This window comes from Nicotiana sylvestris, chromosome 2 (genome assembly GCF_000393655.2).
Source record: "Nicotiana sylvestris chromosome 2, ASM39365v2, whole genome shotgun sequence".
NCBI classification, from domain to species: domain Eukaryota; kingdom Viridiplantae; phylum Streptophyta; class Magnoliopsida; order Solanales; family Solanaceae; genus Nicotiana; species Nicotiana sylvestris.
In genome coordinates, this window is record NC_091058.1 from 129,992,086 (window position 1) to 130,064,174 (window position 72,089).

At 37.9% G+C, this 72,089-nt stretch overlaps 3 protein-coding genes across 4 annotated transcripts; 2 read left to right on the plus strand and 1 right to left on the minus strand.

Annotated features, from left to right (window-relative positions):
- The first annotated feature begins 5,179 nt into the window (after nt 1–5,179).
- On the plus strand, nt 5,180–11,078 carry LOC104215751 (KH domain-containing protein At4g18375). Of its 2 annotated transcripts, none has more exons than XM_009765641.2 (8): nt 5,180–5,307; nt 6,100–6,695; nt 7,168–7,596; nt 7,691–7,948; nt 8,577–8,840; nt 8,986–9,098; nt 9,457–9,525; nt 10,298–11,078. In XM_009765641.2, exons 2-7 carry the CDS (start codon nt 6,120–6,122, stop codon nt 9,503–9,505), a joined length of 1,689 nt encoding a protein of 562 aa, XP_009763943.1. In that variant the 5' UTR covers nt 5,180–5,307; nt 6,100–6,119; the 3' UTR covers nt 9,506–9,525; nt 10,298–11,078. The 2 variants fall into 2 exon arrangements, with proteins under 2 accessions (XP_009763943.1, XP_009763942.1); XM_009765640.2 differs by lacking the exon at nt 10,298–11,078 and adding an exon at nt 9,705–10,229.
- Nucleotides 11,079–26,342: 15,264 nt separating this feature from the next.
- Nucleotides 26,343–30,071, plus strand: LOC104215754 (pentatricopeptide repeat-containing protein At5g15280, mitochondrial). The gene has a single exon (XM_009765646.1). The coding sequence runs from the start codon at nt 26,343–26,345 to the stop codon at nt 30,069–30,071; it is 3,729 nt and encodes a 1,242-aa protein (XP_009763948.1).
- Nucleotides 30,072–40,820: 10,749 nt separating this feature from the next.
- On the minus strand, nt 40,821–41,813 carry LOC104215753 (casparian strip membrane protein 1). The gene is made up of 3 exons (XM_009765645.2): nt 41,599–41,813; nt 41,367–41,490; nt 40,821–41,039 (listed from the first exon to the last, which is right to left on the minus strand). Exons 1-3 carry the CDS (start codon nt 41,811–41,813, stop codon nt 40,824–40,826), a joined length of 555 nt encoding a protein of 184 aa, XP_009763947.1. The 3' UTR covers nt 40,821–40,823.
- Between the last annotated feature and the right edge of the window lie 30,276 nt (nt 41,814–72,089).

Sequence of the window (72,089 nt, forward strand, 5' to 3'; positions counted from 1 at the left end):
ATGGCGCCTACTAATGAGAGCTAGGCAAGCTAACCCTTAACTATCTAATTCCTTACCAAATTACTTCCTTTTTACAATTACGAGCAATAACATAAAAACAACAGAACTTTAAATAATTAAGCGGAAGATAACCATGAAATGTCTGAAGGCTACGTCTATTACAACTTTTAAAAGCTCAAATACCCCAAAACCCGGTGTCACAGACTGTCTAAGAGTTTCTACATACAAGGTTTGAAGAAATGCAATACACTGTTTCTAAACAAAGGAAATATAACAGGAAATAGAGATAGAGGGAGACGTCAGGGCCTGCGGATGCCTACAGGTCTACCTTGTGTCTCCGAGTGGACTGAAGGAAGCCCTCCATCTACTGTTCGAAAGCTGCTCCAGGATCTGCACACAGTGTAGAGTGTAGTATCAGCACAACCGACCCCATGTGCTGGTAAGTGCCTGGCCTAACCCCGGCGAGGTAGTGACGAGGCTAGGACCAGACTCCAGATAAACTTATGCAGTTATATAACATATGACGGAAAGTAACAAGTAATAAGCAATTAAAGCCGGGAAAGGGAAACATGTTTCGGGGGTAGCTGACAAAACAAAATAACAAGAAATAACAAGGAAGCTAACAATATAACTTCTAACACAGATAAAGAGAAGTAAAGACAGCTTTCACTTTTAGTTTCCATCTTGTTGTAGGAGTGTAACCCGATCCCATTTCTCATATCTTATGGTAGGCGTACCAACCGCTCCCATTTCATCATATCTTGTGGTAGGCGTACCACCCGCACCCATTTCATAATATCTTGTGGTAGGCATACCACCCGCTCCCCTTTTATCATATCTTGTGGTAGGCGTACCACCCGCTCCCATTTTATCATATCTTGTGGTAGGCATATCACCCGCTCCCATTTTATTATCTTGTGGTAGGCGTACCACCCGCTCCCATTTCATTATCTTGTGGTAGGCATACCACTCGCTCCCATTTCATTATCTTGTGGTAGGCATACCACCCGCTCCCTTTTACAGTTCATCACACAATCACAAGAAATCCCGCAAGGGAACGTAAGTGATATAATAACTTCCCGGCAAGGGAACAAAAGCAATATAAAAATTTCCCGGCAAGGGAACAATAATATCTAAATAGTCATCCCGGCAAGGGAATCAATCTCACTTAGCTGGTACTCAGTTCAATTAATGGAAATGCTCAATCATAGAAGATCATTAATTAAAGCATACAAAGTGCCATTCAAGAACACAACAACTTTCAATTTAAGACCCACGGTCATGCTTGACACCAACATATAGATACTCGTCACCATGCCTATACGTCATACTCAACAAGAAGCAAGTAATAAGTATGACTCAACTCCTAATCCCTCAAGCTAGGGTTAGACCAAGCACTTACCTCAGAACTTTGAACACTCCTCAAGACTCAATTATAGCTTTACCCCTTGATTCCACCACCAATCCACTTGAATCTAGTCACAAGTTACTTAATTACATCAATAAGTGCTAAATGAATCAACCCCAATGCATGAAAATGAGTTTTCCCAAAGTTTTACCCAAAATGTCAAAATCACCCTTGGGCCCACGTGGTCGAAACCCGAGTTTTGGACAAAAATCCGATTACCCATTCCCCCACGAATCCAAATATATAATTTGTTTTGAAATGGGACCTCAAATTGAGGTCCAAATCCCCAATTTAGAAAAAACATAGGTTCTACCCAGAACACCAATTTCCCCCATGAAAATCTTTGATTTGAAGTTGAAATCATGTTAAAAGATGTTAATGAGTGAAGAAAATGAGTTAGAAATCACTTACCAACGTTTTGGAGAATAAAGGTTGTTTGAAAAATTCCCTCTTATGTTTTTGGGGTTTTGAAAAGTGAAAAATAGCTGAAATTCCCGTTTATTTATACCCCCCTTAGACCTCCTGTGCGGCCCGCATCAAATGGCCCGCGGCCCGCACAGGTCTTCCTGAAGACCTGCAGTTCAGCACCTTGTGCGGACCGCACAAGGCGACTGCGGCCGCACAGCCTCCACCACGCTCCGCACAAAGGCGACCGTGGCCGCGCTGGCCCCTCCGCGGTCACACGCGATTTCTCGCGGACCAGACTAAAGGGTTCAGAGACCTGTAACTTCGTGAACCTGCAACATCTGACTTTCTAAGTCTAAGGCATCCCGGAACCTACTCGAAACTCACCCGAACCCTCGAAACTCCACCCCAAGTGTACACACACCCTCAAAAATATCCTACGGACATATTCGTGTAATCAAATTATCAAAATAACATCACAAGCATCGAATTAAACCCCGAGATCAATGAAATTTCTTAAAACTCTTTTAAACATCAAATTTCTCAATTAAGGTCCGGATTGCGTCAAGCGACGTCCGTTTTTAACCAAATTTCACAAGAATGACTCAAGTCATATATAAGACCAGTACCGGGCGCCGAAACCAAAATACGGGCCCGATACCATTGCTTTCTAATCAGTTTTCATTTCAAATTTCCTTAAACAAATTTTTGAAAACAATTTCACTTAAAAAATTTATTTCTCGGGCTTGGGACCTCAGAATTCGATTCCGGGCATACGCCCAAGTCTCATATTTTCGGGTTCATTTACCCAAATGTTGACCGAAGTCAAATTAGCTCATTCTATAATCAAAACTTATCGTTTTTCACAAATTATCATATTTAAGTTTTCCGGCTACGCGCCCGGACTGCACACGCAAATCGAGGTGACTCTAAATGAGGTTTTCAAGGCCTCGGAGACACAAAAATCAACTGAATACAAGTGATGACCCCTTGGGTCGTCACATGAGTATAAAAAATTTGAAAGTTAATCTCATCGATTTCAAATATTTTTTTTCAACTCAAATACATAGATTATAAGATAAGGATATCTTAGAATATTTTTTTAATTTACATTATGTGTCATTTAAAAAAAAACTATTACTAACAAACTGATATGATATTCGATTTTGAATTGGAATGCAATTTGAGTAATTTGCATTGAGGTTAAGCCAAGTATGGTGTCGAAAAATAAACTACTTGAAAATTTTAAGACAATATATGCAATGTGTATAACAATAATAATCAACTAATTTAACATTTAATGATTCAAAGAACAAAATTTGTGTATATATAGGGTATTAAAATTCAAAATCTGGGGCTAGAGATATCAATAAACTTAAAGCGGAGTCATACTGAAATAAATGCGGCCAAAGAATCATTTAAATTTTTAGATAGCTGATTAAAGTGAATTTTAAATTAAGGATAATATCTTCACTTGCATAATTATAAAGATAATCATTATTATTATATATAATAAAGTTTTAGAAATAGAAATTTCAAAATAGAAATATTTTTTGAAAAATAAAATCATACCAAATAAGAGTTCAAGTCGTAGTATAAGAGTAACATCGTAATCAAAGAATCGTTTATATCGTGTCAACCTTTGTGCTTTGCCATAAATATGAGTTATTATTTCACTTTATGGCTATTTTTAGGTTCCAATGGCATCTATGAGAATAGTGCAAAAATAAAATTATCACTACGAGAATTGAGAAAATATTAGTCTTTTTTCATGTAGTGTTTCTTAATTAATATCTGACGATTATCTATAATTATTTAGAAGATTCAAATGTTAAGGTTATTTACATATAATTTAAATAACTCAGATATTTAACATGATTAATGTCAAATATCAAAATGGAGTAAAATAAATTCACTAGCTAAAGAATTTTTTATATTCTTAGATAGCCAATTAAAATGGATTTTGAATTAAGAATAATATATTCAATTACATTATTATAAACATAATTATTATTGAAAAATAATATTTTAGAAACTTAAATTTTAAGAAAGAAATATTTTTTAAGAGATATCAACACACCAAATATGAGTTCAAGTAGTCGTAAAAGAGTTAAGTCTTATCTAAAGAGTCATTCATTGTCTCAACATTTGATTGTTTTGCCATAAATATGAGTTAATATTATTTTGCTTCATGACTATTTTTAGGATCCAATGACATCGGCAAGAATAGTATCAAAAAAAGAAAAATAGAAGAAATGATTAATTTTTTTCATGTAGTTAATATCCAATGATTATCTATATTTACTGAGAAAATGTAAATTTTAAGATTATTTATATACAATCCAAATAACTCAAATATTTGACATGATTAGTGTCCGCGCGGGTACTTACTAGTTTCCAAAGAAAAGGAGGAAAAATTGTAAAAATTGCACGGGGCATCCTATTTGGTCGCCCCCATTTAACCTATACCCATTTTTTTTAAAAACTTTTAACTTGTACCCACTTTTTAAATAACTTCAGCCCCTTTCTGCTCCTCCTTCCCCTTTCTCCTCCTCCTTCTAACTTTTACCTTTTATGTAGTACGTATTTATTTTTGGTGCTCAGCACACATTGAAACAATTTATGTTTGCTTTAAATGTACATTTGTATTCTGTAATATAATACCTTTGAAGTTGTTGTTCTACTCATAATAAGAATTTATGCTGAATACGCTTGTATATTGATAGTTCTTTATCTTTATTAGGTAGGTTTAGAAGGGAACTTGTTTAAAATAAAATTTGAATTCAAGAGTATTAATAATTCAGTAAGCAAGAAATAACTGGAGTTTAAAATTACAAAACGAAAGACAAAAAAGCAGAAGCTGAAGAAGAAAGAAATGAATTGGAACACACAAGCACTAGAAAGAAAAGAGAACTAAATAACTTCAGCTCTACAGTTACAAAACAAAAATCAGCTCTAGAGCTGAAGTTATTTAGTTCTCTTTTCTTTCTAGTTGATCAACCGAGAAATACCAAAAACAGTAGCGATTGCCTCAGTCTTTAGCTCTAGAGCTGAAGTTTCCCAGTTACAACACAAAAACTTTAGCTCTAGAGCTGAAGCTTACAAACAAAAACTTTAGCTCTAGAGCTGAACTTTAGGTTCGGCTACTAGAATGCTGAAGTTTTGCGTGATTGCCTTTGCTACTTCAGCCCCGTATGCTGAAGTTATGCAAAAAAGTGGGTACGTTTGCAATTTTTTTTACAAAACGGGCATAAGTTAAAATGTGATACAAAAAGCGGGTATAGATGCAAATGCCCGAAAAAATTCCACCAGATAAACAACACACAACGGTGTACGTGGCCGGTTGGATAAAAATAGAAGGCCTTACTGCAGCACGACGAGGCGGGGTCAAAAACCCTAGATATTTATCAACACGCACACCCACACAAAAACACACACAGTAATCTCTACCTTCTGCTCGCTAGATTCGTATCCCTTAGCAGTTTACTCCCGAGGTATTTTCAGTTATATTCTCTATGTTATTATGCAAATTTCGCATTCCTTTTCTCTTGTACACAAATCTTGTACTGTTAGGCTATTACATCTCTTATTGATATGAATGGATCTCCAAATGGATACTAGGATCTGACTCTAACTATTTAAGATTGAGGTGTAGTTATTGTAGTTCCATAAATCTTTGATTTTCAGATCTATGTTTCTTCGCGGATCTGTGCTCTTTGTTCTTTAATGTAGTTTGATAAGTGTATTATGTGTGTTTGTTTTAACACAATTAATAATTAAAGAAAAGAGAAATTTCTAGAATTGACAGTGCTTTTGAGAGTTCATGAATTGGTCACTTGTGTACAGGCTCAGACACTATGTAATATTTGCTTGCGCGTCTTTATGGATCCGTGAGGAATAGTGTTTAGTCTACCAGGAACTGTTGTCACATGCATCCAAGTTTAATGTTTTGTTGCTATCAGAATCTCTAGGAAATCCTGCTGATGTAGAATGTATTGAGCATGTTGTATCAGGGCAACATGCTGAGTATTTGAGGGAATATGGCATGAAACTCAATGAAAGTTGACTGAACGTATACTTTTCCGATAAGCAGCTTAATTGTATCTCCAAGCTTTTAATTTTTGTTTCTTTCACCTATTCTTGTTTCTTAGGTTGGGTTGGGACAAGGTTATGGGTACTTGTGCTGATGTGAGACTATTTTCTATCTGAATTGTTACAAGTTTTAGTAATTGGATTTACTCTTTATGGATTTATGACTTCTGTTGCAATTTTTCAATGATAAACAGTGTTTTGTCCATATTTTGTAATGGCTGGTCGACGGGATAGCTATGGGAAGCGGTCTCATTCTCAGTCAGACTATAATGAAAATGGGGGAAATAAAAGGAGAAGTACTAGAAACGATAAGGATCCTTTCTCTATTGGCCCGGATGATACAGTATACCGGTACTTGTGCCCAATAAAGAAGATTGGCAGTATCATAGGTAAAGGAGGGGAAATTGTTAAACAATTAAGGGTGGACACTAAATCAAAAATCAGAATTGGAGAGACAGTACCTGACTGTGATGAACGCGTTGTCACCATCTACAGCTCAAGTGAAGAAACAAATGAGTTTGATGGCACTGAAGATCGTGTTTGTCCATCTCAGGATGCCCTTTTCAGAGTATATGATAAAATTGTTAATGATGACACTATGGACGAGGACTCTGAGGAAGCACCACAGGTTACTGTTAAGCTTCTAGTACCTTCAGATCAGGTTGGATGTATTATCGGGAAAGGGGGACAGATAGTTCAGGACATTCGAAGTGAAACTGGTGCGCAGATTCGTATTTTGAAAGATAAGCATTTGCCTGCATGCGCATTGAGCTCAGATGAACTTGTGCAGGTAATGCGGGATCACCTTCCCATCTCTCCACTTGTGTTGCCTCTGTACCTGCGAACTCGCAGTGTTATTTCAAATTTTTTTCTTGGTTAGTAAGTTTGATTAAGTGCTCATTCTTCATGCTTGAACTTGCTGGCTATCACATTTCAGCCTACTTACTTTGGGGATCTTCTGTTTACAACTTGGTTGACTGTCTGATTTATAAATATATAAAGGGATTAATCATACTGCACTTCTGTTTCGCTCCACCTCTTGAAATTTATTTATGACTGCCCAAGTTGCACTGTTACACAGACATATATTTGGATGGCTCGGTTTCTTTAGTTATAAATGTATGGCCAATTTTCTTAGTAGTCGTCTGTTGATCATGCTGGGACTCAATTTTCTATCCTACTGCTCTTACCATGGGAATTTAAAAATAAGTTTAGCTGAAATAATGTCACTGCTCATGTGGTTGTTGGTTACTTGGTTTTAGATATCTGGTGAAGTTGCTGTAGTGAGGAAGGCTCTCTATGAAATTGCAACTCGTCTTCACAATAATCCATCCCGTTCTCAACACATGCTAGCCTCCGATGCACCAAATGTCTACTCATCGAGCAGTTCACTTATAGCTCCTGCTGGTGGTGCTCCAATAGTGGGAATAGCTCCACTAGTGGGGCCGTATGGGGGTTACAAAGGGGAGAGTGGTGACTGGTCGAGGTCTTTCTACTCAGCTCCAAGGGATGAATCATCTTCAAAGGAATTTTCTCTTCGTTTAGTGTGTCCATCTGCAAATATCGGAGGTGTTATTGGCAAAGGTGGTGTCATAATAAACCAAATTAGACAAGAATCTGGTGCAGTGATCAAGGTTAATAGTTCTAATACTGAAGGTGACAATTGTGTGATTTCTATTTCCGCAAAAGAGGTAAATGTTTTCTCTTTAAATGGATGTCCATCAGAATATGCAACTTGAGGATCTTTGTCCACTTAGTAAAGATGTATTTTTATGCTTTGTCTAGTTTTTTGAGGACACATATTCTCCCACAATTGAAGCAGCATTGCGCTTGCAACCAAGGTGCCGTGAGGAAGTGGAACGGGATTCAGGTCTTATATCATACACCACAAGGTTGCTGGTTCCAGCATCTCGAATTGGCTGTCTTATTGGGAAAGGAGGATCCATAATTAATGAGATGAGGAAAATCACGAAAGCTAATATTCGTATTCTCTCGAAGGAAGACCTTCCGAAGGTTGCAGCTGAAGATGAGGAGATGGTACAGGTAATTATTCATTGTTAATGCTAATTGGGTATTTTGAATATGTAAGGATATCCCCCACTGATTAAAAGGAAAAAAGGTCAGTGATTTCCCCTCCCTCTTGTAAAACCAGCTACTGGAGTATGAATATACAATATGAATGAGGCGTCTTTGATCATCACAAAAAAAAGAATGATGGGATTTTGATGTACATGTCGGACATCTTTGATAGCCATAGATTGCCTTTGATCCATTTATGTTCACGATTAGTTTTGGGGAAAGGGGTCTGGCATGAATGGAACTATTGTTTCAGAGGATGCGTCTTTTCCCCTGTTTGTTTTTCCCACTGCTGTGTTCTACCTGCTGTTCCACAAAATTAAACCCTCCAAAAGGGGAAAAAAGAGGCGGAAAGATCATGCCAATGTGAAAAGATAAGGATGCTGATGCAAACATTTTTTTTTCTTCTAGTAGTTCTTTTCTTTCTTATTATTCCTGTCTATATTATTATACTTATTCTCCTCGTTTTCTGTAATTTATTTAGGAGCTTCTTTCTTTGTGCTTGTTATTTTGCTTTGATTAACTTACTCTAAGGACCATATTGCTTTTCATTTTTCTTAACTGAACCTAGTTATATACTTCCAACATTCATCAGATATCAGGAGATCTTGACGTGGCAAAGGATGCACTCGTACAAGTAACTTCACGTTTAAGGGCAAATCTTTTTGAAAAAGAGGGGCCCATGTCTGCCTTCGTGCCAGTTCTTCCCTACCTCCCCATGTCAACGGATTCAGATACATTGAAATATGAAAACAGAGATACTAGGAGACATGCCCGTGAACATTCCTACTCAACTGGGTATGGTGGTACTAGTGATCTTCCACATGCTGATGGTTTTGGAAGTTATGGTACTCTCCAGGTAAAGCTTTGTTTCATTGATTAGTACAAAGGAGTTTTTGGGAGTTTCAGTGTTCTCCAGAAGTTCTGTCATTTGTTTCTTTCAGCTAGCTTTCTACTACTTTTGCGGTGCAGCTTTTGTTATTAATTTCTAATTCCATTTGCAGAGTAGTAGTAGTATAGGGTATGGGGCATATGAAGGATATTCTCCTGCTTATCCAAAAGAAGGATATTCCCCTGCTTATCCAAAAGAAGGATATGGGCGTTCCAGTGGATCTGGGTGAGTTCTTCTTGCCTTCCCTTCGCCAGTTTTGAGTAGGTTTGGTTTCCTATGTAATGGTGATACTGTTATCATGCTGCCTCTAGAATTTCTTGAAAGAAAAACAAGCATGAGATTGTAGTTTCATTATTTCTTGAATTGTATGCTTTTCAAGAAGCTAAATGTTTTGACCATATATTTGGATCTTGCATGTTTACGTCTGACCTAATGTCATTGTGGTTAGAACTTGCGGTTGGTGAGTTTGTTCTGCCCTTTGTTGCAGAGGATTTCTTATTTAGCTCGTCTACTTTCAACTGCTCTAAAGAATTCAAAGTTGCTTCTCCAATCCTTATTCATTATGTTAAGTTTATGTTACCAGGTCATCAAGGCAAAACTCTGCCTCCCGGAGAAAAAGTTATGGTTATTAGAGCTTGTAACAGGACCACAGGTAGCCCATGAATTTTGGCTCTATTGCATTGAATTTTTAATTTGAGTAGCTGGTTTTATATACCTAGCCCGGCTCATACAAAAGTAATACACAGTTTGGTATGATGACCTAACCTATTTTCCAATTATGAAACTAATGATATTCTTTTCCCTTTGTTTCCTTTCCCTCGCTACAAACAGCCGAGATATCTGAAGCCTGAAGCCAGCCTACTGTCACCTTTGATGAAGCCTCATGCCTAAACCAGATGACCAGATGAATGCGGATATCGAAATCCATTGCCTACCTTGATGTTTTCCTTAGGAGGACCATGTCCGAAGATCTTACCTACTATCAAAATTTGCCAAGACCTGACACCATATATTTCCGAGATCAAACTCTTGTGCTTCCAAGAACCTGTGTAGCCTGCGGCCTCATCCTTTATTCCCATTTGTAGTTGTACTATAGATGAATTTAACTGTCAAATCTCGGCCATGTGTCCTGTTGTCTTGTTTTCAGTTTATTGTTATTTGTATGAATCTACTGTTAGTTGGATTTTCCTATTTGATGCTCTAGATGCTAGACCTGGTGGAGATTTCTAAGTGTTCTCGTTTTGATTATGATGCAATGTTGGGACATGTGCCCTTTCACAATATCTTCAAAAGTATTGCTACGTTACTAGAAAGCCTACATGTTTCTTCATTATATGTGATAATATTCAATCATGATTTCCTATGTGTCCTTGTCAATTTATTGGCAAAAAATATCTTGCTAAAAGTAGATTGCTCTTCTGAAGAGGATGTCGTGGCTATGGAATGTGCATACAGCTTAAGCTACATGGGTGCCTGCAGTTCTCTGTAGACACTGGATCTTCATTGCTGTGATTAGTAGTGCTATATGTATCAGTAATGCTAAAACACAGTGATATTCACTGCCAATCAATGTGGAATCTGATAGCTTTTGGGAGTACTGGTTGGAATTAACTGAAGCAGGTATATATCTGATGGTAAGTCTCAATATTCTTTTTTATGCATGCTTACTTTTGTTATATGATTTATGTGCAAGTGCTGATATTATTGCAATGAATCAGCATGTTTGGTGGAATTTACTCATGTATGCAAAAGTAGGTACTCATATTTTCTCTGCATTTGTTTGACGCTAATGTTGTTTCAAAAGTGTCTGCTCCCATCTGAAGTTAAACCATCTCTTCTTTGTTCTCTTTCATACTGTTTTTGGATACAGTTAGTATGCTTCATTTGCTGATGCCTTTATTATTGCTCCTATCATGCAATGCTCCATTGTTTGTCCTTTCTTCTTGAGAGTGGTGGGGTTTGAGTTGGAGGGTTGGCTATGTCTTGAAGAAGGGTGGTTGAATGATATGGGAGGATACTTGTTTACAAAGACAATCAATCATGGAGTGTGAGAAGTCGATCTTGAGTTGAGTTGATCTCATACAAGTAGTTGCACCAAGTTGAGGCTTTAGTAGGAGATTGATTTCCTACAACTATTCATGCGAAGTTAGAAGTTGCTCTCCTATTGCATAGAATATAAAAGTTCTATATAATTTGTATGTGTTATCTTTCTTCCCCCCCCCCCCCCCCACAACCAAACACACACACCAACACACAGTTCTTTAAAAGCCCCCTGGTGGACATCACAGTTGGAACTTGTTCTAGACACAGTCGACTCGCTTGATTATTGACTGGAATTACAACAGGTGCGGTAAATTACCCCTCATATGATCCAGTTGTTTCTTAGGGTTGTAGATGTTTTTTTTATATATATATTTTGATATGTTTGATGTATTCATTAGGTATTTGTAATACAACCTTTTGGATGGTAATATGTTGCCTTGGATTCGGAGTTTTTGTTTCCGCTGGAGGCCAAATGACAACAATATCTAATTAGAGCGCATTATCCACGTCAGAAGTTAAACCTCCGTGGTTAGGCAAGTTATTACTTCATTTTCAGAAATAGACGTAATTGCGTAAATGTTAATTACCTACACGTTGGTTATTGAAGAACGAGATGTGGGAGTAGGGGTGTTCATGGTTCGGTTTGGATTGGTTTTTCCTTAAAAAGAAATCAAACCAAGTAAGTCGGTTTTTCAAATATTAGAATCAAACCAAATCAATTAAGTCGGTTTTTTCTTGATTCGGTTTATGTCGGTTTTTTCGGTTATTTATCGGTTTTTTCTTAAATATAAGACATACACTAACAAACATATATTTTGGAGACCACATTTTCAACGTAACACTATCAAATCAATTGCCCTTTGAGAAATCTATTATTTACCAAGATATATTGATGATAATTGAATCAAATAGTGATGAATAATTTAAGGACTCAATTAAAAATATACTATTTTTAATACGAAATGGATTCTTACACTTAACAAAAGAAAACTACCAATCAAACTAGAATGTAAAGATAAAGAACTATATAAAAGTGCAAACTATTAACATTTACCATTAAATTTTGAAACTTTGTATAAAAATAAATATATATATATATAGATGTAATAATAAATTTGAAATAGCTACTTCTATAGTCTGTTTGGTTCGGTTTTTTTCCGATTTTTTTCTAATTAAAATCAAAACCATATCAAATTTAATTGGTTTTTTAAAATTCAAAATCAAAATCAAACCAAACCAAAAAGTATCGATTTTTTTGGTCGGTTTGGTTTGGTTTTCGATTTTTTATGAACACCCCTATGTGGGAGTATTCAACAACTGAAAATCATAGTATTTCGTTAATGATATTTAAATTACGATCTCCTTAAGCTTGGCTGATAATAATTTAGAAAATGATGCAAACTAAATCTGTCTTAGCTAGTGTCTTTTGAAGTTATATTTCGATATATATTTTATTTGAAAGCAAATTGAATTTTTGTGAGTGGAAGGAAAGTTTCGACCAAAAATTGATTTAGACGAGTTTATGGGAATTTGATTTTTTTTCTCTCCAAAATCTGATCAAATTTTATGAATAAATAATATTTTCATTTTTTTTTTGTTGAAAAAAAGTAGTTAAAATTTATGGCCAAATGGGTGCTTAATGTGTCTGTTGTACATGCTCTTCTTACTTGCGGAAAAGAATAAAAATTTAACGGCGTGCTATTTGGGCACAATTATTTAACCTATATCCAATTTTTTTGGAAATTATTTGACGTGTACCCAATATTAAGGCCCCGTTTGGATTGGCTTAAAAAAATTGACTTTTAAGTTAAGTGCTTAAAAATACTTTATAAGTGCTGAAGTTTGTTATATAAATAAGTAGTTATGTGTTTGGATAAAAGTGCTGAAACTGAAAAAAAAACTAATGAAATGTTTGGTAAAGAAGTATTGGTAAACACTTTTCTTGTTAAAATGATTGAAATATCTTTAAAGTTGTTAATATTATAAATAACATAATTACTATAATATTATATTTTTCGTTCATATCTTTTAATTCATCAGTCCCTTTCTTGAGTTGAAAAATAACAATCCCAAAAAAAGATAAAAGAAAAAGTTGGCAAGAATGGAGAAAAGAATGGAGTAGAAGGCTGAAAAATTGATGGGTGCATAAAGAATGAAATGAAAGGAACAGAAAAAGTGAGGAAAGAGGTGGAAGAAGACGAAGAAGAAAGCAGAGTACGTTGGAGAAAAGAATGGAGAAGAAGGCTGCTGCAACAAGAATGGAGTAAAGAAAAAGATAGTATGTTGTAGGATTTTCTACTCACTGTAATTTCGAGATTAAGAAAAATTATAAAAAATAAAAATATTGTTATGATAAATATCACATTATGGTGAATGTCTACTCTTCTTCTATGATCTTCATCTCAAATGCTTAATGACATATTCAATGACATATTTTGTATGTTTAATGACATATTCCATGACATATTTTCTTCACTTTTTATGCCTATATAAAGGCCTTGTAATAGATAGGAAAAGATACACAATTGAAGAAGAAATAGGAATCTCTCTTCCTCTCTTTCTATCTATATCTCTTAGTTTGTTTTGCTTGTTCTATATTGTTATTTTGGGTTATATTTTATAACACGTTATCAGCACGAGACTCTACCATCTAAAGAAGATCTTTGAGAAAATTAAGGTATAATTTTTCTCAAATTTGTATTTTTTTAAATGTCTGATATTATGAAAAGAAAGTTCGTTGCCCTTGAAATTTCGGGCAAGAACTATATGACATGGGTATTGGATGCTGAAATCCATTTAGATGCAATGGGTCTTGGAGACACCATTAAAGATAAAGATAAAGCATCTACACAAGACTGTGCTAAAGCCTTGATTTTCTTGCGCCATCACCTTGATGAAGGGTTGAAAATTGAATATCTCACAGTGAAAGATCCAAATTTATTGTGGAATGGTTTAAAGGAAAGATATGACAACTTAAAGTTGGTCACTCTTCCACAAGTACGATATGATTGGGCTCATCTTAGGCTCCAAGACTTTAAGTCTGTTTCTGAATATAATTCTGCTATGTTTAAAATTACTTCCAAATTGAAACTCTATGGAGGTAATATCAGTAACTATGATATGCTTGAAAAAACGTTTACAACGTTTCATGCTTCTAATATGGTCTTACAACAGCAGTACCGAGAGAAAGGCTTCACAAAGTACTCTCAGTTGATTTCTCTTCTACTTGTGACTGAACGAAACAATGAATTGCAAATAAGAAATCAATTTTATTGCACTCTATAATTCTTCTTATGTAGTTCTTAAGAATATTTTTTTCCGAAATTTTATAAATTTCACAAACAATGAGTAATATCCTATTAATTAGTATTCTAGTCTCAGTAAAACGATTTTAACTTTCCTATACATTGCTTTAATTCTCTTTAAGAAAAGGTTTACAAGCACCCTGGAACAACTTTTGTTACTTCACCCTCAATTTTTTTATGAGTATGTTCTTTTCTTACACGGATCAATTATGTTTCATACAATGTGTAGGAAAATGCAAATAATTTATACTCGTAAATAAATTTGTTGTAGTTGTATTAGTCATATGTGTACTTGTATTATTTTTTGCGTAATTATTTGTATAATAATTAGAATTTGCCAGAAAATGCATTAAAGGCTACTATTGAATTATTGGTTTAACTTTATTTCTTTTCCATTTTTCTCTAAAAATACTAATATTTATTCATATACTTCTTTTGTATGTCAAACTATGGGAAGCAAATATGGATATCTTTCAAAAGCAAACTTGGATCAAAGTTCAATTATAAAAATATTTGCTTAATTGATTCATGTACGACACATACAATATTCAAAGAGAAGAAATATTTCTCTCATTTAAGTATGTGTAAGGCAGATATTACTACAATTTCTGGTAGTAGTAATCTAATTGAAGGCTCTGGAAGAGCTACTATAACTCTGCCTATGAGAACAATAATTATCATTGAGAATGCAATGTTCTCCTCCAAGTCCAAGAGGAACTTGTTGAGTTTTAAAGATATCCGCAAAAATGGATTTCATATTGAGACAATAGATGAGAATAATATGGAATATCTCATCGTTACCAAGAATGTCTCTGGCCAGAAAAGAATTATTGAGAAGTTCTCATCTTTATCTTGTGGCCTGTATTGGACAAAAATTAGTGCAATTGAGGCACATTCTACCTTAAACCAAAAAGTTACTGCTTACAATACTTTTGTACTTTGGCATGATCGATTGGGCCATCCTGGATCAATTATGATGAGACGAATCATAGAAAACTCAAATGGGCATCCATTAAAGAATTTGAAAATTCTTTTAAATAATGAATTTTCTTGCACTTCTTGTTATCAAGGCAAGTTAATTATAAGACCATCACCAACAAAGGTTGGGATTGAGTCCCCTGCGTTTTTAGAACATATACAAGGGGACATTTGTGGACCTATTCACCCACCTAGTGGGTCGTTTAGATATTTTATGGTCTTAATAGATGCATCCTCTAGATGGTCTCATGTATGCCTATTGTCATCTCGCAACCTCGCGTTTGCAAAATTAATGGCACAAATAATCCGATTACGGGCACAATTTCCCGATAATCCAATTAAGTCTATTAGACTTGATAATGCTGCTGAGTTTTCATCCCAATTATTTAATGATTATTGCTTATCAATTGGGATAAAAGTGGAACATCTTGTAGCTCATGTTCACACTCAAAATGGCCTTGCAGAGTCTTTAATTAAACGTGTGCAATTGATAGCAAGACCGTTACTCATGAAAATGAAGTTGCCCACTTCTGTTTGGGGTCACACTATTTTACATGCAACAATGCTAATTCGTCTCAGACCGACAAATTATCACAAATATTCTCCGTTGCAATTAGTTTTGGGTCATGAACCTAATATATCTCATCTAAGAATTTTTGGATGCGCTATATATGTGCCTGTAGCACCCCCATATCGCACCAAGATGGGTCCCCAAAGCAGGTTAGGAATATATGTTGGGTTTGAATCACCCTCCATTATTCGTTACCTTGAAACATTAACGGGAGATTTGTTCACTGCTCGTTTTGCAGATTGTCGATGCGATAGGCATTTTCCCCAAAATTAAGGGGAGAAATTAGTGAAACAAAACGTAAAATTTTGTGGAAAAAGACATCATTGTCTCATCTTGATCCACGTACGTGCATCTATTTGTGACACAGATGTGCAAAAGATTATCCATTTGCAGAAAATAGCAAATCAAATGCCAGATGCATTTACGGATTTGAAAAGGATAACAAAATCACATATCCCTGCAGAGAATGTTCCAATCCGTATTGATGTCCCTATTGGGCAATCTTCTAGTGTCATAGCTAATGAGTCAAAAGCACGCCTAAAACATGGCAGACCATTAGGTTCTAAGGATCGAAATCCTAGAAAAAGAAAAACAAATGATCAAGATGACACTACGAAAGAGTCTCATAAAGAAATTTACGATTTAACCAATCCTGAGATTCATGAGGAAATCAATGAGCCTGAGACTCAAGAAAATAAGGAACTATCAATAAATCCAATCGATATTGAGACAAATTTGAATCGAATGGATATAGTGGCAGATTACATCTTTGCATATAATGTTGCATCTAACATTTATGCAAGAAAATGAGGATCTTGAACCTCAATCTGTTGGAGAATGTCGACAAAGACTTGATTGGCCAAAATGGCAAGAAGCAATCCAATTAGAGTTAAGTTCACTTGCAAAACGTGAAGTTTTTGGGCCTGTAGTCCAAACACCTAATGGTGTTAAGCCTGTTGGCTACAAATGGGTCTTTGTACGCAAAAGGAATGAGAAAAATGAGGTACAAAGATATAAGGCACGCCTTGTTGCACAAGGATTTTCACAAAGGCCTGGTGTCGATTATGAAGAGACATATTCTCCTGTTATGGATGCTATAACATTCCGTTATCTCATTAGTTTTGCTGTCCATGAAAAGCTTGACATGCATTTAATGGATGTAGTTACAGCCTACCTTTACGGCTCACTTGATAATGAGATATACATGAAAATTCCCGAGGGATTTAAAATGCCTAACGCACAGAATTCAAATTTCCGTCAATCAAATTGCAAAGATCTTTGTATGGTCTAAAGCAATCAGGAAGAATGTGGTATAACCGTCTTAGTGAGTATTTATTAAAGGAGGGTTATATAAATGATGCCATTTGTCCATGTGTTTTTATAAAGAAAATAACATCGAAGTTTGTTGTGCTTGCCGTATATGTTGATGACATAAACCTTATTGGAACTCCTACAGAACTCCAAAAGACAACTGATTATTTAAAGAAGGAATTCGAGATGAAAGATCTCGGAAAGACAAAACTATGTCTCGGTTTGCAAATTGAACATTTGACAAATGGAATTTTTGTTCATCAATCTGCCTACATTAAAAAGGTATTGAAACGGTTTTACATGGATGGAGCACATCCATTAAGTACTCCGATGATTGTTCATTCACTTGATATGAATAAAGACCCGTTTCGACCTCAAGAAAAGAATGAAGAGCTTCTTGGTCCTGAAGTACCATATCTTAGTGCAATTGGTGCACTAATGTATCTTGCTAACACTACAAGGCCTAACATAACTTTTTCGGTTAATGTCTTAGCAAGATATAGCTCTGCTCCTACAAGGAGACACTGGAATGAGATCAAACACATATTGCGATATCTAAAAGGGACTACCGATATGGGCTTATTTTATGGCAATGATTGCAATCCCGATCTTCTTGGTTATGCCGATGCTGGGTATTTATCTGACCCGCATAAGGCTCGATCTCAAACAAGTTATGTGTTTACATGTGGCGGCACTGCCATATCTTGGCGATCGACTAAGCAATCAATCGTGGCTACTTCTTCTAATCATGCTGAGATAATTGCTATTCATGAAACAAGTCGAGAATGTATTTGGTTGAGGTCTATAATACATCTTATCCGAGACAAATGTGGTTTGAAGTGTGAAAAACTACCCACAATTTTGTATGAAGACAATGCAGCATGCATAGCCCAATTGAAGGGAGGATTCATAAAAGGAGATAGGACAAAACACATTTCCCCAAAGTTATTTTTTACACATGATCTTCAAAAGAATGGTGATATCAATGTGCAACAAATTCGTTCAAGTGATAATATGGCTGATTTGTTCACCAAATCTCTACCAACATCAACCTTCAAGAAACTGGTGTACAAAATTGGGATGCGAAGACTCAAGGATGTGAGTTGATGCTCTCATCAGGGGAGTTAATACGCGTTGTACTCTTTTTCCCTTACAAGATTTTGTCCCACTGGGTTTTTCTTGCAAGGTTTTTAACGAGGCAACCAAAAGGCGTATTTCTAAACACGTGTACTCTTTTTCCTTCACTAGGATTTTTTTTTCATAGAGTTTTTTTTCCTAATAAGGTTTTAACGAGGCACATTATCTTTGGACATCCAAGGGGAGTGTTATGATAAATATCACATTATGGTGGATGTCTACTCTTCTTCCATGATCTTCATCTCAAATGCTTAATGACATATTCAATGACATATTTTGTATGTTCAATGACATATTCCATGACATATTTTCTTCACTTTTTATGCCTACATAAAGGCCTTGTAATAGATAGGAGAAGATACACAATTGAAGAAGAAATAAGAATCTCTCTTCCTCTCTTTCTATCTATATCTCTTAGTTTATTTTGCTTGTTCTATATTGTTATTTTTGGGTTATATTTTATAACTAATATAATATATTTGGTCAAAACAATAAGCCAATTTCGAAAAAGTTGGGTTTTCCAACTTATTGATTTTGACTTTTTTTAAAGTAGATTTTAACTTTTTTTGTTGCCAAATACTTCCGCAACTAAAAAATGGCTTACCAGTTTTTAAGCCCATCCAGGCTCTAACATACTTCAGGAAAAGGCTGATTCTTCTTCTCCTATTTGGGTTAGTAAATTTTCCTGCAATTGGCTCGAACCTGACCATCGGTGTCCATTTGAAATGAGTATGGGGAATTTTACAGCTTTGCCTCAAAGTTCACAAGCAGATTAAACAATGTCCCTCTGCATAAACTTTCACTCTATATATGCTCTCTTTTTCTGTAGAGATAACAGTTCCTACAAATTTGTGAAATTTTCGGCAATTTAACTGTAATCGACGGCGATTGTCATTTACGAATTGGATCTCTAGCAGCAGCGAGTTAACTGATTCCATGTAAATATCATATTGGTGCTTTAATACTTCTGGGTTTTGAATAAAACAAAAAGGCTCAATTATTATAAGAACTTTACAGTTATGCCTCGAAGTTACAAGAATAAATTGCACAAGCAAAATAAGCACAGTGCTAAGGAAAGAGCGGAGAATATTCCGATTCTGATGAGGATGTGAAGATGAAGGAGAGGAGTAGTAAGGAGAAGAATAAGCAAGCAACTTAAATGTCTAAAGTTTGGCTTTTGTCAAGGTAAAATAATATCCGAAGTTTGACCTTGCTAAGGCCATAACTTTAGTAAAATGTGTCTGAAGTTGGCCTTGGCAAGCCAGCTAAGCTTAAGGCAAAATTATCTGCCACACTTTAAGGCAAAAACATATGAAGTTTGCCAAACTTCAGACACGAACTTGCAATTTCTGTTTTTGTAAGTTTGAAGTTGTGCCCAAAGTGGGTAAATCTGCAAAAATATTTCAACTTCACAATGGCCCTAAAAGTGGGTATTTGTGCACTTCACGCCCCGCCTCCCCACAAAAGAGGGTGTAAAATGTAATTCCGTAACAAGAAAATATAAAGATCATTTTAGATGGGCTGGCTTTCATAAACTTCTAAATGAGGAAGGGGATCAGGATATTGTACTAGGTGAATTGAGGAATGCCGACAGCCCCCATGAACTAAGTGATTGTAGGGACATTGAGGTCGATGAGGTCATGGAGGCAATGCGTAAGATGAGAAGGGGCAGAGCTACCGGACCAGATGAAATTCCGGTTGAGCTTTGGAGGTGTGTGGGTAGAGCAGACTTGGAATGACTTACTAAGTTGCTTAATGTTATATCCAAGACTAATAGGATGCCCGAAGAGTGGAGGTGGAGTACAATGGTCCCGTTGTATAAGAACAAAGGCGATATCCAGATCTGTAACAACTATAGGGGTATTAAATTACTAAGTCATACCATGAAAGTCTGGGAGAGAGTGGTAGAAATGAGAGTGCGAAGGACGGTGTCTATTTCAGACAACCAGTTCGGGTTCATGCCGGGGCGATCTACCACAGAAGCTATCCACCTTATTAGGAGGATGGTGGAACAATACAGGGATAAGAAGAAGGATCTCCACATGGTGTTTATCGATCTAGAGAAAGCGTACGACAGGGTTCCTAGGGAGGTCTTATGGAGATGCTTAGAGGCTAAAGGGGTCCCGGTTGCCTACATTAGGGCGATTAAGGACATGTATGATGGAGCTAAGACTCGGGTTAGGACAGCAGGAGGCGATTCCGATTATTTTCCGGTTATTACGGGGTTGCACCAAGGGTCTGCGTTCAGCCCTTGCCTATTTGCCCTAGTGATGGATGCTATAACGCATCATATTCAAGGGGAGGTGCCATGGTGCATGCTATTTGCTGATGACATAGTCCTAATCGACGAGACACGACGCGACGTCAGCGAGAGGTTAGAGGTTTGGAGACATGCCCTTGAGTCCAAAGGTTTCAGATTGAGCAGGACGAAGACGGAATACCTTGAGTGCAAATTTGGGGCAGAGCCGACGGAAGCGGGAGTGGAAGTGAAGCTTGATTCTCAAGTCATCCCTAAGAGGGGTAGTTTCAAGTACCTGGGGTCGTTTATTCAGGGGACCGGGGAGATCGACGAGGATGTCATACACCATATAGGGGTGGGGTGGATGAAATGGAGGTTAGCGACGAGAGTCCTGTGTGACAAGAAAGTGCCACCGTTACTGAAAGTTAAATTTTATAGGGCAGTGGTTAGGCCTGCTATGTTGTATGAGACCGAGTGTTGGCCGGTGAAGATCTCACACATCCAGAGGATGAAAGTTGCAGAGATGAGGATGTTGAGGTGGATGTGCGGGCATACGAGGAAGGATAAGATTAGAAATGAAGATATTCGAGAGAAGGTGGGTGTGGCCCCCATGGAGGACAAGATGCAGGAAGCAAAACTCAGATGGTTCGGACACATTCAGAGGAGGAACACTGATACACCGGTGAGAAGGTGTGAGCGACTGGTTGTGGTGGGTACGAGAAGAGTTAGAGGGAGACCTAAGAAGTATTGGGGAGAGGTGATCAGGCAGGATATGGCGCGACTTAGGGTTACTGAGGACATGACCCTAAACAGGGAATTATGGAGATCGAGCATTAAGGTTGTAGGTTAGGGAAAATTGTGATTTTTTTTTACAGCGCACTAGAGTAAGACTAGCCAGTTAGGAATTAGTCTTAGGATGCTATTGATCAGCTACTGATGATGGGCTTTATCTGCTGTTTATTAGTATACCTTACATCTTTCTCGTATTTCCTATATCTCTTATATTGTTGTTATTTTGTTATTTTATGTTATTTATGTTATGTTATGGATTTTATGTTATTTTATGTTATTTTATTATGAGTCTATTGATAGTACTAATATAGTGTCTCTTGTTGCCTTCTTGAGCCGAGGGTCTCCTGGAAACAGCCTCTCTGCCCCTCGGGGTAGAGGTAAGGTCTGCGTACATATTACCCTCCCCAGACCCCACTTGTGGGATTACACTGAGTTGTTGTTGTTGTTGTTTTAGATGGGCTGAGGAGTTGTGGTTAAAAGGTAGGAATTTTTACCTCTTGTAGCAAAGGTTAACACCTTATTTGTTTTAAATAAATATCATTTTAAAAAATTATATTCTATAGATACCTTTTACTATTTATAGTAAAATATCTAATTTTGGTACCTTCTACCCCTAAACCACTAAATACGCTATTCAATTACACTATTTTCTTTCTCTCTCTAATTTGATACATATCATTCTCTCTTCCAAATAATACCAGATTCATTGACCGACCACCACTTCTCTTGGTTGGGATTTGGGAACCTCCTCCTCTCCGGCGAAATCCAGTTGTACGACTCTCTCTCTCTCTGTCTCCTTTCATCTCCTAGATTTTTCGTCAGATTTGAACTTGGTTATCTCAATTCCTAAATTCAAAAATGGGGAAAAATGATTTCTTAACCCCAAAGGCCCAATTGTAAGTACTAAACAGAGAATTTGACCCTGGACGGTGAAGGAGCTGCTGAGAACAGAGATGAACGTCGATGTTAGAAGGGAAACGAGCCATGGCTTCCTGTTGTTGTTGCTGCTTCTGACGTTATTGTTGCATCTGCTGCAATAGGAGTAGCTGGAAATTAGGGTTTGTTCTTGAGCAAAGACGACAGATTTTGGGGCTGAGCAACTTGATTTTTTGTTATTATATTTCAATGTATTTTCAACATATCACGCTGTATTTTCATGTATTTCATTGTATTCATTGTCTTTTTTTCCCATTGTAATTCAATGTATCTCGTTGTATTCCGTGTATTTTATTGTATTCACTGTCTTTTTCTCTCATTGTATTTCAATGTATCTCGTTGTATTCTATGTATTTCATTGTATTCACTATCTCGCTATATGCCATGAATGTATTCATATGTTTTCTTTAATTAATATAATTTATGTATTCAGATGTATTATATAATTTCTCTGAAGATTGCTATGTTTTTGGGGTATTTTTCGATTGAAAATCTTTTTTATAACTGAAAATACAAAATTTGTGTGTTATAATTGAGTTTGTTGAGTTATATTAGGAGTCTATTATGTTAATTGATTCACTTTCTGTTTTAAAAACAGTGTAATCCCCTATTTCATGCCGTGAATACAGTCGAATATAATAATGTGTCCAGCTGTAGTCCCATGTTTCACTCCATGAATACAGTCGAATACACTCGAATACAACAACTGATTAGCTGGACTTCCCTGATTCACGCTTATTTTTGCTACTGTATTCATGAATACAATAGCTTAAGTACATCAAATACATCTTATAACCACAGAAAAGGTATCTATAATCCATAATATAGCAAATGGTATCTATAGATGACTAATTACTACTAAAAGATAGTGCTTTATGAAAATTTCTCAAAAAGGTATGCAATAAGAACAATTTTAACGACTATGAATTTTTGCAAGAAAGGACTCAAGTAGCACAGTGGATTTAGTTGCATCAGGATATAAATAATACCAAACATGACTTAGAGACGAAAAAACATGTACAAGTTAGTTCTTTTTATTTCTAGCCATTGGGTAAATACTAAAGGGATCTTCTTATCTGTGGTGTTGATTGAATTTGCTCAAGAGCTAATGTTGTTGAAAGAAATCATCCGATCAAGATGCCGGGGATAAACGATGCTTTTTAGCAATCTTTTGACATCTTTTGTAAACCTTTTCGCTCTTGGACGTGATTTTCTTTGGCTTTAGGTGATGTAGATGTATCTTCTTTAGCCTCTTGATCATTTCATGGTGGCATTTGTTTCCCATGTTTACTAACTTGATGCAGCATTTTCGACTCACCTTTTTATCCTCAAACACGGCCATGACAATATCTTTGGCGCATTTCTCATTCATCTTTCTCGCGCATTCTTCCAAGAACCTTTGACGTTCTGAAGACTCTTCATCGGACTGATGACTCGAGGGTTCTGAGGCATTTCTTGATGGCTGCTCAGCACTAGGGGAAGAAGCCTTGGGTTGATAACTCGGGGGTAAGGCATATCCCCAGTGTTGTTTAGTAACATGAGAAGAAGACTTAGGTTGATGACTATGGTGTTTGGAGGTATGTTCTGAGTGTTGCTCAGTAATGTGGGCAGAAGCCGCGAACGCCACATTGGCTGTTAACACGAACACAACCATGGCAGTGAAACCTTTGGAAAAAGAAGACGATGCTGCCATTTCTTACAGTTTACGAATTGTTGAGTTGAAACCTTGGTGATCAAGAAACTACAAATAGATTTTATAAAACTTGAATGCTCTTTAAAAGTTTATTCAGTACTTATTTCAGTTTCATTTTCACAAAGTTGTCTTAATGACTGAGTGAATTCAATAGTAACTTCTCATTTAGAGTTTGTCCAGAAGCTTTGTACCTCATTCATGCAATGTTTTCTACTAAGACGTTTGGATTGGTAACCAAATTTAAAATTAAGTTCCTAGAATACCACAATATAATTATTTTTCTAGTAAGGAAAAAATATCATATGAATATGAATGAATTATTACTTCTCAGAGGGGCGGATTTACCTTGGTAGAAGCGGTGTCATCCGGCACCGCTTTATCGTAAATTTTGTTAAATATATAATACAAATAAATCATTTAGTAAAGTAGTTAAAATGATATAGCTTTTCCCAAATTCCATCCTGACTCGCGGGTTAAGCTACTGACGTTTTCAGCGGAGGTTGGCAGTTCGAAGCCTTGCATCGTTTTATCTGTGAGTAAATCTTTTTAGTACTAAATCCTTACTGATGATTTGCCGATTACCTTCTTTCAAAGGAAAATTAAACCACATTCATTTTTGTATAGAAAAAGGACAATAAACAGTATAAAGCCTACCGGGGTTCAGTTATTTCAAACCATAATTTTAAAAATGTTATTTATTGCATTTTACTGAAAGACTTGGTTGTTGCTTGGTTTTATTTTGTAAGTTGTTCTAGTGCTTTTATTTGTATGGGTTGAATTTGATGGGATTATTTGGAGGTTATCTGATTGATGTTTTTGTTGTTTATCTTAATTTCAATGAACAAAGTTTCTCTAGAGCACTGAGCTTTCTAAACCAAGTTCAACGTCTCAAAGTTCATCTAACTTAAGGAAAGGGCCAATGAGTCGGAACAACATCCACAAATATGTCGAGGAGAGTCATAACATACTTTTTTTTTTAATAATATGATGCCGCTAATTTTTTGCTCTTTATTTCTTTTTTACATATCGACACCGCTTACGAAAAATTCTACGTACGTCCCTGACTTCTAATTGTGGAATTTTGTTAATGATACTAGTTAATCGTCTAAATACCTGCCACTACTATTATATTCTCAATCCCAAACTAGTTCAAAATGATTTTTGAATGGAAGAAGATGATCTCTAACATTTTATTTCCCTTGTGTTATTTTTTACGTATCTCATGTGAAAATGATTATATATTAAAATAATATTTGTAACGGACAACAAACTCAAATCTCTCCAGGAAATACTAAGAATTAAAAGGTGTTTGGGTAAGCTTTATAAATAGATCAAACCAGCTTAACTGCTTAAGGTGATAAACGCACCATCAACTCAATATGATACTTAATATTTCTATTTAAACAAACCGTTTATTTATAAAATCAATTTCAATACCATTTAATCGGCTAAACCCAAACGAGTTACAAGGCTTGAGAGGGGGATTTGCATTTGGGTCACGTTTTAACTTGTGCCCGCTTTGCAAAAAAAATTGCAAGCGTACCCACTTTTTCGCGTAACTTCAGCATACGGGGCTGAAGTAGCAAAGACAATCACGCAAAACTTCAGCATTCTAGTAGACAGGCCTGAAGTAGCAAAGGCAGTGCTGAAGTTTTTTTGTCCTGGATAAGATGCTAAAGTTATTTAGTTCATTTGTAAAAACTTAAGCACTAAAATAGCTGAAGTTTTTTGTCCTGGATTCATTAGTTTTGTCATAAAGCTTTTTCAAAAACTTTAGCATAAGATGCTGAAGTTATTTAGTTCATTTGTAAAAACTTCAGCACTAAATAAGCTGAATTTTTTTGTCCTGGATAAGCTTTTTCAAAAATTTCAGCAGAAGATGCTGAAGTTATTTAGTTCATTTGTTAAAACTTCAGTACTATATAAGATGAAGTAACATTTTGAAGGAAGAGTAAAATATAAACTTTATTTCTTTCGTTATTAGTAGTCTTATTGCTATTTTCCACAAATGTTCTTTTCGATACAATCAACGAAAAGTTCTACCAATGTGTTTGCCAGAATTTTGATTACTGTGTCCCTTTTTCCATAGCTTTTGTCGCCCCAACCAATGCTTCGTTCACCACAATCTTACAATCCACAACACAAAATCTCAGATTGTTAGTGCTTTCAGGTGTTAATAGAAGAAGAAGAAAAAAACGACGGAGGAGAAGGAGACTTAATTTGTTTAAAAATTGGCTACAAATTAAAACTTTTAAAAAAAATAGGTATAAGTTAAATGGGGGCGACCAAATAAAACGCGGCTTGAGAGGGTCCAGAAGGGAGGCTGGTGAAATTTTGAAGCCCACAATTTTTTTTCTGAAGCCCAAAAATTATATATGAAAAGAAGCCCAATGACCAGTCCCTAGATCAGGACCAGCACTAGGGGAGTGTCATCCCTGTAACTCCGACACATCCTGGCGGTCGAATGCTTCAACCTCTCCGTGGATTCCGAAAACACAAAACTAACATCAAACAGGTTGCTTCACTTCTCTTTCAGCTTTCTTCTTTTCCCATAAAAGTTCAAGAGTTTCAGCAACATACTACAAAAGCAACATATATTAGCCAAGATTTATCTTCAGCTATATTCTCTGGTGTTGAAAAATCTGTAAAGTCTGGGTCTTTAAGTTTGTTGAGTAATAAAGGTAAGATTTTGCACAACCCCTTTATTAAAGATTGCTTTTTTAGGCTATCTGAGATCTCCCCTGCAACTGTTCGTAGGTTTTGGAGAGTTACTGTGTTGAATCCTCATGATATTCTTGAAATTTTATTGGGTTTTCAAAATGATAGTGGAAATTTTGAGGTTGAGGTTAAAAAGATTGAATCATTATGGGGAATTTATTGGTGGAATAGTGAGCACAGTAGTAATTTTAAGCATCTCCCTATGGCCTCTGAGATCATTGCCTCAATGCTTGTCCGTGCCGGGTTGTTTAAGGAAGTTGAGTGCTTGGTTTCATTGTTGGATAGCCAAGGAACTTTCTTGGATAATCATGAGATTTACAGTAATCTAATTGAAGTGTTTGTGTGTGATCATCGATTAGAGAAAGCTATTACATGTTATGATCGAATGAGGATGCGAGGTTTATCCCCATCAATTTCATGTTATCGGGTTCTCCTCGATTTCTTGATTCAAATAAATGAAACACAATTGGCATTTCAAATTTATACTGATGCTGTAGACATTGGCTTAGGAAGGAGTGTATCTGAAGAGGGCATTTATGAGGGTGTTATTAGACTTTTATGTGCCGATGCAAAAGTTCAGGATGCCAGGAATCTGGTTAAGAAGGCCCTGGATTTTGGAATTGAACCTAATCATTTAGTCCTCAATTCTGTTGCTTCCGGTTATTGTGGTAAAAGAGATTATGATGATCTGCTGAGTTTCTTTGTCGACATTAGTTGCATACCTGATGTAACTGTAGTCAATAAGCTCATACATTCTGTATGTGGACAATTTGGTTTTGCGAGTGGGAACTCATATGTGCTGAAGTTAGATCAATTGGGTTTTTCTATGAATGAAATAACATTTGGGATTTTGATTGGATGGGCTTGTCGTGAAGGAAAACTGAAGGATGCCTTCTTTTATCTCTCAGAGATCCTGTCGAGAAATCTAAAGCCTCATATATATTCCTATGATGCTATTCTCAGTGGGCTTTTCAAGGAGGGTATGTGGAAGCACTACCGAGATATTCTTCTAGAAATGGATGATCAGGAGGTGGAGCCTCAATCATCAACTTTCAGGGTTCTTTTAGCTGGGTTTTGTAAAGCTAGGCAATTTGATGAAGTGAACATAGTGGTTTCAAAGATGGTAGATCGTGGCTTGTACCAACTATCACCTACAGAAGATCCACTTTCCGGAGCATTTAGATTCTTAGGACTCAACTCTTCTGCTGTGAAAATCAGAAGAGACAATGATACAAGATTTCATAAAGCAGAATTCTTTGATAATCTAGGCAATGGGCTTTATCTGGATACGGATCTGGAACAGTATGAGAGAGCTATTGATAAAGTCCTTAATGATGCCATGCTTCCTGATTTTAACTCCTTTGTATGGGACGATTACATGAAAAAAGACATGAAAGATGCTGTGATGATGGTGGATCAAATAACTCGTTGGGGTCAAGAAATACCCTTAGGTGCTCTGGATGCCTTAGTGAAAGGGCTGTGTGCATCTAACATTTGTATTAAGACCATTTCTGATCTGTTGGAGAAAGCTCCAAATTTGACATGTAAGCTTGATCGAGAAACTTTGAATAAGCTTGTTCAGAAATACAGCAAAAAGGGATATTTGCACAGGGCAAGAGCGATTTTGCATGGCATGCTAGGAAGACATATAAGACTTGATAGTGAAACTCATACTGCTCTGCTGATGGGCTTATGCAAGAAAGGTGATCTGAGAGGTCTAACTGCTTACTGGAACCTCGCACAAAATAATAACTGGTTACCTGATTTGGAGGGTGGGAAAGAACTCTTCAGTCGCCTATGCAGGCGAAGACGGCTTAGTGAATCACTAGAGCTTTTTAAAACCTTGCTGTCGCTCTACCCTAATGAATTAAATGATGCTTTTCACGTTTTCCTTGAAAAGCTCAGTGCTGAAGGTTTTACAAGCACTGCTAAGGTTCTGGCAAAGGAAATCCTAAGCCAGGGAAGTATTTTTAGTCACTCGGCTCATAGCCATCTTATTCTACAGTTCTGTAAATGGAGAAGTTTTTGTGAAGCTGCTGTCCTTTGTGATATCATGCTTGCTAAGGACTGGATCCCGCCCTTGGACGCATCTGTGCAATTAATTCCTCAGCTGTGTAGATCTGCTAATTCTGACAAAGCTGTTGCGCTGAAAGATATTTGTTTAAGAGACCAGCCTTCTGCTGTGCTTCCTTTACACGGTGCTTTAATTCATGGGTTTTTCAAGTCAGGGAGGATGAGAGAAGCGATCAGTCTCTTCCAAGAGACATTGGCAAAGGATCTATTTCTGAGTGTGGAAATTTATGATGCTCTGTTTCAAGGCTACTGTCAAGCTAAAAAGAGGAAGAAAGTCGAGGAGCTGCTTGGCGTCGTGATAAGGAAGAACTTAGGTATCAGTGTCGCAAGTTACCGCAATATAGTGCGGCTGATGTGTACAGAAGGCAAGGTATCTACAGTATTATGCCTGAAAGAACATATGCTTAAGCAAAGCAACCCTCCAACTGCCGTGATTTATAATATTTTGATTTATTCCCTTTTCTCAGTTAACGAAACATCAGTTGTTAATACTCTTGTATATGAGCTCCTAGGTAAAGGACTGCAACTAGATGAGGTGACTTACAATTATCTCGTTCAGGGGCTCTGTTGGTGTAAAGATTTGTCATCTGCCACACAATATCTAAAAACTATGATGGAGAAAGATCTGAGGCCACGTAACCGTAGTTTGAGAGAGGTGATAAAATGCCTTTGTTGTTATGGGGAGCTTGAAGAAGCTTTAACCTTGAGCAAGGAAATGGAGTTTAGAGGTTGGAATCATGGTTCAGTCATTCAAATTAATATAGTGGAGACCCTTCTTTCTCAAGGTAAGCTAAGGGAAGCCATAAACTTTTTGAACCGGATGGCAATAAAAGGCCTCATTCCTGAAAATATTGATTATAATTATCTGATTAAGCGACTTTGTCAGCACGGAACGGTAGATAAATCAGTAGATCTTATGGACATTATGTTGAGAAAAGGGAATGTGCCAGAGTCTAGCAGTTTCGATTATGTGATTCAGAATTTCTGTACTTGGCGTCAACTGGATGTAGCGCTGAATTTCCATACAGAGATGTTATATAGAAATCAAAGGCCTAGCATAAACACTTGGAGCATTTTAATCAAGAGCTTATGTGAAGGAGGACAACTTGAAGAGGCAGAAAAACAACTTGATTCAATGATTCAGCTTGGTGAAATCCCGAGCAGGGAAACATATTCATTGCTGATCAACATGTATCGCTCCCAGAACAATCTTAACAAGGCATCTGAGCTCCTACATTCCATGCAACGATGTGGATATGAACCTGATTTTGAAACTCACTGGTCTCTGATAAGCAATTTGCGGGATTCAAGTGATAATATAAATAATGGGAAACAGAATGGGGGATTTTTGTCCAGATTTCTTTCTGAAGTTGGATTTGCTAGGAAGAATAAAGGGGGATGAAATATCTTGTACCATAGTTTGTGAATGTCTAAGCTTGTTGTTTTCTTATTCCCTTTTAGCTATATGTATCTTTTGTTATATTTGGTCTGAGTATGGTTGCCTCTGTCATTCTTTCATATTTATATATAGGTTTCACTTATATGAAAGCCACAAGTAGCAGGCCTTACAAGCCTTGTAGCGCAATGGTATTCAGGTCATTATAAACTGCAAAACCGACAATAGTTTTAAAAAAGGGGTATTTGTAGTTGAAGTTGAAAGAGAGTATTTGGAGTTTGTTGTATTTGGACGTGAGTTGGGAAAAAGTTGAAGATTTTCGAGTGAGTTCACTTGAAATATTTCTCGAATAGGTTTTTCAATATTCCATTAGAATTTGCAAATATTTTAGAGCTGAGTATTCAGTGATATTATGGTATATTAGACACAAGCAAATTGCATACTTATAACATACCAAAAGTGTTGTTAGTATGTCTTGAATATACTAAGGGGTCGTTTAGTTTGAAGGCGAGTTATGCTGGAATTAGTTATACTGGCACTACTAGAAATCCGCTAATTTGCGACCAGGAAAAGCGACCAACTTTGGTCGCTTATTGGTCAAAAAGCGACCAAACAGGCCTGATCGATATTAAGCTGGTCCCTTTACCTTAGGGACCAAAGTTGGTCGCCAATTAGCGACCAACTTTGGTCTCTAAGGTAAAAGGACCAAATATTCCGGTAAAGAAAAAAGCGACCAACTTTGGTCGCCTTATTATTTTAATAATATAAATTTTGCGACCAAAGTTGGTCTCCACATGTAAATTACGTTTTTTCTATTTATTATTAATAAAAAAAAAAGCGACCAACTTTGGTCTAAAAAGAAAATATTATTTTTTAAAATCTGGATATTAGAGACCAAAGTTGGTCGCTTTAGTATTAATTTTTTAAAATAAGCAACCAAAGTTGGTCGCAAAATGCAAGAATTAATTATTTTTTAATTGTAGGCGACCAACGTTGGTCGCTATATTTTTAGAAATTATTTTTTTTAAATGGAATAGCGACCAACTTTGGTCGCTTTTTGAGAAATCTGTGTTCAATGGCGACCAAGGTTGGTCGCCATTTACCAGAAATTTATTTGTTTTTCCAGGGAAAAGCGACCAACTTACGACCAAAGTTGGTCGCTTTTCTTGGTATATTTTTGGCAGAAAATGCATGTATTGGCAGCTACACCACCTGCCAGCTTACCAAAAATCCTAAATAGGCATTTTATGCCAACAACAACAACAACAACAACAACAATAAACAACAACAACAACAACATTAAAACTAACAAACTATAAAGTTCAATAGAAGTAACACATTAAGCTAACCAAACTAAGTTAATTGTTATTACAAGTCCATTCGAAAACCGATTGTATTTGTCTAGTTGAAAGTGTATAAAAGTCAAGGATTGTTTTGTACATCATTATCATCACCGTCTGATGAACTTTCACCAAGACGGTATCCAGAAGGGTGTACTTGTCTAGGATGGGAAGAACAATCACGGGGAGGACGAGAGGAATGAGCACGGAGAAGGCGAGCCTCTGGCGATGAGTCACGAGACCGGGGAATCGGAAAACTGCTAGAAGCTAGGAGAGATTTGATCTGCTCTTGCATGCCAATGTATTGAGCATCTCTAATCTTTTCTCTCTCCTTGGCGGCTTCTAGCTCGGATGTGAGCTTTGTCACAGTCTCCCGCATAGAGGAGAGGCTCTCCCCATTAAGTTGCTCGGCTTGCGAGGAAGTCCCTATTCCTTGCATTCCACACTTATAGCGATAAAATTTCTTAGTAGGAAGCCCGTATACCTTCTCCCATTTTGGACCCCCAGCAGCCTGCATCCAGATTCTTTCAGCATCCTCGTCCGAAGGTTGGAATGGGTCGCCCGACTCACTAGGTGGCTGACTGCGTATGAATTCCTCCACTTCAGTTGTGAAGCGACCCTATAAGAAAAATTACATTGAATTAGTATTTCAAAATTCATATAAAAGTAAATCAAAATACTTAATGAAAAGTGAAAACTTACATGTACAGTCGAGGCTCGGCCCTCGACCCACCTTTCTTGATCCGTCTCTTTCTTCTTCTTTACAATATGAGTCTCCTTGAATAGCTCATCTTGGTTCATCGGACGCCTCAACTTCTTCTACTGAAAACTCATAAGTTTTAGTTAATAAACAGAATAGATATACTTTGAAAATTAAAATAAATTAAGCAATTATGAACCATTCTTCTCTTTATTGTCCCTAGGCTGATCGCACCTCCAGTGTGCAAGGATCCTCCCTTCTCAGATGCACGAGCTTTCTTTCCTTTTTCGCTCTTCTCTAAGAACTCTGCTGTAAGCCATTGCCTTTGCAAATCCTCCCATAAATTCTGAAGCAACCAGCTAGGTTTCTGGTTCAACTTTCTAGCTTTGGAGAAACAATGCGACAACCGCTTGCGAGCTTTGAGATAAAAATTTACAGCCACATCCACGCTATAGCGGTGTTCCCATACACACTTGCTCTGTATTTCAAAAGTTAAGTATTATATGGAAATATCATAAATTCTATATTCGATATATTATACTTAACTTTTGTTAGCTAATAATTATTCAAAAGTTAAGTGCATTAACTGCTTATAATATAGTATATAGTATATTAGTGCATTAGCTAATATATATATATATATATATATATATATATATATATATATATATATATATATATATATAAGCTTTTATCGAATATATATAAAAACTATATTCGATATAATATTAGCTAATGCACTAATACTTAGTGCATAGTATAGTGTAAGTGTATATATATATATATATAAGCTATATTCTATAATACATATTTAGATGGAAATATCATAAATATAAATAATTGTACTGCTTAAAAGAACATTTATACCTTAAAGTCATTGAAAATTTGCTCCTTCAGCGCGAATGGGAAATCACTCCAAGACGCATAAGGGCCATCACAAAGCTTTCTGGTGGCTTCAGTGATAATCCTTGTAGTAATATTACTAGGGATGAACCTGCAATTTATTAAAAAATACATTAATATCTTAGTAAAACTGTACAAAACAATAAACGTAAAAATAACAAATAACTCTTACCCATCACCCTCAGGGACTATGATGATCCTGCCATACTGATCATAATGCACCTCCTCGTCATCATCAGCATCACCGTCCGAAGCATGTATATCAGAGGCATGTGTGGAAGGTGTAGGGGGTCAGAGCTAGTATCTCGCAGGCGAAGGCCTGAAATAGGTGGAGTTTCAGATGAAGATGGCTGCGAGCCCTGTGACTGCGACATAGCTGTATGGCCCGCAAGTGGACGTGACACTGATAGCTGTGACCTGAGTGGCTGTGACACTGATGCCTGTGATCCATGTGGATGTGACATGGATCGATGCGATCCATGCGATGTAGATGGCTGCGATCCACGCGGTCATGCGGTAGCTGGACTGTATGCCGGACATACAGTCCTATGGCCCTGTGATGAAAAACCTAGTGTCTGCACGAAGGTGTAGGGCTGGTGATGCTGTGGCAGCTCAGAATAGCCCTGGGGTGGAGGCAAAGTCATAGGCATAGGCATATGCATCTCTGAAGAGGCAGGAAAAGATGGAGGATTATCTTCTACCCTCCTCTTTGGTTTCTTAGCCTTTTCTCGACCCTTGCCTGTCATCTGCATAATATAATACATATTTAGATTGAAACATATAAAGAAACTAGCTATAAACGAGAGTTATTAAAGAAACCAACTTTTTAAAGCTCATCGACGTATAGTTCCTCGTCCTAGAATTCTTCTTCCTCACTAGTTTGAGCTTCATCAGTTGATTCTTCTTCCTCGTTTTCTATAATTCTTACTTCATTTATATAAACTTCTTCCAATATGTGTTCAGGATGTTCCAAATCATTTTCTAAAACTTCGTCCACTATTTGGTCAACACTGGAGATATCGTTTTGATATGCAACATCTAACACATTCTCGACTTCCACCCTACCCACCGGCTTAGTTTTTATTACAACCCACCAATCAGACTTATTCCGCCGCAATGGATAAGGAGCATAATACACTTGCCTCACATTATGTGCAATTATGAAAGGATCATAGTGATCATACTCCCTCGTATGATTAACCTCAATTATGTTGTATTGATTGTGTACTCTTGTACCTCTTGTTGGATGTGGGTCAAACCACTTGCATCTAAAGAGTATCAATTTCTTATATGGCCAACCTGTATATTCTAGTTCTATTATTTCTTTGAGCACACCATAATAATCAATATCTCCATCTTGGTTGCCATCACCACCTTGAACCCACACCTCACTATTGTTGCTATTTTTATTTTTAGAGCAATTCTCTGTATGAAACTTATAACCATTCACAACGTACTTAGACATTGTTGTGACCTCAACCCCAGGTCCCCAAGATATATCTTTCAAAAATTGATTTACACCATTATTTGGATCATTTACCTACATATTGTTAAAAAAATTCATAAGTTAGCATAACTTCCAAACATTGTTTACCTACATAGTGTTAGAATATTTTAAGGAGAAACTTACAAATTGTTTGAACCACATATCAAATCTCATATATACAGCATCATGGCCAAATTGACCCACGAAGTGACTGTGACATATCAAATATTTTTAGTAGTTGCATTGATATGTAATCACAGTAATTTTTATATTTTGATAACCACTAAATCAATACTTATTTGAGAAATGGTACAACTTCGGGACAATTTAGCAACACATGAAGTGTAGCTGACTTGAACTCTATATCACTAAAACTTCTCTTTCTAACATCCTTAGAACATCTTCCTGGTTGATTGAATATGGACATAGGCGGATATAATGGATCATTCCTAAGGTCGACCGTGTGCCTGTTGGGCCTATTCCTAGCACATGGCACATTACTCTCAAAATAATAAGAACAAAAATGAGCAGTTTCCTTTGCAAGATAAGCTTCGCATATAGATCCTTCAATCCTATTCCTCTGCTTAAGAAATTGTTTGCATTTGCCAATTGTCCTACATAATTTCAGGTTAGCCAAGAACATTCAAATAAAACAGAAAAATTACATCAAATACATAATATTACCTCTCAAAGGGATACATCCATCTGCATTGAACATGCCCTCCAAGTCGTGCATCGTGTACAAGGTGGATTGGAAGGTGTTCCATCACATCAAAAAACCCACATGGAAATATCTTTTCCATCTTAGAAGAAGTTACACGAATGTTCTGATCCATTCGGTGTAGGTTTTCTTTCCTTAATGTGGAAGAACATAAGTCTTTGAGAAATAAACTAATCTCTGTGATAGGTTTCCAGATTCTTTCAGGCAAACCACAAAATGCAATAGGCACTAAAGTCTCCATGAAAACATGACAATCATGACTTTTCAAATGACTCAACTTCCCTACCTCCATATCAACTTTTTCTCCAAAATTCGACGCATAACCCTCAGGCATCTTCAATTTCGTTACCCAATCACAAATCTGCCGTCTTTCCTCCAAAGTGAATGTGTAACTTGCTTTGGGCTTGAATATCTTACCATTGTTTGCTGTCTGCAAGTGTAATTCAGGCCGCCTGCAATATTCTTGTAAGTTCATTCTAGACTTCGGGTTATCCTTTGTCTTACCTTTAACATCCATCACTGTGTTGAACAAATTGTCAAAATAATTCTTCTCAATATGCATGACATCAAGGTTATGACGGAGAAGATTATCCTTCCAATAAGGCAACTCCCAAAATATACTCTGTTTGGTCCAATTATGAGTAACACCGTATCCGGGGAATCTATAAGGTGGAGCTTCAGTAACTTTACTGAAGTTCTGGACCCTCTCCCAAATTTCCTCACCTGAAAGTATCGGAGGTGGATAATCATATTCCATTTTATTCATTTTGAATGCATTTTTCATCCTTCTAAACTCATGACCCTCAGGCAAGAATTGACGATGACAATCAAACCATGATTGCTTTCGGCCATGTTTCAAAGTGAACGCTTTACTATTTTTCATGCAGTAAGGACAAGCTAGCTTCCCAGCAGTCATCCACCTAGACAACATTCCATACGCAGGAAAATCGTTAATTGTCCACATTAAATTAGCACGCAAATTGAAATTCTGCTTGGTTGATATGTCATATATTTCAACACCATCGTACCACAATTGTTTTAGCTCATCAATCAAAGGTTGAAAATATACATCTATCAAACTTTTCGGATTACGTGGACCGGGGATAATACAATTTAAGAATATATATGGACTAGTCATGCACAACTCGGGTGGTAGATTATAAGGTGTAAGAAAGACAGGCCAACATGAATACGGTGTCGCAGATACAGAAAAAGGCGTGAAGCCATCTGCACACAAACCTAACCGAATGTTCTTTGGTTCACTAGCAAAAGCTGGATATGTCCTATCAAAGTGCTTCCAAGCTTCTCTATCTGAAGGATGACACATAACACCAGGTGGTCTTCTATTCTCAAAGTGCCATCTCATATGAGGAGTAGAACTCATTGACGCATATAACCTCTTTAGCCTAGGTATAAGAGGTAAATAATGCATCGCCTTGATAGCGACCATCTTCCCGCTGGAAAGCCTCTTGAAACGAGATTTTTCGCAAAATTTACAACTGCTTAAATTTGTTTCATCTTTATAATATAACATGCAACCATCTTCACAACAATCAATTCTCATTGACGGAAGTCCTAACTTAGAAACTAATCTCTTTGCCTTATAGAAATCACCAGGTAATTCGATATCGGAGTCAACTAGTTCACGCATAAGGTCAATGAGAGAGTCCATGGCTCCTTGAGAAATATTCCAATCAGATTTGATACTTAGTAATCTAACCGCAACAGACAACTCAAAGTGCGGACTTCCTTTACGTAGTGGACGACTAGCTTCCTCTAACTGTTCATAAAAATGTTTTGCTTCATCATTAGGAGTTTGTTCAATATTTTCATTGGGTTCACCCCCTAAGTGCATTCCAAAAGCATCCGCAACCATATCATGAATTTTGGAATCACGATTTGTATTCTCCACCGACCTACTACTTTCACCAATAACCATGTTATGAAATATCCCATGGCTACCATCGATCTCTCCATGATTAGTCCACACAAAGTAATTCTCTATAAACCCCTTACTATAAAGATGAACCTTAACTTCCTCCGATTTGTCAAACTTCATACAGTCGCACCTAACACAAGGTCACCTAATTACTCCTTCATTTATGTATGGCGGAAGTGACATTGCATGTCTAATAAAGTCATCAAACCCTTCTACAAAATCCTCCCGCAATTCCCGCCGATTAGGATAATTCCTATTGTACATCCAAGTACGATGTTCCATCTATATAAATAAAGTAAGAACAAATTAAATTAGTTAATTCATATCCTAATCTTTTTTTTAGTTAACTAAAAGCCCAATTCATATCCTAAAAGTCCAATATGACCTTAAGTTCATAATTAATACATTAATAAACTCCTCCCTTTAATTCTTTTTTCTTATCTTATAAATGTATAATGCATAGTTTAAAGCATGAATTTAGGTACTCTTATTTAGGTATTGCTCCTCTTCTAAGACAATGAATTGTTTCTTTTCACAATTGAACTCAATATAAATTAATACAAGAACTAAAAGATTATAATTTCTACCTTAAGTTCATAAATCTAATGTAGTTCAAACCAAAAACCCTAATACTAAATAGACAAAAACTCTAAAAAATTACATAAAATTATATAGCAAAAATTAAAAATTAAAAAGCTAATAAGGTAGATTACTAACCTTGGTAGATTAAAAGGAGGATTAAAAAGCAGTGGTGGCAAGGGGTGGGGGACAGCAGCTCTGGCGACAGTGGTGGGGGCGGACAACGGCTCCGGCGACAGGTTTAGCAGCGGTTCCGGCGTGGTGGCGCGCGACCACAGTGGTGGCAAGGAGTGGGGGGATTGATTTGTGTAAGGGAAATAGAGAAGGGGGGAGAATATGTTGAGAGAGAGTTTGGAAAAATTTTGGGGAGAAAATAAGAGATTGGGAGGGGAAACCCGATTTTTACTCCTGGATTTAAAAATAGCGACCAAAGTTGGTCGCTATTTTGGTAGCTATATAAGTATTGAATGTTTGACCAAAATAGCGACCAAAGTTGGTCGCTATATTTGACCGTTTGACCAAAATAGCGACCAAAGTTGGTCGCTATTTTACAAAAAAAATGAATTTACTTTTTTTTTCTATTTTATTTTAAATATATATATATATACTTATACTATACTCTGCACTAAGTATTAGTGTATTAGCTAATATTATATCGAATATAGCTTATATATATATAATATATATATATATATATATATACTTACACTATACTTTTGTAATACAAGGGATGAATAGTACTACGAAGCGTGCGTGTGTGTCTATATATATATATATATAAGCTATATTCGATATATATAGCTATATTCGATATAATATTAGCTAATGCACTGATACTTAGTGCATAGTATAGTGTAAGTATATATATTATATATATAAGCTATATTCGATATAATATTAGCTAATGCACTTATACTTAGTATGTATAGTATAGTGTATATATATATATATATATATATATATATATATATATATATATATATATATATATATATATATATTATATAAGCTATATTCGATATAATATTAGCTAATGCACTGATACTTAGTGCATAGTATAGTGTAAGTATATATATATTATATATATAAGCTATATTCGATATAATATTAGCTAATGCACTGATACTTAGTGCATATTATAGTGTAAGTATATATATTATATATATATATATATATAAGCTATATTCGATATAATATTAGCTAATGCACTTATACTTAGTATAGTGTAAGTATATATATATATATATATATATATATATATATATATCGATATAATATTAGCTAATGCACTCATACTTAGTGCATAGTATAGTGTAAGTATATATATTATATATATATAAGCTATATTCGATATAATATTAGCTAATGCACTGATACTTAGTGCATAGTATAGTGTAAGTATATATATTATATATATATAAGCTATATTCGATATAATATTAGCTAATGCACTTATACTTAGTATAGTGTAAGTATATATATATTATATATAAGCTATATTCGATATAATATTAGCTAATGCACTTATACTTAGTATAGTGTAAGTATATATATATATATATATATATATATATTATATATAAGCTATATTCGATATAATATTAGCTAATGCACTCATACTTAGTATAGTGTAAGTATATATATATTATATATATATACTTAGTATAGTACTATTCATCCCTTATATTACAAAAGTATTACCGGCTTATATTTATATTATTTAGATAGTAAATACAAAAGTGATTTTTAATTTTGACCATTGTTGACCTGAATAGAGACCAACTTTGGTCGCTAATTATACGTGAATTTAATTTAGCGACCAAAGTTGGTCGCTAAATTTAAATCAGATTTATTTATATTTTATATAATATTTAAATTAATAATATAATTGTTAAACGTTAGAACTGGGCCCCAGATTAGCGACCAAAGTTGGTCTCTATTCCATTAAGCGACCAACTTTGGTCGCTAAGTTTGAATTATATTTATTTATATTTTATATTTTTTTTAAATAAAAATATATTTATTAAAATTTTATAACTGGGTCCCATTTTAGCGACCAAAGTTGGTCGCTATCTGCTGACCGTTTAATTAGCGACCAACGTTGGTCGCCAATTTTAAATTATATATACTTATATTTTATAATTTTTTTAAAATAATAATATAATTATTAAAATTTTGTAGGTGGGTCCCACTTTAGCTACCAACATTGGTCGTTAATCTCAGTATACCTTTGACCAAGCAAGTCTGACCAGTCCAGTCAACAGTTTGATTAAATTAGCGACCAACCTTGGTCGCAAATTTATTTCAAATATTTATTTTATTGTTTTCGCTAGTTTGGCGACCAACTTTGGTCGCTTTTTGCGGCAGACCAACTTTGGTCGCTAACGTTTGGTCGCTTTTTTCCGGAATTCTAGTAGTGTGGGATTAGTTATCCTGATATTATTTTTATCCACTTTTGATACAATATGTTATATTAATCTTGGGATTGTAAATTTTACTACTTTATCTTCAAATTATTATTCCACCCTTTGACAGGTATAAGTTATCCCAGTACTATTTTTAATTTTGGGATAACTTATCCCGGGATAGCAACCAAACAAAGGAACCAAATTTTTATCTTGTTTTTGTTTATCCATCGTACTTATGTCATTAAGGATAAGACGAGAATGTTAAAGTGCAAAAGATTTCAAATGTAGGAGGTTTAAAAATAGAACGAATGGAGTGATAATTCTTGCGTGTATACTACAAGAATGGTGCATGTATATAACCTTGTTTAAGACCAAAAAGGAAAGCAATAACCCACAATGCAAAACAAACCATTCATATAATTTCTAGCACAGAAGAATCATTGATTACACATAAATGGAAACTCAAAAAAATAAAGAAGGCTCCACGTGTCACAGAAAGCACATCCTATCCCTGGGGGTCGATGGAGTACGTGGAAAATAAAACAAGAAACACAAGGAACAATCTTAAACATGAGAGATACAAGGTACGTAAACTCAAATCTTGAAAAACATAGAGACGAGCACACATTAAAGCCCACAAGCTAAGTGATACATACAGCTGGGCAAGAAGAAATTAAATTAATCAACGACGAGAAAGGGCGAGAGCAGAGAGTAAGACTAAGAGTATGAAGAATATAATTCCAATAAAGGAACCAACTAAGGAACCAGAAGTACGATGGCAAAAGGAGTCGTATTGTTGGCAGATTGGAAACCAGTTTGTCTTTGTATTTCCTTTGTGTGCTAAGTACACTATTGCTGCTGATGCTGATGCTCCCGCCGTCAATAGCGCCATCATTGCCTTCATTTGAAAATGAGACAGTACGGTTAGTTTAAAGAGCTTAAGTTCTATGATGTAAGAAATCTCTACACGATCAGGTAATTATAGGTAAAAATTCATATTATAAGCATGCGTTTATATAGTGTATTGTACACTGACGATGATAAAGTATATTTACATAATCATGTTGCTTATACATAGTGTAATTACAAGTATATATAGGTCTATAAGTTGATGACCTAGTAAAAATAGTAATTAACTTATTACTACTTCCCAAAAGATCTTTATACTTGTGGTAATATAAATTAATCCTAAAAAAGAAAACAAAAGAAAAGGAAAAGGAAATACCGCGTCAAAGAATATTAAGGCAATCCTGCTGGCTTGTGCTCGACTCCTCATGATATGGAAGATGGACATCCCCAGAGAAAGTACCAGATATGCACTTACTATTGCATTTGCAACCACGAAGAACCTGTATTTCAACATGTGCATTAATTACGTACTAAGTTCTTTGCAAAATATATTGTATATATATACTGACATGCATGTTGATCATAAGATATAGTGTATAAGTGCTTACGTGAACGTGGGGAGATCGCTATACTTGGCCCTGAAACGAACGAACTGAGTGAAAAAAGGTAGTGTTTCATTAGTAGTTCCCATGGCAATGGCACTTCCTAAGGTGGCAATTATGGCGATTATCCTTAGAAATAAGTCAAGTATAGACATTCCTCTATTCACCCCTCTTTGTGTAACCTTGGAAGCATGACCAAGTTCAACTGCACCTGCCTTCATTTTTCTTAATTAAAGAGTTGCTACGTAAAAATATTGTAAGAAGAAGAAAGAAGATTGCTGCTTTAGCTATGATCTTTTGGTTGTGCTTGCTTTAGAGGGCTGAACATGCCAATTTATATGCGTCGATAAACACATAATTAACAGCACACACCTTTATTTACACCAGCTCACCATACATGTTAGCCAAGTGGCCTCATTCAGGCAATTCCTCTTTGGTTTTTAATATTTTATATGTTGCTAAATTTCTAATGTTTACTCGTACTCATCTCTAATTTAATCACCTTTTCTACAATTTCATCACAAAAATTAAAAACATGTTTCAATAAATTACAATGCTTAGTATATCAAATACCTTTGAACTTGAATATAGGGATGAATTTTAATTTGTTACCAAACTTCTATTATTTAATTATATTTCAAATATTTTTCTTTATGTACGCGCTTATTTTTTTTTGTCATCCGAACATATGAAAATTCTAGTGATAATGGGCGATAATGAGACTTAAACTGATAATTCCATCTACTCATACGGTATATATATGTTAAGTTGTGTAACCACATCATATAAAAGCTTGAGTTCTTATAGGAGAAGCATTGGCCTTATATACTTAACTAGGAGTATATCTTTAGCACAGGTAAATGATTCCTAGCTATTTTCACGATTCTTCGATTTGATGTGGTTCATAGTCTTAATTTAGAAGCTAATCATATGTCGTATTAAATTTCAAATACACATTGGCTCTGTTTTAAATCGAATTTGGAAGTAGGTCAATGCCATTATTTGGGCTATTTGACATTAATCACCAATTTTAGCCTCTGTGCTAAAGTACAATATTCCAGTTAAAATATCAATATTTCTGTAACGTAAACGTCATTCATATCTAGTCATACTGCCATAAAAAGAAAAGGATGGTAATACAAGTTGGGCCTCAATCAAGACAATTGTGACACCTACTAGCTTTCTTTTCACTTTTCAATATGTCTACCTGCTTTCGTACTTGCTCTACCGTCAATGAATTGAATATATCTCCAACTCCATTATACTTTTTTTTCTCTCCAGAAATATTGGAAAATTCTATTGTTGATAGCTTGAAAAAAGAAGTAGCTTGCATGTGTAAGGTAAGATCCAATTCGTCTTATACCGATTTTCTAAAGCCTTTTTTGAATTGAGTATCATATCCTGAGCACGTTAGGCAGTTGGAATTGAAAAAGTATCTTTCCTTTTGGAGAAAACAAATGAAGGATGAGTAGTTGGATTGTGCCTATATATATGAATATTCTTTCTTGCTAACCAATCCAGTTTGTTCCAGAAATGATTTCTTGGAAACAGATATGCTATTATATTGTTATGCAGAGGCGGAGTCAGGATTTAAAGTTTATGGGTTCTGAATTTGTCATAGAACCCATAGCTCGTTTTAGTTATTGGGTTCATAATTAAATATTGATACATATTTTATGAACTTTTAAATACAAATATAAGATCTAAGCAAAATCTAATGAGTTCGTCCGAACCCGCATTTACTTCTCTAGCTCCGCCACTGTTGTTGGGACATCTGGAATGAAATGAAATAGCCCGCATCAACCAAGGTAATTAACTATTTTGCATAGGAATGAACAAATTTTTTTGTTAAAAAAGTTAGTACTTATATACTTCATTCTTACTACCATTTTATCCTAAGAAAATTGTAAAAGAGAAATACCAACGACTGAGTTATGTGGAGCCAAGTCCTAACGCCAATTTTTTTTGGTATGAGAGCGTTTCTCCTTAAGAGCCAATAACTGAGTCAGTATATATCTTCATTAAAAAGTGTTAAAATTTAAAGAAATAAATAAACGAATAAATCAAGGAGATTCAATACATAGTATATATATATATAAAAAAAATATTATTTTACATATTTAAATAATATAATTTTTCAATGAAGGAATGTCAATTCCTTAAAGCTATGTAGCTCCACCAATTTTAAGAGGGTCTTATGCGACATTAATTTAAATCAGTCAGACTAATAAATTTTGCATACCAGATGATTATATATAAGAAAGTCCTAACTCCTAACCACCACTTAGTAAGACGCAAAAGGGAAGAAGCTAAGATGGATTGGTTGAAATACGATCTTTGGATATTCTATCTAGCACCAACTAAACCTCGCTTTACTTTCCTAAAGTTGCATCATCCGACAGTCTTTATATGGGAATGCTTAGTTAGGTGACATTTTGTTGTAACTTGGTATAGCTGAGATCAAACATAAGTTTATATATGAATTTAAATATATTGTGTATTTTTTTACTCTATCAGTACGCTTTAATATGTTATAACATGTTACTTTATCTAATTTAACTACACATAACGTGTGTATGTATGTATCAATGAAATTATAATTTTTGATAATAACTGTGAATATTACCATAACAATCAAAAGTTTTACAAACTAAGAGCATCTAAATTCCAAACCATATTCTAGGAAGATTGCTCAGAATACTAAGACCTCAGAAAGACAAACCAATCCAATCATATAAGGGAGTCTAATTACAAAGCCTATAGTATGTATATTTAGTTTCATTAGCCTTTCCTTTCCTTTGTTAGCAATTTGTCCTGGTAAGCAAGCCACAATATCAATCTCTGCCTTGGCATCAGCACTGCACTCCATACGATTTCTGCTTTCCTCATCCTTGTCATTTCCCAAGAATAGCAGTATAACTACTTGATACTGAGTAGATACCATTTGGAGTTAACTTGTACATGTTCCTTTTATACCATTGTGTCATTTTATTTTTCAATGCATTCAACTTTTTTCAATACCAACTAAAATTTGGGAGGATTGTGTTCCTAGATGTTACTGCAATTTTTCATATGAACCTCATGTACCTATTGTCACGGCCCAAAAACAACCGTCGTGATGGTGCCTATCGTGTAATTAGGCCAGCTTCAACTCAACAATCCAACACCAACAATAGTAAGTTTGAAAACATTAATGGAAGCATTTAACAATTAAAGAAAACTGTTTAAAACATAAGAAATTTCCAAAGTGATACAATTCAGCTCAAAACCAGAGTGTCACTGGGTACATGAGCGTCTAGATCAAAAAATACGGTCTACAATAGTGTCTAAAGATATAAATTGAAAATACGATAAAGATAAGGAAGGGAGAGTCAAGGCTCGCGAATGCCATGCAACTACCTCGATAATCTCCGAACTCTAGAACCTCGATCAACAACCGCCGCTACAACGGGTATCACCTGGATCTGCACACGAGGTGCATGGGGTAACGTGAGTACACCAACTTAGTAAGTAACAAGTCCAAACTTTGGACTGAAAGGTAGTGACGAACTTAACCGATACAGATAAGAACAAATATAACCATGCAGAATCATAGACATGCTTTCACTTTAATAGGCAGTTCAAAACAATAAAGTAGAACAAATATGAATAGTGTAAAGAATATATCTCTGCTACCTCTACATGCCAATGCACATGCTGTATGGAATGTACCATGCTATCAGCCTCATATGCTCACACTCTCAAATACCCAACCGCTCTGTACTGTATATGGCTCATACGGCCCAGGGAAGATCCATCCCGAAATATATACACATCACTGACAACAGTCACTCAATACCGAGGAAGGCCAATCCAGCACTGTGGAGAAGATCCATCTCTAGGAATCAATGCTTCGGACAAGATCCATGTTCAGGGAAAATCCATCCCTCAATAATATCAACTACGCTCACTAGGGGTGTGTTACAGACTCCGGAGGGGCTCCTGCAGCCCAAACGCTATCAATATCATCAATATAACCGCTATGGCGTGCAGCCCGATCCCATAACTGTCACTCATAACCAGCCTCTCGGCCTCACTCAGTCATTAACCTCTCCAGTCTCACCACGGGCTCACAATGTCACGAAACAACCCAGAATAATGATATGATAAATCAATAAATAACTAAGACTGAGATATGATATAAAAATGCATGATCATGACTGAGTATGGAATATTAGATGGAAACTAGTGAGATGACAGAAGAAACGATCGCTAAAGGTCCAAACAATACCGGTACAAGCCTAAACATGATATCTAGCATGATTTACAGCTCAACTACTTTATCACATGGTGAAAACATGAATATCAATAGGATAGAGTCACTAAACAATACCATGAAATCCCCCAGGATACAATTCTCACGGTGCACGCCCGCACGCCCGTCACTTGGCATGTGCGTCACCTCACTACTAATCACATAACACGTAGTTCGGGTTTCGAACCCTCAGAACCAAGTTTGGAAGCATTACTTACCTCAAACCAAGCAAAATTCCTACTTCGCGATGCCCTTGCCTCTCAAATTGACCTCCAAATGTCCCGAATCTAGCCACAAGCAATATAAATACGGTCAATATAGGCTAAAGGAACCAATTCCACAAGAAAATACCAAATTATAGCCAAAAATCTAAAATTGGCTCAAACCCGTCCCCCATGCCCACGTCTCAAAATCTGACGAAAGTCACAAAACCCGAAAGCCCATTCACTCACGAGTCTAACCATACTAAATTTATCAAAATCCTACTGCATTTAGTCACTCAAATCCCCAAAATTCACTCTCCAATTCTAAAGCCCTAAATCTCCAAATTTCTAGCTCAAATGCCTAATTAGATGATGAATAAAGCCATGAATTCACGAAATTTATACCATTATGGATTAGAATTACTTACCCCAAAGTTCTCCCTTGAAATCCTTCGAAAAATCGCCTCTCTCCCGAGTTCCTCAAGTCCAAAATTGAAAATGGAGAACAAAACCTCGAGCTGGGGTTTTCTGCCCAGCTAAAACCGCACCTGCGGTCCTAGTTCCACACTTGCGGAACCGCATCTCCGAAAAGGACTCCGCTTCTACGGAAATTCATTAAAAGACTTGCTCCGCTCCTGCGATCACCTGACCGCATCTGCGGCCATCGCAGATGCGGGAACCAAGCTGCACCTGCGATCCAACTGCGCATATGCGCCTCACAATCCGCTTCTACGACCTCACACATGCGGTTCCCACTGCGCAGGTGCGGAAACACCACCACCAACAGCTTCATCTGCATATTTCCAACTCCAAACACTCCGATAACTACCGGAAATCACCCCGAAGCCCTCGGGACCACAACCAAACATAACAATAGATCCTATAACATCATACGAACTTAGTCGAACCTTCGAATCACCCGAAACAACATCAAAATGCCAAATTACACTCGGATTCAAGCCTAAGAACTTTTAAACTTCTGAATTCTACAGACGATGCCGAAACCTACCAAACCACGTCCGAATGACCTCAAATTTTGCACACAAATCAGAAATGACACCACGAACCTACTCCAACTCCCAAAATCCAATTCGATCCCGATATTAAAATTTCCACTGCCGGCCAAAATTGCTAAAATTTTAACTTTCACCAATTCAAGACTAATTTTACCAAGGACCTACAAATCATATTCCCGACGCGCTACTAAGTCTAAAATTACCTAACGGAGCTAACAGAACCATCAAAATTCGAATCCGAGGTCGTTTACCCATAAGTGAACATCCGGTCAACTTTTTCAACTTAAGCTTTAAATAAGAGACTTTGTATCTCAATTCACTCCGAAACCACTCCGGACTCGAACCAACTAACCCAGTATATCATAATATAGCGGTAGAACACAAAAAAGTAGGAAATGGGGGAACATGGCTATAACTCTCAAAACAACCGGCCGGGTCATTACATCCTCCCCTTCTTACTCATACGTTCGTCCTCGAAAGGGTCTAGAAACATACCTGGAGCCTAAAATAGGTTTGGGTATCTGCTCCGCGTCTTACGCTCGGTCTCCCAAGTAGCCTCCTCACGGGATAACCTCTCCACTGCACCTTTACTAAAGCTATATACTTTGACCTTAACTTTCGAACCTGACGCCCCAAAATAGCCACTGGCTCCACATCATAAGTCAAATCACCATCCAACTGAACCATGCTGAAATCCAAAACATGATATGGATCGCCAATATACTTCCAAAGCATAGAAACATGAAATACTGAATGAATACTTGATAAGCTAGGTGGCAAAGCCAGCTTATAGGCCACTTCCCCAATCCTCTGAAACACCTCAAACGACCCAATAAACTGAGGGCTCAACTTGAACCTCTTTCCAAATCTCATAACACCCTTCATAGGTGAAACCTTCAACAAGACCTTCTTCCCAACCAAGTAAGACACATCATGGACCTTCCTGTCGGCATAACACTATTGTCTCGACTGCGCCGTATGAAGCCGACCCTGAATCAATTTCACCTTGTCTAATGCATCCTGAAATAAGTCTGTACCCAAAAGCCTAGCCTTACCCGACTCAAACCAACCCACTAGAGATCTACATCGCCTCCCATATAAAGCCTCATACGGAGCTATCTGAATACTCGACTAATAACTACTGTTGTAAGCAAACTCCACGAGTGCCAGGAACTGGTCCCATGAACCCCCAAAATCAATGACATAAGCGCGTAGCATGTCCTCCAATATCTGAATAGTGCGCTCGGACTGCCCATCCGTATGAGGGTGAAATGCCGTACTTAACTCAATATGAGTGCCTAACTCTCTTCACGACCCTCCAAAACTGCGATGTAAACTGCGTGCCTCTATCTGAAATTATGGAAACTGGCACCCTATGAAGGCGAACAATCTCTCTAATGTAAATCTCAGCCAACCGCTCTGAAGAATAGGTAGTGCTCATAGGAATGAAATGTACGGACTTAGTCAGCCGATCCACAACCACCCAAATAGCATCGAACTTCCTCAAAATCTATGGGAGCCCAACTATGAAATCCATCGTGATCCGCTCCCACTTCCACTCTGGAATCTCTATCTTCTAAAGTAAGCCACCCGGTCTCTGATGCTCATATTTCACCTGCTGACAGTTGAGACACCGATCTACAAGCCCAACTATATCTTTCTTCATTCTCCTCCACCAATAGTGCTGTCTCAAATCCTGATACATCTTTGCGGCTCCCGGATGGATGAAATATCGCAAACTATGGGCCTCCTCAAGAATCAACTCCCGTAGCCCATCCATATTGGGCACACATATCTGGCCTTGCATCCTCAATACCCCATCATCACCAATAGTCACATCTCTGGCATCACAGTGCTGAACCCTGTCCTTGAGGACGAGTAAAGAAGGATCATCATACTGGCACTCTCCGATGCGATCGAGTAAGGAAGACCGAGAAACCACACAAGCTAGGATCCGTATGGGCTTCGAAATATCCAATCTCACAAACCGATTGGCCAAGGCCTGAACATCAGCTACAAGGGGTCACTCACTAACATAAAAGAATGCAAGACTACCCATACTCACTTCCTTCCTTCTCAAGGCATCAACCACCACATTGACCTTTTCTAGATGGTACAAAATGGTAATATCATAGTACTTTAGCAACTCCAACCATATTCGCTGCCTCAAATTGAGATCCTTCTGCTTGAACAAGTTCTGGAGGCCACGATGATCAATAAACACCTCACAAGATACACCATAGAGATAATGCCTCCAAATCTTCAACGCGTGAACAATGGCAGCCACCTATAAATCATGAACATGGTAGTTCTTCTCATGGGTCTTCAACTGATGAGAAATATAAGAAATTACTCTACCCATCTTGCATCAAAACACACCCAATACCGATCTGATAAGAATCACAATATACGGTAAAAGAACTATAAGCTGATGGAAGAACTAACACTGGAGCTGTGGTCAAGGCAGTCTTGAGCTTCTAAAAGCTCGCCTCACACTCATCCGACCACCTGAAAGGAGCACCCTTTCGGGACAATTTGTTCAAGGGCGATGCAATAGACGAGAAACCCTGAACGAATTGATGGTAATAACCAGCCAAACCAAGAAAGCTCTGAATCTCTGTGGCTGAGGACTATCTGAGCCAACTCTGAACTGCTTCTATCTTCTTCGGATCAACCTGAATACCCTCACTGGACACCATGTGTCCCAAGAATGCTACTGAATCGAGCCAAAACTCACACTTTCAGAACTTGGCATAATGCTTCTCCTCCCTTAGCCACTGCAATACAACCCTAAAATGCTCGACGTGCTTCTCCTGGCTACGAGAGTACACTAGAATATCATCAATGAATACAATAAAAAATGAGTCAAGATAAGGCTGAAACATGCTGTTCATCAGATACATGAACGCTGCTGGGACGTTGGTCATCCCAAAAGACATCACGAGGAACTCATAATGACCACAACGGGTCCTAAAAGCTGTCTTAAGAATGTCCGAGTCCCTGATCTTCAACTGGTGATACCCTGGCCTCAAATCAATCTTGGAGAACACCCCTGCTTCCTGAAGCTGGTCAAATAAATTATCAATACGAGGCAAGGGATACTTGTTCCTGATTGTGACTTTGTTCAATTGCCTGTAATCAATGCATATTCTCATGTTGCCATCCTTCTTCTTCACAAATAGAACTGGTGAACCCTAAGGTGACACAGTAGGTCGAATAAACTTCTTATCAACTACGCTTACTAGGGCTGTGTTACAGACTCCAGATAGGCTCCTGCATCCCAAGCGCTATCAATATCATCAATATAACCACTGCGGCGTGCAGCCTGATCCCATAATTGTCACTCATAACCAGGCTCTCGGCCTCACTCAGTTATTAACCTCTCCAGTCTCACCACGAGCTCACAATGTCATGAAACAACCCGGAACAATGATATAATAAATCAATAAATAACTGAGACTGAGATATAATATAAAAATGCATGATCATGACTGTGTATGGAATATTAGATGGAAACTAGTGAGTTGACAACAAGAAACGACCGCTAAGGGTCCAAACAATACCGGCACAAGCCTAACCATGATATCTAGATTGATTTAGAGCTCAACTACTTTATCACATGGTGAAAACATGAATATCAATAGGATAGAGTCACTAAACAGTACCATGAAGTCACCCAGGCCATAAATTCTCATGGTGCACACCCGCACGCCCGTAACTTGGTATGTGCGTCACCTTAGTACTAATCACATAACACGTAGTTTGGGGTTTCAAACTATCAGAACCAAGTTTGGAAGAGTTACTTACCTCAAACCAAGCAAAAATCCTACTCTGCGATGCCCTTGCCTCTCAAATTGGCCTCCAAATGTCCTGAATCTAGCCACAAGCAATATAATACATGTTACAACCCATATTCACGTACGTTAGTTCATGATATAAGGTAGTCGACATAAATCCATGAAGAGATTATCATTAAGATGATAAAAAGTTAATCCTATTGGTCTTGTATGATACAAAGGTGTATAAGGGTGGTTAACAAGTATTATAAGTTATACGAATCAAGGATGTTGTAAACCGTATTTTCAAGTAAACCCAGAGATGCTTAATATAATCAAGAGGTCGTGTTTTATGATATTTGAATCATATAATATCCGTATCATAAGTCTTGAATTCAAACGAGTTATGAAACAAAAGCTGACAAAAGTTGTCGCAACTTAGGTTCATAATTTTACTTAAACATTAGGTCAAATGTTAGTACGATTTTCTCCCAATTTACTTGGAATTACGGGGTCATATACCCACAAAATTGAAGATCTATGAGTCTAGTTTCCAACGCATTAAACCGTTCATCGATACGATCTCGGAGTAGATAGATATTCGCATTTTTGCAAGACTACATCAAGCACCTCTCTATGGGGCCCACTTAGGCGGTTTATGACATTTGGATATATATATATGATGCCTCCAACCCATTTTAAGTCATTTATTTCAGTATATTCAGACCTTAGAACATAAAAACATCCTCTCAAATTTCTCTCATGATCCAAGACCCAGACAAAGGGCAAACAACACAAATTAAGTGTCGGGAATCCTGTGGCGCTAGTAAGTTTCTTGTTCTTCTTGTTGTTGCTCATTTTTGTGTTGTTCCAACTTGTGTGGGAGGTTGTTTTAAGGGGTTTATGTTCTGTAAATACTCCCTCAAGTTTTTAATATCAACCTTAGGTGATTTCAAGTCTTCTAAAGTGATTCTAGTGCCGAAAAACCCTAATTGATTGCTAGTTTCAATTCTTTGTTTTTGTGGCAGCATTGGAGGGATATTTCGTGGAGAATTAAGGTCAAATTGAAGTTGTTCTTTCTGTTTAAAGGTAAGGAACCTCTTAATCTACATGTATTTAAGATTATCCAAGTTGAGGCTATGTCATTGAAGCTAGAACTTGTGAAATATATATCGAAAGGCTTGGTAGTAGTGTTGTTGGTTGGTGGACTATTTTGGGAGGATCAATATGATTATTATTGATGTTGTTTGGCTGTTTGGTGATTGTTTTGACTTTTGGGAAGTCATATAAATAGGGTAGGTGCTGTCCATTTCATCGTAAAATAGGTTGTGATCAGTACGTAATAGTTACGATGCTTAAACGTTAACGATAGTGTCATTTCTCCTATTATAGACTAAGGAGTCGTGACATTTGCATAGCTTGAGGTTGGGAAGTATATACAAGGTATGTGTGGCTATCCCTTTCCTTCTTTTGTATGACTCTGATTGTACATAATGTAATGAACGAGCTTTCAAAGATACTCTACTCTTAGAAGCTAGCAGTACTTACATTGTTTCCCCTCTTATGGAACGACTAATGTTGATGTTACTTCTCTTATTCTTATGTTATCAATGTTGTTGGTACTTCCTGATTCTTATAAGGTTCATAGTGAAGAGTTAGTCAAAATAACGTGTATTGAGGATACCGACCCTACGACACTCCGAAAGGTTTAGAAGGTGATCCCATGAGTCGAGCATGCATTATATATATGTATCTATTTTACTCTACCGAGCCACGCTATAGTCAGCTAGGTACGACACCTATTTTGCAACCACAGATCAGTTAGGTTTTACCAAGCATCACGTGGCCGGGTACGATTCTACCGTGCCTTATGATGACCGAGTATGTTTTTACCGAGTCTATTATGGCCGGGTACGATATGATGATGATGATGCCCACAAAGGCGTATGTTTTAAAAGTTTATATATATATATATATATATATATATATATATATATATATATATATATATGTATGTATGTATCATACATTTCCTTTCAGTAGCCCTCAGAGGTACCCAGATGTTACAGGTTGTATATTCTCTATCCCTATTTACATTACTGTTCATACTTATGAATTCCTGCCTTACATACTCAGTATTTTATTTGTACTAACGTCCTTTTAATTTGTGGATGTTGCATGTCGTGCTGCAGGTCCTGATAGACGGGTAGACGCAGCTCCCCCACCATGGTAGGCTACCCAGTTCAACGGTTATTAGTGAGATCCCTTCTCCGAACTTGCCGCGGTCTTGGTATGCATTTTTGTTGTAGATATTATGGGTATGTCAGGGCCCTGTTCCAGAAATGTTGCAACACTTATGTTCCTTTAGAGGCTCATAGACAGGTGTCGACTCATGTATAGTTTGGTATGCCTTGTCGGCTTATTTTTGTTGTATAGTCTTTCATGGCAGCTTGGTAGCTCGTACCTTATATATAGTTTCCTGACTGTTTGGTTATTCCATGTTAAGTATTTTCATGCCATTATCTTTCATTGTTGGTTGGTCATGATCCATATCTACCATTTATTTTGATCTCGTCGGCCCTTAAAGATAATAAGGAAGGTTAGATAAAATATACGTTGGTGCTCGGCAAGTATGGCCCAGGTGCTAGTCATGACCCTCCAGTTTGGGTCGTGACAAACTTGGTATCACAACAAGTCTATCCTAGAGGTTGTCTATGAGCCGTATCTAGTAGAGTCTTGATTATGGATGTGTAGCGTGCCACATATATAATCAGGAGGCTACATGACATCTAAGGTTGTTACCTTCTTCCTGAATCTAGATCGTGCGTAGAGTTGAGTCGTAAGTGTTCGTCTCTAATTTGACCTTGTTTTCTTTCAGCAATGCCTTCGACTAGGAAGCAAGCAATTAGTATACAGCTCGATACAGCTGTGGGAGAGGGTACCGGTCAGGTGCCCCAAGCTAGAGCAGGACAAAGTGAGGCTCAGAGTGAGATGCCGTCTCATACCTCATCTACTCCATCTCCTCCAGAGGATATTAGGAGGCACCCAGCACCTCTAGTTCCTCCGTCTGGCACTATAGACCAGGATATGTGGAGTGCTTTACAGTTGTTGACTAGTTTAGTAGCTGCTCAGGCTTAGAGGCAGAATATAGGTGCTGTTGATAAACCAGTTAGTATGAGAGTTCGTGATTTTATTAATTTAGACCCTCCAATGTTTACCGGAACAGACCCTAAGGAGGACCTGCAGACTTTTATTGATCAGGTTAATCATACACTGAGGGTTATGCATGCTAGTGATACATAGGTAGTAGAGTTGGCTTCTTATCGGTTATGGGATTTAGCGGTTTTCTGGTATGATAGTTGGGAGAGATCCGGGGGTCTGAACGCTCCTCCAGCCGTGTGGAAGGAATTTTCTAAAGCCTTTCTTCGTCACTACTTGCTAGTTGAGATACGACGAGCTAGAGCTGATAAGTTCTTGAACTTTCGACAAGGTAATATGGGTGTGCAAGAGTATAGTATGTAGTTTGATTCTTTAGCAAGGTATGCTCCCCATATGGTGGCCGAGATGAGTGATAGGGTGCATCTGTTTGTGAACGGGTTGGGACCACATCTGATAAATGAGTGAACGACAAAACCTCCTTGGTGGAGGGCATGGATATTTCCCATATTCAGGCTTATGCTCAGACCCTAGAGGATCATAAGCACCAGCAGAGGGCAGATAGGGAACATGATCGGGGCCAGCATAAGAGGGAGAGATTTGCAGGGTATTCTGATGACTTTAGAGGCAACGTCAAGACCCTGTCTTCGAGGAGTTCGACTCCACAAGTAGCTAGTGCTCCTACACACTTTCAGAGGCCTCGATATGATTGATTTACCTATTTTGGTCCAGGTCAGAGTTAACGGGCATCAGGCTTGCAACATCACAGAGATACTAGTCATACGAGACCCCCAACACCACGTTGTGATCAGTGCATCAAGGCCCACTTTGGACTATGCCGTCGAGGTTCTGATGCGTGCTATTCTTGCGGGTAGCCTGGCCATATGATGTGGGATTGTCCTAATAGAGGAGGCGGTGGTATGGCTCAACCGACTGGATCTGTGTCTGATTTTTCTTCATCAGTTCGACCTCCAGCGCGAGAATTTTAGCAGTCGATAGGTCGTGGTAGAGGTAGAGTGCAGTGCCAAGTTTGAGTGCTGATCAAAATCGAACCTATGCTCTAGTAGGTCGACAAGATCTCGAGTCGTCTCCAGATGTTGTTATAGGTATATTATCTATGTTTTCTTACGATGTGTATGCGCTGATTGATCCGAGATCTACATTATCATATGTTACACCCTTTGTGGCTAATAGGTTTGGCGTTGAACCTGAACTGATAAGTAAACCACTTGCTGTATATACTCCAATAGGGGATTCTGTGATTGTTAGAAGGGTATATAGAGGTTGCACTGTGATGATTTGTAGTCATCAAACCTCGACGTATTTATTTGAGTTAGAAATGGTTGATTTTGATGTGATAATGGGAATGGAATGGCTAGCCTCATGCTATGCAAATGTTGACTATCATATGAAGATGGTTAGGTTTTAGTTTCTTGGTGAACCCGTCATTGAATGGAAGGGGAACACTGGTACGCCGAAAGGTAGGTTTATTTCCTATCTTAAGGCAAGGAAGATAATCTCAAAAGGTTACATTTCTCATCTCTTTTGCGTTAGGGATGCAGAGGTGAAGCTGCCCACCATACAATCAATCCTAGTGGTCAATGAATTTCCAGATGTTTTCCCAGATGAACTCCCAGGCCTTCCTTCTGAAAGGGAGATTGAGTTTAGCATTGATGTGTTGCCTGACACTCAACCCATATCTATTCCTCCATACAAGATGGCCCCAGCAGAGTTGTAAGAGTTGAAGGAGCAGTTGAAGGACTTGTTGGATAAGGGCTTTATTAGGCCTAGCACTTCACCTTGGGGTGCGCTAGTTTTGTTTGTACGGAAGAAAGACGGGTCGTTAAGGATGTGTATCGATTATTGACAGTTGAATAAGTTTACTATAAAGAACAAGTATCCACTTCCAAGGATTGATGACCTTTTTGACCAACTCTAGGGTGCCAAGTATTTCTCCAAGATTGAATTACGTTCAGGTATCATCAGGTGAGGGTTCAGGAGAAGGATATTCTAAAGACGGCCTTCCGGACAAGATATGGGCACTTTGAGTTCTTGGTGATGTCGTTCGGGCTAACAAATGCCCCAACATATTTTATGGATCTCATGAATACTGTATTCAGGCCCTATCTTGATGTGTTTGTGATTGTATTCATCGATGACATTCTGGTGTATTCTCGTTCGGAGGCGGAACATGCAGGCCACTTGCGGATAGTATTACATACACTTCAGGATCGTAAGTTATATGATAAACTCTCCAAATGTGAATTCTTGCTGAACTCAGTAGCATTCCTTGGCCATGCGATATCTGACGACGGTATTAGTGTCGACACTCAGAAGATCGATGTAGTGAAGAATTGGCCGAGACTTACAACACCATCAAAAGTCCGCAGCTTCCCGAGGCTAGCAGGATATTTTAGGTGGTTTATAGAAGGGTTTTCTTCTATATCAGCACCATTGACTAAGTTAACATAGAAAGCTACCAAGTTCCAGTGGTCTGACGCCTGTGAACATAGTTTTCAGGAGCTGAAGAATCGATTGACATCCATACCAGTGCTCACTCTCCCTGAAGGGACAGAAGGTTTTGTGGTATATTGTGATGCCTCAGGTATAGGTTTGGGGTGCTTATTGATGCAACTTGGGAAAGTGATTGCTTATACATCAAGACAATTGAAGAAGCATGAAAAGAATTATCCAACCCATGATTTGGAATTGGCTGCAGTAATATATGCTTTGAAGATATGGCGGCACTACTTATACGGTGTCCATGTTGACATCTACACAGATCACAAGAGTTTACAATACATCTTCAAGCAGAAAGAGTTGAATTTGAGGCAGCGTAGGTGGCTTGAATTATTGAAAGACTACGACGTCGAGATATTGTATCATCCCGGTAAAGCCAATGTTGTGGCAGACGCTCTCAGCCGTAAATCAATGGGAAGCTTAGTACATATTGAGGCAGGTAGATGGGGGTTGATTAAAGAGCTTCATCAGCTAGCCAATATGAGAATCAGATTGTTAGACTCTGATGACGGAGGTGTTACTGTACAGAATACATCAGAATCATCTTTGGTAGCCGAGGTAAAAACACGACAATATAAAGATCCTATCTTAGTACGATTGAGAGAGAGCATTCAACAGTGTAAAATTATGGCTTTTGAGATCGGAGGAGATGGGGAACTGAGATACCAGGGCCGATTATGTGTGCCTAATGTGGTAGGGTTGCGAGAGAAGATTATGAATGAGATTCATCAATCCCGATATTCCATCCATCCCGGCTTGACAAAGATGTATCATGATGTCAAGGAGCAGTATTGGTGGGATAACATGAAGAAGTCTATTGCAAAATTTGTAGCCCAATGTCCCAATTGTCAACAAGTAAAGATAGAACATCAGAAACCTGGTGGATTGCTTCAGAATATAGAGATTCCGACCTGGAAATGGGAGGTGATTAATATGGACTTCATTATTGGATTACCTCGCTCTTATCATAAGTTTGACTCCATCTGGGTGATAGTTGATCGACTTACAAAATGTGCCCATTTTCTGCCAGTTAAGACAACTTACACGGCTGAAGATTACGCGAAGTTGTATATCAAGGAGATTGTTAGGCTTCATACTGTTCCGGTATCTATTATATCAGACCGAGGAGCTCAATTTATGGCTAGCTTTTAGAGGTCTTTTCAGAAGGGTTTAGGCACACAAGTGAATCTCAGCACTGCATTTCATTCGCAGCCTAACGGACAGGCTGAACGTACCATTCAGAAACTTGAAAATATGCTACGAGCATGTGTTCTAGATTTCAAGTGGAATTAGGATGACCATCTTCCACTCATAGAATTCGCCTACAATAATAGCTACCATTCCAGTATTAAAATAGCCCCATACGAGGCACTATACTGGAGGATATGTAGATCACCAGCTGGATGGTTCGAAGTCGGTGAAATAGAATTATATGGGCCAGATTTGATTCACCAAGCCATTGAGAAGGTGAAAGTGATACATGAGCGATTGAGGACGGCACAAACTGGGCAAAAGTCTTATTCCGATGTCTGACGTCATGATCTGGAGTTTGAGGTTGGTGATTGGGTTTTCCTGAGGATCTCACCAATGAAGGGTATTATGCGTTTTGGGAAGAAAGGTAAGCTGAGTCCAAGGTATATCGGGCCGTATAAAATTCTTCGACGGATTGGACAGGTTGCTTATGAGTTAGAATTGCCATCCGAATTGGAATTTGTCCACCCGGTATTCCATGTATCTATGTTGAGAAAATGTATTGGAGACCCTTCTCGAGTCGTCCCTATCAAAGATGTACAAGTTACAGAGGACCTATCATATGAAGAAGTGCCAGTGGCGATATTAGATCGGCAAGTCCGCAAGCTGAGAACAAAAGATGTAGCTTCCGTCAAAGTATTGTGGAGGAACAAAAATATGGAAGAAATGACATGGGAAGCAGAAGAGGAGATGAAGTCTAAATACCCTTACTTATTCCAGAATGAAGATAACAAGGATGCTGGTGGAAGACAGGATACATTGGAAGGTGAAACGGCTCTATGAGGTAAGCAATAATTTGAGAATACTCCTCCTTAATACAAAATGGTGATATGTAGATAATGTAAATACGCATAATGCTTTGTGTAGCCTTGTGAAGCCATATGTTGGGCTTAATTACTTGCAAGTTTTGCTAGTGACCATTTTATAGGGGAAAATTGATCGGAAATTTCCATTGGAATCCACGATGATTTAAACTCCCCATAAACCCTTACATTCGAGGACGAATGTTCCTAAGGGGGGGAGGGTGTTACAACCCATATCCACATGTGTTAGTTCATGCCATATATTAGTTAACATAAATCCAAGAAGGAATTATCTTTGAGATGATAAGAAGTCAATCCTATTGGTCTTAAGTGATACAAGAGTGTATAAGGGTGATTAACCAGTATTAGAAGTTAAACGAATCAAGGATGTTGTAACTCGTATTTTCAGGTAATCTAGCGGTGCTTAATACACTCAAGAGGTCATTTATTAAGGTATTTTAATCATATAATATCCGTATCATAAGTCTTGAAGTCAAACGAGTTATGAAACAAAAGTCGACAAAAGTTGTCGCAACTTAGGTTCATAATTTTACTTAAACATTAGGTCAAATGTTTCTAATCTTTTCTCATAATTTACAAGGAATTACGGGGTGATCTACCCACCAAATTAAAGATCTATGAGTCTAGTTTCCAACGCATTAAACCGTTCATCGATACGATCTCGGAGTAGAGAGATATTCGCGTTTTCGCGAGACTGCGCCAAGCACCTCTCTATGGGGCCCACTAAGTCGGTTTAAGATATTTGGACCTATATAGGATGACTACAACCCGTTTTAAGTCATTTCTTTTCACTATTTTCAGACCTTAGAACCCTAGGAACATCCTCTCAAGGTTCTCTCAAGATTCAAGACCCAAAAAAAGGGCAAACAACACAAATCAAGTGTCGGGAATTCCGTGGCGCTAGTAAGTCTCTTGTTCTTCTTGTTGTTGCTCATTTTTGTGTCGTTCCAGCTCGTGTGGGAGGTTGTTTTAAAGGGTTTATGTTCTGTAAATACTCCCTCATGTTCTTAATATCAATCCTAGGTGATTTCAAGCCTTCTAAAGTGATTCTAGTGCCGAAAAATCTAATAGATTGCTAGTTTCGCTTCTTTGTTGTTGTGGCAGCATTGGAGGGATATTTCGTGGAGAATTAAGGTCAAATTAAAGTTGTTCTTTCTGTTTAAAGGTGAGAAACCTCTTAATCTACATGTATTTAAGATTATCCAAGTAGAGGCTATGTCGTTGAAGCTAGAACTTGTGAAATATATATCGAAAGGCTTGGTAGTAGTGTTGTTGGTTGGTGGACTATTTTAGGAGGCTCAATATGATTATTATTGATGTTGTTTGGCTATTTGGTGATTGTGTTGACTTGTGGGAAGTCATATAAATAGGGAAGGTGCTGTCTATTTCATCTTAAAATAGGTTGTGGTCGGTACATAATAGTTACGACGCTTAAACGTTAACGATAATGTCATTTCTCCTATTGTAGACTAAGGAGTCGTAACATTTGCATAGCTTGAGGTTGGGAAGTATATACAAGGTATGTGAGGCTATCCATTTCCTTCTTTTGCACGACTCTGATTGTATATAATGTAATGAACGAGCTTCCAAAGATACTCTACTCTTAGAAGCTAGTAGTACTTACATTGTTTACCCTCTTATGAAACGACTGATGTTGATGTTGCTTCTCTTATCTTATGTTATCAATGTTGTTGGTACTTCCGGATTCTTATAAGGTTCATAGTGAAGAGTTAGTCCTAATAATGTGTACAAAGGATACTGACCTTACATCACTCCGAAAGGTTTAGAACGTAAATCCCATGAGTCGAGCATGCATTATATATATGTATCTATTTTACTCTACCGAGCCGCGCCATAGTCGGACGGGTACGACACCTATTGTGCAAACACCAATCAGTTGGGTTTTACCGAGCTCCACGTGGTCGGGTACGATTCTACCGCGCCTTATGATGGTCGGGTACGTTTTTACCGAGCCTATTAGGCCGGGTAGGATATGATGATGATGATGCCCACAAAGGCGTATGTTTTAAAAGTTTATATATATATATGTATGTATCATGCATCTCATGTCAGTAGCCCTCAGAGGTACCCAGATGTTACAGGTTGTATATTCTCTATCCTTGTTTACATTACTGTTCATACTTATGCTTTCCTGCCTTACATACTCAGTACTTTATTCGTACTGATGTCCTTTTTATTTGTCAATGCTGCATGTCATGCTGCAGGTCCTGATAGACGGGTAGACGCAGCTCCCCCACCATAGTAGGCTACCCAGTTCAGCGATTATTGGTGAGATCCCTTCTCCGGACTTGCTGTGGCCTTGGTATGTTTTTTTGTTATAGACATTATGGGTATGTCGGGGCCCTGTTCCGGCAACGTTGCAGTAGTTATATTCCTTTAGAGGCTCATACACAGGTGTCGACTCATGTATAGTTTGCTATGCCTTATTGGCTGATTTTTGTTGTATAATCTTTCATGGCAGCGTGATAGCTCGTACCTTATATATAGTTTCCTGACTGTCTGGTTATTCTATGTTAAGTATGTTCATGTCATTATCTTTCATTATTGGTTGGTCATGATCCATATCTACCATTTATTTTGATCTCGTCGGCCTTTAAAGATAATAAGGAAGGTTAGATAAAATGTACGTTGGTGCTCGGCAAGTATGGCCCGGGTGCTAGTCATGACCCTCTAGTTTGAGTCGTGACAATACGGTCAATATAGGCTAAAGGAACCAATTCCACAAGAAAATACCAAATTATAGCCAAAAATTCGAAATTAGCTCAAACCTGTCCCTCGGGCCCACGTCTCAAAAAACAACAAAAGCCACAAAACCCGAAAGCCCATTCACTCACGAGTCTAACCATACTAAATTTATCAAAATCCGACCTCTTTTGGTCACTCAAATCCCCAAAATTCACTCTCCAATTCTCAAGCTCTAAATCCCCAAATTTCTAGCTCAAATGCCTAATTAGATGATGAATAATTCCGTGAATTCACGAAATTTATACAAGTATGGGTTAGAATTACTTACCCTAAAGTTCTCCCTTGAAATCCTTCGAAAAATTGCCTTTCTCCCGAGTTCCTCAAGTCCAAAATTGAAAATGGAGAACAAAACCTCGAGCTAGGTTTACCTGCCTAGCTAAAATCGCACTTGCGGTCCTAGTTCCGCACCTGCTGAAACGCATCTCCGAAAAGGGCTCCGCTTCTGTGGAAATTTATTAAAAGGCTGGCTCCGCTCCTGCGATCACTTGACCATATCTGCGGCCATCGCAGATGCAGGAACCAAGCTGCACCTGCGATCCAACTGCACATCTGCGCCTCACAATCTGCTTTTGCGACCCCACACCTGCGGTTCCCATCCGCAGGTGTGGAAACACCACCTGCAACAGCTTCATCTGCATTTTTCCAACTCCAAAGACTCCGATAACTACCAGAAACCACCCTAAGTCCCTCGGGACCACAACCAAATATACCAACAGATCCTACAAAATCATACGAACTTAGTCGAACATTCGAATCAAACAAAACAACATCAAAATGCCAAATTACACTCGGAGTCAAGCCTAAGAACTTTTAAACTTCCGAATTCCACAAACAATGCCGAAACGTACCAAACCATGCCCGAATGACCTCAAATTTTGCACACAGATCAGAAATGACACCACAAACCTACTTCAACTTCCGAAACCTATCCGACCCCGATATCAAAATTTCCATTGCCGCCCAAAATTGCCAAAATTCAAACTTTCGCCAATTCAAGCCTAATTCTACCACGGATCTCCAAATCATATTCCTGACACGCTCCTAAGTCCAAAATCACCTAACGGAGTTAACACAACCATCAAATTTCGAATTTGAGTTCGTTTATCCATAAGTCAACATCCAGTCAACTTTTCTAACTTAAGCGTTCAAATAAGAGACTTTGTATCTCAATTCACTCCAAAACCACTCCGGACTTGAACCAACTAACCCGGTATATCATAATATAGCGATAGAACACAAAAGAAGCAGGAAATAGGGGAATGAGGCTATGACTCTCGAAACGACCGTCCGGGTCGTTACATCCTCCCCTTCTTAAACAAATGTTCGTCCTCGAACAGGTCTAGAAACATATCTGGAGCCTCAAATAGGTGTGGGTATCTGCTCCGCATCTCCCACTGGGTCTCCCAAGTAGCTTCCTTTACGAGCTGACCTCTGCACTACACCTTCACTAAAGCTATATCCTTTGACCTTACCTTTCGAACCTGATGCCCCAAAATAGCCACCGGCTCCACATCATAAGTTAAATCACCATCCAACTGAACCGTGCTGAAATCCAAAATATGAGATGGATCGCCGATATACTTCCGAAGTATAGAAACATGAAATATTAGATGCATACTTGATAATCTAGGTGGCAAAGCCAGCTCATAGGCCACCTCCTTAATCCTTCGAAACACCTCAAACAACCCAATAAATCGAGAACTCAACTTGCCCTTCTTTCCAAATCTCATAACACCCTTCATGGGTGAAACCTTTAGCAAAACCTTCTCCCCAACCATGTAAGACACATCACGGACCTTCCTGTCGGCATAACTCTTTTGTCTTGACTACATCGTACAAAGCCGCTCCCGAATCAATTTCACCTTGTCTAATGCATCCTGAACCAAGTTTGTACCCAAAAGCCTAGCCTCACCTGGCTCGAACCAACCTACTAGAGATCTACATCGCCTCTCATATAAAGCCTCATACGGAGCCATATGAATACTCAAATAATAACTGTTGTTGTAAGCAAACTCTGTGAGTGGCAGGAACTGGTCCCATGAACCCCCAAAATCAATGATACAAGCACGTAACATATCTTCCAATATCTGAATAGTGCGCTCGGACTGTCCGTCCATCTAAGGGTGAACTGCTTTACTCTACTCAATCTGAGAGCCCAACCCTCACTGCACGGCCCTCCAGAACTGCAATGTAAACCGCATGCCTCTATCTGAAATGATGGAAACTGGCACCCCATGAAGGCGAACAATCTCTCTAATGTAAATCTCAGCCAACCGCTCTGAAGAATAGGTAGTGCTCATAGGAATGAAGTGCGCAGACTTGGTCTGCCAATCCACAACCACCCAAATAGCATCGAACTTCCTCGAAGTCCGTGGGAGCCCAACTACGACATCCATGGTGATCTGCTCCCACTTCCATTCTAGAATCTCTATCTTATGAAGCAAGCCACCCGATCTCTGATGCTAATATTTCACCTGCTGATAGTTGAGACACCGAGCTACAAACCCAACTATATCTTTCTTCATTCTCCTCCACCAATAGTGTTGTATCAAATCCTGATACATCTTCGCGGCATACGGATGGATGGAATACCGCAAACTATGGGCCTCCTCTAGAATCAACTCCCGTAGCCCATCCATATTGGGCACACATATCTGGCCCTGCATCCTCAATACCCATCATCACCAATAGTTACATCTTTGGCATCACCATGCTGAACCCTGTCCTTGAGGACGAGTAAAGGAGGATCATCATACTGTTGCTCTCTGATACGACCGAGTAAAGAAGACCGAGAAATCACACAAGCTAGGATCCGATTGGGCTTCAAAATATCCAGTCTCACAAACTGATTGGCCAAGGCCTGAACATCAACTGCAAGGGGTATCTCACCAACAGGAAGGAATGCAAGACTACCCATACTCACTACCTTTCTACTCAAGGCATCGACCATCATATTAGCCTTTCCCAGATGGTACAAAATGGTAATATCATAGTACTTTAGCAGCTCTAACCATCTTCGCTGCCTCAAATTGAGTTCCTTCTGGTTGAACAATTTTTGGAGGCTAGGATGATCTGTAAACACCTCACAAGACACACCATAGAGATAATGCCTCCAAATCTTCAATGCATGAACAATGACATCCAACTCTAAACCATGAACATGGTAGTTCTTCTCATGGGGCTTCAACTAACACGAAGCATAAGAAATCACTCTACCCTACTGCATCAAAATACAACCAATGCCGATCCGAGAAGCATCACAATATACAGTATAAGAACTAGAAGCTGATGGCAGAACTAACATTGGAGCTGTGGTTAAGGCAGTCTTGAGCTTCTAAAACCTCGCCTCACACTCATCCGACCACATGAAAGGAGCACCCTTTTAGGTCAATTTTGTCAAGGGTGATGCAATAGGCAAGAAACCTTGAATGAACCGACGATAATAACTAGCTAAACCAAGAAAGCTCTAAATCTCTGTGGCTGAGGACAATCTGGTCCAACTCTAAACTGCCTCTATCTTCTTTCAGATCAACCTGATTACCCTCACTGGACACCACGTGTTCCAAGAACGCTACTGAACTGAGCTAAACTCATACTTCTAGAACTTGACATAAAGTTTCTCCTCCTTTAGCCGCTGCAATACAAACCTCAAATGCTCGGCATGCTTCTCCTGGCTATGAGAGTACACTAGGATATTATCAATGAATTCATGCTTACATGTTTTTCCATCGAGCCTCGAGTAATCTACAAGGACACGATTCATTTGAAAGTTTGGCTCTTTATAAAATTTTACCTATCGAGACTTGTTGATACAGAGTATTTTCCTTGGGAAGATAACATCCGAGGGTGATGCCCCCAATATTCGAGGTTGATTGTAAAGAAGCCTCGAATATTGTTGAATTGTCTCGAGGTAGCACAAATAATTGTTGCCTCGTTAAAAACCTCACCAGAACCCATTTGGGATAAAAACCGATCTAAGGGAAAAAGAGTGCAATGCATGCTTTAAACCTTGAGGTCTTTGTGTTGAAGAATTTCTCGATATCTTTGATCGAACACCTATAATAAGTTAGTATCAAATACAAATGAAAAAGGAGAGAGTCATACCTTAGCAATAATATTGTTTGAGGAGTGATATGTTCCAATTATTTGGCAATTGTTCGCCATTCATCGTGCCAAATTTGTAAGATCCCTTTCTGATGACACCGAGGACCTGATATGGTCCTTCCCAATTTGGTCCGAGTTTTACCTCGTTTGGGTCTCGAGTGTTGAGGTTACTTTTCTTAGAACTAAGTCCCCGATTTGAAAGTGGCAAAGATTGGCTCTTTAGTTATAGTATCTTTTGGCGCTGCTTCTGTGCTTCCACTCTGACGAGGGTGGCTTCCCATTTTTCATCTAGAAATTTGAGGCTTGTATTCATAGCCTCATGATTTGATTCTTCCATTGTATATCGATACCTGAAGTTGGGTTCCATGACCTCGATCGAGATTTGGGTTTCGTCGCCATATACTAAGGAGAACGGTGTTGCCCTCATACTAGATTTTGACGTTGCCCAAAGGACTTCGGGAAAAATTTCTCTCCATTTTCCCTTAGTGTCGTTCAATCTTTTCTTTAGATTCTGAATGATGGTATTGTTTGTTGATTCGGCCTGTTTGTTCTCACTAGGATGATACAACATCAATAATATCCTTTTTATTTTGTGATGCTCTAGGAACTTTGTTATTTTGCTGCCGATAAATATTTTTTCATTGTTGCATACTATCTCGGTAGGTATCCCGAATCGACATATTATGTGATCCCAGATGAAGTCTATAACTTCTTTTTCTCTGACTTTCTCGAAAGCCTGTGTTCAACCCACTTAGAGAAATAGTTAGTCATAAATAAAATGAATTTAGCTTTACTTGGGCCGATGGCAGAGGGCTGACGATATCCATTCCCCATTTCATGAACGCCCATGGGGATGAGACTGAATGAAGTTACTCCCCGGGCTGGTGGATCATTGGTGGATGTCTTTGATATTTTTCGTATTTTCGAACGAACTCCTTAGTATCTTTTTCCATATTGTCCCAATAATACCCCGCTCTGATGACTTTGTGAACTAGTGATTCGGCACCGGAATGTTTCCCGTAAGTACCCTCATGAATTTCTCGTAGGACGTAGTCGGTGTCTCCCGGAACTAAACATATTGCCAACGACCCATCGAACATCCTTCTGTACAATGTTCCATCTTCGGCCAATGTGAATCGTGCAACTTTAGTTCGCAGAGTCCTCGATACCTTAGGGTCCGAAGGAAGCTTCCCATTCTTTAGATAATCGATATATTTGTTTCTCCAGTTCCAAGTTAGGCTTGAGGAGTTTATTTCGGCATGGCCTTCTTCGACTACCGACTTTGAAAGTTGTACGACAGTCCCCGAGCTAATTTCGTCGTCTTTGATTGATGACCCCAAATTTGCAAGGGCATCGGCCTCACTATTCTTCTCTCGAGGTACGTGCTGTAGGGTCCATTCTTTGAACCTGTGTAGGGTTACCTGTAGTTTGTCCAAGTACCTATGCATTCTCTCTTCTCTCTTCTCGAACCTCGAATCTCTTGTTGACTTGGTTATCCATGAGTAGAGAATCACACTTGGCCTCGATGACCTCTACTCCCAAACTTTTAGCCAGCTCGAGACTTTGCTCTTCTCGAACTAGGACACCACTTACTGCAACTTCCGAGACTGCCAAATATAAATAGAGTTGCTCGTCCGCTTTCAGAGTGTGAAGCAATGGGGGGCTTGAAAGATACCGCTTTAACTCTTCTAATGTCTGTTGGCATTTCGAGCTCCAAGTGAAATTATTCTTCTTTTTGAGCATTGAGAAGAACCTGTGATGTTGATCCGAAGACCTCGAGATGAACCGGCCTAAGGTGGCTATCCGCCCTGTTAATCTTTGTACAACCTTAACGATGTCCACGACTGTGATGTCTTCGATCGCCTTGAATTTATTAGGGTTGATCTCAATTCCCCAATTTGACACCATAAAGCTGAGAAATTTGCCCGAACCGACCCCGAATGCACATTTCTCGGGGTTAAGCTTCATGTTGTATTTTCTCAATATGTTGAAAGTTTCCTATAAATGTGTCAAATGGTCCTCTGTGCGCAGGGACTTAGCTAACATGTCATCAATATAAACCTCCATTGATTTACTTATTCGTTCTTCAAACATTCAGTTTACTAGGCGTTGGTAAGTTCACCAGTGTTTTTTAGTCCAACCGGCATTACATTATAGCAATAAGCACCATACTTAGTAATAAACTAAGTCTTTTCCTGATCCCCCAGGATCATTTGTATTTGATTGTACCTGGAGTAGGCATCGAGAAAGCTGAGGATCTCGTGGCTGGCCGTGGCATCGATCATGCGATCGAATTCGGCGAAGGAAAGGAGTCCTTAGGGCATGCTTTGTTTAAGTTTTTATTGTCTATGCACATTCTAAGTTTATTCCCTTTCTTGGGAACTACGACTTCGTTTGCTAACCAGTCGGGATAGTTTACTTCCCGGATGGATCCTATTTTGAGAAGTTTGGTTACTTCATCCTTGATGAATGCATGCTTTACCTCGGATTGTGGCCTTCTGTTTTGCTTTACCGGTCTGAACTATTGGGTCCAAGCTTAATCGATGAGTGGTAATCTCTGGTGGGATCCCTGTCATGTCAAGATGGGACCAAGCAAAATAATCCATATTTTTAATAAGGAATTTAATGAGTTTTTCCCTGAGCTCGGGAGTTAACCCCCTGCCCAGGTATACCTTTCGATCAAGCAGATACTCGATCACTATGATTTGTTCCGACTCTTCAACCGTTGACTTTGTGGCATTAGAATCATCGGGGATTACGAAGGTTCGAGGTATCATATAATCATCATCCTTTATCATTTCCTGTTGTTCCGATCTAGTTAAGGCGGGCGACTGTGGTTGCTATTTTATTTCCTACTTTTCCTTTGATTCTGGTCCCTTCGTTGATGTTAGTGCTGATACTGGTATTACCTCATCAATTGAAAACATTTCTTTGGCTATTGGTTGTTCGCCGTACACCATTTTGATTCCTTCCGATGTTGGGAATTTCAAGACTTGATGAAGCATTGAAGGTACTACCCCTCATATTATGGATCCAAGGTCTTCCGAGCAGCGCATTGTACCTCATATCACCTTCGATTACATGGAACTTCGTTTCTTGGATAGTTCCGGCCACGTTTACTGGAAAAATGATTTTCCCCTTTGGTGGTTTCACTCGACATGTTGAAGCCGTTGAGTACTCGATCTGCAGGCACGACTTAATCCTGGAGGCCGAGTTGCTCTACGACCCTCGATCGAATAATATTTGCCGAGCTACCTAGATCAACGACCACACGTTTAACTTGATTTTTATTCATAAGGATAGATATTACTAGTGCGTCGTTGTGAGGCTGTTCGATCCCTTCTGTATCCTCATCATTGAAAGATAAGGTATCTTCTGACAAGTAGTCCCGGGTATGCTTCTCCCTTGTGATTGTAACTTTGATGCGTTTAAATATCGGGCCTTGAGGAATATCAACCCCGCCAACGATCATATGAATCACGTGTTGTGGTTCTTCCTATTCGTTTTTCCTGTTTGCATCCCTGTCTCTGAAATGATTTTTAGCTCGATCACTCAAGAACTCTCGATGATGACCTTCATCGACTAAACGAGCTACCTCCTCCCTCAATTTCTTGTAGTCTTCGGTTTTGTGAGCATGGTTTCCATGGTCTTTTCATATTTGATTAGGGTTTCTTTGAGACGGGTCGGACTGTAAGGGTCTGGGCCATCTAGTATCTTTAATCCGACCAATGGCTGATACAATGCCTGATACATCAACACTGAAGTTATATTCTGATAACCACGTGCTTCATTGGGCTCGATGTGTTTATCGAAGCCAATCTTACTCATGAGCCCTTGGGAGTTTTGTCCTCGATCATTCCGAACAGGATTACGTCCCGGTCCACTATTTTTATGATCTACGCTGTATGGTTGGTACCGATCTCTGTTTGATCGGGGCTCTCTGTCGTTGTCTCTTTGAATCCTGCCTTTGGATCTATTCGGATAAACGAAACCAGAAGATGCTCCCAACTGATCATCCTTGACTATGATATTTGACTGGTATCAGTTATGTACATCGGCCCAGGTCACAACTAGATATTCAATCAAATTTTGTTTAAGTTGTTGTGATACTATCAAACTTTGCTCGTTCAAACCTTGGGTGAAAGCTTGGACAACCCAATCATCGGTGCCCGGGGGCAGGTCCATACGTTCCATCTGGAACCGAGATACGAATTCCCTTAGCATTTTGTTGTCTTTTTATCTCACTTTGAAGAGGTCCGATTTCCTACCCGCGACCTTTATTTCCCTAACATGTGCCTTTACGAACGAATCAACAAGCATGGCGAAGGAAACGATGCAATTGGGCGGCAAATTGTGGTACCATGTCATTGCCCCCTTCGATAGAGTTTCTCCGAATTTTTTCAACAAAACAGATTCAATTTCATCATCTTCTAAGTAATTTATTTTATTGCGCATGTATAAGAAGTGACATGCTCATTAGGATCAGTGGTTCTATTGTACTTGGGAATTTTGGCATGCGGAATTTCTTCAGAATGGGATTCGGAGCCTCACTTGGTGGGAAGGGCTTCTGTACGAACTTCTTCGAATCTAAACCCTTTAAAATCGGGGGTGCCCCCAGTATTTGATCAACCCATGAGTTGTATGTTTCTACCTTTTTATCATTAGCTTCAATTTTCTTTTCTCCTAATTCGATCTATTTAGTAAGCTCCTCGAGCATTTTCATTGGGGTCAGTTCCCGATCCATTATCGTTTGATTTTTCCAATATAGGCCCGACCCTGTGAACAACTTCCTATGATGCATCGAGTTCGATTCTGCTTGGTGCTCGATTCTGATTTTGGAGCTGAGCTATCGCAGCTTGCTGAGTCTGCAACATTTCAAATATCATACGAAGGCTAATACCGCATTCTTCACAACTCTGTGCATTCTAATCGGTTGCCCAGGCGTCTCTGCGGACGTTTTTTTCAGGATTGGCGCCTAAATTTCCATGAATCGCAACACGAGAATTGATATCGACATGATCTACGGACTGTGGTCCATCGGGATTGATTGGAGGTACTCCGTTTCCCAGGGCGACTATGCGCTCTTTCTCGCCATGAAGACCAAGTCCGGTGTCTGTGTGAGTGGGCACTGCCTGAGAGTTTGACATGTTGATTTCTGAAATCAAAGACACTTACGAGAACAAATGTAAAATCAATGTGTATTATGAGGATTAATACGAGGCAATCACTATTATTCTTAGACCCACGGTGGACGCCAAACTGTTTACCCTAAAAATTTGATAACGATTAAACTTATAATGTGATTTTAAGGATACGTGATTTAATCTAATACTAATGGATAAATATAGAGATGAACGATGGGAATTGACTGTAAAATAAAGCAAACCGACTTTGCAGCGTAATTAAGCTCTCGAGCTCGTGTGCCCTCGAACAGATTAATGCCAGAATAGTAAAAGATACAATAAGATGATGAACAAAAATGTAAGCTAGGAAATGTTATATTGCTTTGATATTCATGAATGTAAGAATGTCTACAAATGATGGGGACTCCTCTTTATATAGTAGAGGAGTCCTAGTTATGGTATAACTCTAATTAAATAAGTAAATTCCATGATTAACCTAAACAACCGCCCTTGATCTGATCTTTTCGGGGATTTTCGCCGTGATCTTCGGCCGGTTACGGATGTCTCACCTTTCTGTTATTGCGCTTCGTTCGGAATCTGTCATATATGGTCTCGATCGCTGTTGGCCTAGATCTCGACGAGCACCTCGATTCTCGAGCTTGATAATTTATTTTCGTGATCAGACCTGATCCATTACGAGACTGACCCTCGACGTGATTCCCTGGTCTTCGATTAAATGGCAAAATCGGACAAGTCCTATTTTAACAGTATACAATTACACTTTTCTTAAACTGAGTTTGCAGGCTATTTGTGCTATTTACAAGTCGTAGGACTTGATTTTTTTAGTTAGTGTGTATTTGGACATCAATGTATATGGAGTGTATATACATGGTTGTGTGTATAAGTACTACGGTAATAATTACGCAATACAGTAATTCAAATCTGATTGTTTGTCATGAAGTAATATATAGTAAATCTCAGCGGCACATTTGGTTGCAAGAGTAATATCACATAGTCAATTACATATTTTCAAATTTTGAAAATAAATATTAATTATCACAAAATTGGATAGTGTTCTTATATGGACACATAAATATATTTTAATTGGTGAAAATATACATGTATCTAAGAAACATCACATATCCTTTATTGTTAGTCATTTTTTGGTTATAAATATGCTATTAAATAATTGTAGCTGGTAACTGATATTGCAAAGAGCAAATGCTATTTTCCAAAAGTAAAAACTTTAATGTGAATTTATTAATTGTAAAACCAATTACATATTTTAACCAACTCATGTAATATAATCTAAAATATATATATTTGTTTTATTTTAGCATCAAAAGAGGAGTAGGTTTGAAGAATAATTCGTATTACAAATATAAATATATAAAAGAGAAATATAAAGAATCTCCTTTTGAGTGTGATTAAATGGAAGTATGTAATTACTAGTAATTCTTAACC

Bases quoted from the DNA above. Each gene is read 5' to 3' on its own strand.
- LOC104215751 (XM_009765641.2), top strand. From the start codon at position 6,120: ATGGCTGGTCGACGGGATAGCTATGGGAAGCGGTCTCATTCTCAGTCA. The intron at 6,696-7,167 runs GTAATGCGGGAT...ACTTGGTTTTAG, and splicing joins GCTCAGATGAACTTGTGCAG to ATATCTGGTGAAGTTGCTGT. The intron at 9,099-9,456 runs GTGAGTTCTTCT...TTATGTTACCAG, and splicing joins GGGCGTTCCAGTGGATCTGG to GTCATCAAGGCAAAACTCTG.
- LOC104215754 (XM_009765646.1), top strand. From the start codon at position 26,343: ATGCTTCAACCTCTCCGTGGATTCCGAAAACACAAAACTAACATCAAA.
- LOC104215753 (XM_009765645.2), bottom strand. From the start codon at position 41,813: ATGAAGGCAGGTGCAGTTGAACTTGGTCATGCTTCCAAGGTTACACAA. The intron at 41,491-41,598 runs GTAAGCACTTAT...GTTGAAATACAG, and splicing joins AGCGATCTCCCCACGTTCAC to GTTCTTCGTGGTTGCAAATG. The intron at 41,040-41,366 runs GTATTTCCTTTT...TTTCAAATGAAG, and splicing joins CCTTAATATTCTTTGACGCG to GCAATGATGGCGCTATTGAC.